Source organism: Anser brachyrhynchus (assembly GCF_964034855.1).
Source record: "Anser brachyrhynchus genome assembly, chromosome: 2".
NCBI lineage: Eukaryota > Metazoa > Chordata > Aves > Anseriformes > Anatidae > Anser > Anser brachyrhynchus.
Window position 1 is genome coordinate 135,288,423 of NC_137695.1, and position 72,089 is coordinate 135,360,511.

The 72,089-nt window shown below is 41.2% G+C and overlaps 1 protein-coding gene and 1 long non-coding RNA gene across 4 annotated transcripts; one reads left to right on the forward strand and one right to left on the reverse strand.

Moving 5' to 3' along the window:
- Positions 1-23,454: 23,454 nt before the first annotated feature.
- Positions 23,455-28,080, forward strand: LOC308190741. Of its 3 annotated transcripts, none has more exons than XR_013947466.1 (3): positions 23,455-24,685; positions 26,124-26,491; positions 27,112-28,080. It is a non-coding gene; the product is annotated as an uncharacterized lncRNA (long non-coding RNA). The 3 variants fall into 3 exon arrangements; XR_013947467.1 differs by having other exon boundaries at positions 26,124-26,309; XR_013947468.1 differs by having other exon boundaries at positions 23,458-24,685; positions 26,124-26,229.
- Positions 28,081-32,962: 4,882 nt separating this feature from the next.
- Positions 32,963-46,764, reverse strand: TMEM64 (transmembrane protein 64). The gene is given in 5 exon segments (XM_080580746.1): positions 32,963-35,520; positions 38,930-39,085; positions 44,565-45,227; positions 45,229-45,447; positions 45,449-46,764. Coding segments are annotated over 5 exon segments (1,614 nt in total). The 5' UTR covers positions 45,830-46,764; the 3' UTR covers positions 32,963-35,325.
- Positions 46,765-72,089: the final 25,325 nt, after the last annotated feature.

Below are 72,089 nucleotides of genomic sequence, written 5' to 3' on the forward strand. Positions count from 1 at the left end.
TTACAGAATGCTGTAATTCTAAGAAATTTATCTACGTATTTTCATCATTTTCTGTCCTTGGGTAATGACAACATTCGTGACTTACATCGGTACGGCACTCTGCTTCTGGAAGGCGACCACTTGCTGCACAAGCCGGTTTCACAGAGCATATACAAAATGCATCTCAGTCACAAGTGTTAAGGTGGTGAGGTAAGGGCTGAAGAGAGCGTAGCATTGGAGCACTATGTTTATATGGCTTGGGGAGAAGGATGCCTCCAGACGAAATAGCAGCATCACGTAGGCCAGAGCTGAGCATACTCCTTACATCAGTAATGACTTTCGGGACTGAGGGTGTTAAGTACAACATCACTACCTCAGCTTTGCGAGAAAGAATGAGAGATTTTGGAGTGCAATGTGTGCTTTATTAGGTAGAGGAAAAAATAAAGTGACATTTTGACTACTTGAAGTCAGAAAGGAAAATAATGACCCAGCACTAGGATTGTCTGTTTTAAAGTGCATTTGAAATATTGGATTTAAATTGTTTGAAGAGTATTTTCTAGGGGTGTGGAAATGCACAGCATAGTGAAGGATGTCACGCTTAGGCTGAGGCTTGATTCCTAAACGAGACAAAATATATGTCCTCACATATTTACATTACCTAAAAACCAGCCTGTGTGATACTTGCAGAAAGAAAAATCACAATTGCCCCAGCTTCTTCCCTCAATACAAAAGGCTTCAGTGTTGTGAACCAGCATGCTCCATATGCTCTTTAACTACCCACCTTTTCCAAGCCTTACTAACAGTAAGATGTGCGTGGCCGTGGAGTCAGGCCTAGATCTTAAAAACCTGTAAATTATATTCATGCACCAACATCTCCATCCAAAAGTCAGGTGTTCTTAACCATCAAAGGCTTTCAAAAGCACCTACCTTTAAGCTTGGGAAAAGTTAGGAAGAGAAAATGTGCTTACAGCTTAGCACTTATGTAAATGAGAGCAAAGCAGGGCAGAAACTATCATGTTGTATAATTCATGTTAATTGCAATTCACGCTGCTGGATAAGTGCTTAACATTAAACAACTGCACAAAGATAGGTGAGACCAGTAGAACAGATTTCCTGGAATAAATGAGCTCCCAGGAAGAGCGTGAAGGAGATGTGCCCTGTCCCAGCCTCTCTGTCTCAGCACTCCTGGAGTACAGAGCAACACAAAAGAGGTCATGAAACAGAATGAGGACAGCAGCACTGGAAAAAAAAAAAAGCATTAAGCATCCCTACAACATGCAAAAACAGTCATTGAGGAGCAAGGGGAGGGACAGATGATCTGAAATGAGATGGAGGTGAAGTACAGCTCAATCAAGCTTCAGCTGCTCGTCCAAAAAGGCACCTGCTGTGTGTGGACAAAACAGCATCTGGGCAGATTGCTGGTGTGGGGAAAGTGAGAAGCTAGAAACCAGGATAAACAGCTGTCACAATAATTAAACTGAAAGGTTGAAGGGCTGGACAAAGATTTTAAAAGTAAACTCAAAAAGGTTGCAACTACATTGGCACAGATTCCAGGTTTTCTTCAACATAAAGGGGCCTTCACATTTCATAAGACGGGCTTAAAAAGAAGAGGCTCTATATTTTCCTAGATGCACTGCTCTCCCCCAGTGGGAGCCTTGGACTTCTGAGTGCTGGAGCCACCAGACCCTGCACAAAGCTGGCTTCTGGTACAGGGCACCTCTCAACAGGGATACAACACTCAATCTCAAGTTATTGGCAGAACTGATGGGGAACAGTTTCCATGGGAGCTGGGCTTTTTAAGGGGCCATGCACTACACCAATGTCTCAAGCACCATTTACATAGAAGGCGCTTCTTATTTCAGACATTTAAAGCAAGATCTGGCATTGTGATGTTGTAGCAAAGTGGAGAGAGAGAAACTGAAGGTCATATGCCAAAGGCAAGGCAAGCAAAAGAGGAAAGAAAAGCCTCAGGATTGCATCAGACTCTATGTGGGCTAAATTCTTCTGTGACTCCAAGGAGCCCACTGGATAGATGCTGAACTACACTGGCACTTGTATTTCTACCAAATACTTGAATAAAAGGAGTTCATCTATCCTTCTTCCTACTCCTCCTGGTGGAAAGGCATTTTGTTATAACAGGAGCAACATGCAAAGTGATCTGCTCCGTATCTCTCACCAACAAAAGCTGAAGGTGATTGCAACTCTTTGAGAGTTCAGTCCTTGCAATCAACCAAATGCAAAAAGGGCTGGAAACTCTCAGCCATAAAAGAGAAGAAGAGAAACTTTCCAACTGTCTCAAACTTCTGTTGCACATACCTTTTCATTTTAGGCCTCGTTTAATAGAATAGAGTAGCCTATAAAAATATATCCCCATTCTACTTTCTCTTTAAGGAAATTTTCTTGATTATTTTTTTCTTTCTTTTTTTTTCTTCTCTATTTGTGCTCAATCTTATCATAGCATAATTTTTTCTCTTATCTACACCCTTCAATCCTTTTTCTTCTACTTACCTAATGTCTCAAATTCTCCCTTTGAAACAAAGACAGAACTCAAGTCTTTTCAAGTCCTTAGATCTATAAAAATTGGTACAAATCCATTCCCTGATCTTTTCTGTTATCCACTCACTTTGTGAAAGACATAAAGATATATATATAAATTAGGTAATATGTTAAAAAATATATTCATGTGGAATGCCTGAAGCAAAAGAAAATCTGATTGCCAAAAACCTGAGAAAGAATATAGAATTATCTTTAATTATTGAATTGCTTTATGTCAGTAAATATCACCATACATTCCTTCCACTCAGTGTAAAAGTTGGCCTTCTTCAAAATCCCAGATCAACAACTGAACAATCTTCATGATGAGAAATAAGTTTCATTCATGGTTGTTTGGCTTTAGTGTCTTTTAAAGATGTAACTTTCCATACCAAACAAAGATATCTCGTGATGGTGCAGTGAGCACTATTAAATACCTTAAAGAAAGTGGTTTCCACTACCCCTTTTCTTAAACTGGAACCCCTCTTATCTTCAAAAGTGTAGCTTAGTTCCTTTTGGGGACATTCACAAAAGAGTTTATGGAAGATGCATGTGAGAAAATATAGACCATTAGTACATATATTAGTAACAATATAGAATAAAAGCAGATTCACTGTTATTAAGCAAATTTTCAGTGAAAGCTGGGGTGCCCCTGTTTGTCAGCTGTGATTTATACAGAACTGGCAGGCATTTGGGGATGCCTGGTTGGTATCAATTTCTAATGCCTGAGATAACTGTTAACTGATTTTCACTTAATTGGCCATATGAACTCCACACTGGTTCAAATAAAGTCAGAATGTGGCCCCTAGAGTTTCTCCTTCAATTACCAGAATCAAATCTAATTTGATTAACTGTTCAAATAAAGGGATAAAAATAAAATAAAAACTTTTTTTTTTTATTGACTCTGTCATAAGTCCAATCAGTTTTCTGAAATGATAATTTTAGGTGAAGGCCCATTTAATTGTAGTTCAATTGCAGTTCACTCCTTTTTTCCCCTATGTTAATTAAACGACATGCAGAGCATAATATTTCAGACAAACTTCCATTGCATTAGAAGTTCAGAAATGTGTTCATTTTACACAATAAATGTATCTGAAGAGCCATTTTTGTGTTCATCACAGATGCGTGTCCCACTGAGAGACTTTGGGCAGGCCATCCTTCCTGCGTTTCAGTGTGTATTGTGGCTCCAGCTCAGGAGGTGCATCAGTTGTGTCTGTCCCCATAGACTGATGAAAAATGTAATTTTTCCTTATCTGGTGTATAACAGGCATTAGCAGTCGAGCAGATTGTTTGAATTTAATTAACTGAAAGCCCTGTAGTAAAGGAGAATAACTTCCAGCTGACCCAACACAAGAAGAGCCTTCTTCATGAGTGTTTGATATAAAGCCCTGGTGCTCATGCAAATTACTATCTGAATAATAAAAATGTTTTATGCATATGTAGGATTGAATAAATGAAAACTGGGAGTAGTAAACTTCAAAACAAAACCTCAAAGCAACTTTACTGTAAAGCTGTTGCAGCTTGTACCAACGTCTTGGACTGTTTAAGCACTAATTTCTGGAAGTAACTGGCCATTACCTGAATATTCAGAAACAGTGCAGACTTTGCCTATTAAATTCATCATGCTTATTTCAAAATTCTCAAACCTATTTTAGGTTTTGTTAAATTCTTTTTATGATCACTATAAGAAAGGTACACCTCTTTCAGCAAGGATGTAACTGGCATAAAACTGTTGCATTTTAATTGACATCTAGCTCAAAGACATTTTGGATGCATAAGACAGTTTCAGTAGGAGCAAACGAAGAGTTCCCCCCAACCCCCCTGCTGCCCATGAACTCCTCTTCACACATGAGGAACTGAGGCCCTCTGGTTTCCTGGGAAGAAGCAAAGGTCCTCGGTAATTTAATAAGGACAGGGCTTCCTCAACAGAAGGGGAAGGGAAGGGAAGGGAAGGGAAGGGAAGGGAAGGGAAGGGAAGGGAAGGGAAGGGAAGGGAAGGGAAGGGAAGGGAAGGGAAGGGAAGGGAAGGGAAGGGAAGGGAAGGGAAGGGAAGGGAAGGGAAGGGAAGGGAAGGGAAGGGAAGGGAAGGGAAGGGAAGGGAAGGGAAGGGAAGGGAAGGGAAGGGAAGGGAAGGGAAGGGAAGGGAAGGGAAGGGAAGGGAAGGGAAGGGAAGGGAAGGGAAGGGAAGGGAAGGGAAGGGAAGGGAAGGGAAGGGAAGGGAAGGGAAGGGAAGGGAAGGGAAGGGAAGGGAAGGGAAGGGAAGGGAAGGGAAGGGAAGGGAAGGGAAGGGAAGGGAAGGGCACACACACACCAACAAACATTCAGTTGTTTGCACTGGATTTTTTTAATGGCTTGCAGCAAGAACTCCAGGCACTGTATTAATTGTTCTTTCCTATCAAACTTCAGAAAGTCAGACGTGATGATGTAGCTCACCTAAATGCTAACTAGGAAAAAAAAAAAAAAGGCAATATAATTTTCACCTCCAAATGCAAAATGAAAAACAATAAATTTCTTCTGCAAAATGTAGACTACATTTCAAACTAGTTGCTATGACTACCACAACGCTCTTAAAGAAATCTTCTTAAAAATGTCATCATCCTGCCATCGTGTGTCAATTCGAGGTACTGCTCACGAAGTCTGGTTCAGTTTTAAAACTTGGCCATTTTTATCACTAAAAACCCCAACCCATTGCAATATAAACATCAGTTTCTAATCAATTGTAATTATTCATATGCTATTATGCTGAACAAGAATAGTTAATGCATATATATAAATGCGATGCAGTGACTGCTTTTCTGTTTTGACTTCTGAGACAGTGCTCTATAATAAATAGTTGGGAAACCAACAGCTAACTTGATGACGTTTGTATCATTAACTTTTTTTTCTTGAAGACAAGTGAGTAAGTTCAGTCTTTCTGGGCTTTCCTCCCCTGTCCCAGTCTCATTCAATTCCACACTGCGTAGAAAATCACTCCTACCCAATACTACACTAAATCAGCTGTAATAACTAGTTATACCACATTAAATTACCCAGCCTTAGCAAACCGTATGCAGTACAGTGTGGGAAAAGGAGAGAGAGTGATGCTTTTTGGTCTGTTTAGGCTACAGAGACCAAAGTCTCTATCAATGTCCTGTGCTTAACCCAGCCAACTCCCAGCTCTGCAGCAGAGCAATATGTGGCCACCACCAACCCTCACTGCCCTTCCACGGAGAGATCCCAAGCACATGCCCGTGAATCCCCATAAGTAAGCACATCTTCTCTCCATTTGGTGCGACTGAACAGCCATAGGACCTCACCTGTCCAAAGTAACCACCCCTCAGCTTCTATTCCAGCCTCTGGGTTGAAACTCTGATCAAAACTCTTTGAAGCCACATGAATGGGAAGGTACCAGCCTCTCCCTTTGCCCACTTCTTTAGCATGAGACTGTGCTGAGTTTGCAACCTGCACCTAATCCCCTTGCTGATGGGTGCTGGTCTGCTCTATAAATGTGAGGCTGGAAGAGAGAAACAATACATTGCCAACTGGCCAAAGTGAAAGTGAATTCACGCAGCACTGGTCTGTAGTCCTGAACCAGTGAGTATATCAGTTTAACTATGTAAATTTTTATAAAATCAAACTCACTGAAATAGCTCAGAAGGCTCATGAAGAAAGCATTCACAGCTATCATAAAACCTCAAATGCTGAAGGAATTATTAAAAAAAAAAAAAAAAAAATCAATGAAACTTTCTAACCAGCTGCTACAGATGAGGGAAAACGTTCACTAAAAATGTTATTTCAAATCTCCACAAGGAACCTGAAATGTCCCTTTTCCAGCTGAGATAGTTCATGTTAACTGTCCATGTTATCCATTAAGATGATTCACAAATGGGAAGCAACACTGTCTCCAGAGCAGAGCAATTCACTATTGTCTGAGCTGATAAAATGTTTTAAATCTGTTGCCATCCTAGCATTGCATGTGTTTATGTCCTCCCGATGGCAGCCAGCCACTGGCAAGCTCCCTGTACAGAGTTTTCTCATAAAGTTGCATGTAACTCTGTTTCTACTAGATTATATTCTCTTCCAAAGCAGTTCCCTTTCTTCACTTAATCTTCTACCCTATTTCCTTTTATGATCAGGAATGAGATTAAAGGCTGCCACAAACCATAGAGCTGATGGAGGCAATCAGCGCATCCAGCCCTCTCCATCTCTTTGACAAACTGATGGATTTTGGTGTCTCTCCTCTGACACCAAAGACCTAACTCTACAAACCATTTCTCACATAAGTAGTCCTATTGATTGCGGTAGAAGTAACTTTCACAGGTTCACAGGATGCCCTCCTTCTGCCACGCACATGCTGTAGCCATTACTCAGCTTCTTGAGCATCTGATGAGAAATGAATGTAATTAGACTTTCGGGGCAAAAGTCTAATGTATTTATTGGATACTAGCTGCATGTCTCCTCTGCAAGGGTAGGAATTCACTCTTCAGAAACAGTGAATTTTACCTCAAGCACATTATCTGCTTGTATTTTACTTCAAGCAAGTCTAAATTCTTGAACAGGTTAAAAACAGTGCCTGTGCTACGGCATATTCTTCTAGATCTAAGCTGGCATGACCTGGAAGGCTCATTTTACCCTCTCGATACCCTCTTTCCGCCATCATTGGCATCAGAGGCACCTAAGTCTCCTAATCCTGAAATACTACCAGGCATATGTAATTAATTTGGCATTGCTTCGTGCTGCAGGTTATTGCATTTGCACATTGCATATTTCACCCTCCTACCCCGCTGCCCATTTTGCAACAGGAGCTGTCATGTGTGATGAGCATTTCCAGTGCCTTGCAGCCCAGGAGGGCTCTCTCCTACCTCGGGCCATTAGATTTAAGCAAAATCCTAATAAATAACAAAAAGGTTTCCTGTAATTAGCATGTTATAGTATAGGCTAACTGGATACAAAATGCCAAGGGCATAATAGGACTTTATGGGACAGATGAGAGGGAGAAAGGCAGCCCAGCACTCATATTCTGAGCTGTCCCAGAGGCTTGTGCTGCTCATGGGGCAAGCACAGACCAGGTGAGTGACCACCTCCGATCTCCTGCAGCCGATTTGGGTCCCTTTTGGTAAAGAAACTGAACTAAAACAAAGGTGACTCAGCGGGCTGTTACACAACCAGCCAGCGCTGCTCACACACATAAGCTACATCTATAAATCTGAGTCATGACTTGATTATAGTGCTGATAATAAGGTGGGTGGAAAAAAGAAAACTCAGTTTGAAAAATAGGGCTGGTAAAGATCTCAAGAGGTCATCTAGACTGCTTTCTTCCCAAGAAGAAAGAAGGATCGGTTACATGGATACAGGTGTTAGACGACATCCGCCTTACTAGATGTTTGTCAAGCTTTTTCTCAATAAACCTCTCTAGCGATGGGGACTATGCATAAACCCAGAAAACCTACTCACTGCTTCACTGCTCTTACTTTTTTAGTTACAGGAATTATTTTATACTATTGGAAAAATCTCTGTAACTTTATGGGTTGTTTATCTCTTCTGTGTAGTCTAGTTTGGTCTACCATTGAATTCATAAAATGGGCAGTGTTGCCCTTTATTTGAAGCATTCCAGTGTTTCATTTCTATTCTTACAAATTCTGGATCGAATATCACTGAATTCAGCAGAATGGCTCTCACAGTGCCTGTGAGTGGAGACCTTTACATTGTGCAGCGCCTCAGCAGGTATCATTTCCTTCTTTGATCTGTAGAACTAATATTGTCCAAAAGCATCCCCAGAGCATTCACATACACATTTTCTGATGTGCACGCCTGTGGAAAAAAAAATGCCACGGTACTGAAGAATGTGCATCTGCAAATATCTGTTTCCTTGTGCAGAGCAAGAAGTGTGGAATTTCCTCCACAGGTTTAAAAATAAACCACTCAAGGTGCATGCAGGGTGGCCCTCTGCAGTTTTTAACACGTGCTGTATCATTCAAACATTGATGTGTGGTGGTTTTACCCAGCTGGGCATCTGAGTTCCACCACAACCACTCTCTCACTTCTCTTCCGCAAAGAAAAAGGGGGGGAAAATACGATGGAAAGGGCTCAAGGGTTGAGATAAGGACAGGGAGATCACTCAACAATTATCATCATGGTCAAAACAGACTAAGTGTAGGGAGATTAATTTCATTTTTTTCCCTGTTGCTAACAAGCTAGAGCAGTGAGAAACAAACAAAAATAACAAAAAAACACCTTTCCCTCACTTTCCTGTCACAAAAATAACTAAAAACACCTTCCCTCTTCTACTGAGCAGCACAGGGAAACAGGGAATGGGGTCTGTGGTCAGTCCCTGACACTTCGTCTCTGCCGCTCCTTCACGGTCCCATGTGGGACCCATGGGCTGCAGGGGGACAGCCTGCTCCACCAGGGGCCTCTCCACAGGCCGCAGGGGAACTGCTGCTCCGTGCCTGGAGCACCTCCTGCCCTCCTGCTGCACTGACCTGGGGTCTGCAGGGCTGCTTCTCACTCCTCTCTCCCAGATGCTGTTGCACAAGTTTTGTTTTGTTTCGTTTTCCCCTTTCTTACTGCTCTCACAGAGGCACAAACAACGTTGCTTATTGACTTGGCTCTGGCCAGCAGCGGGTCCCTTTGAAGCCAGCTCAATTTGGCTCTGATCTGACATGGGGCGGCTGCTCGGCTCTGCTCACAGAGGACACCCCTGCAGCCCACTGCTACCAAAACCTTGCCATGTAAACCCAATACATGATGGGAAAATATGAGACAAATGAGACATATGAGATATATGAGACAAAAATCAGCCCAGTTCATCCCAGATTTTTGATTCTATACTTCATAAAGTGTCTGAGACTTTAACAGTGTGCTTGTGCACACTGTGCAGAGGGATCGTAGGAAGAAGCTGAAGCACTGGACCATGCAGCTTCTCTCAGCCCTGTCCCCAGCTCTTTATTGAGATGATTCAACAAGTTTCCTTCAAGATACATGTTACAGAAGGGCTAGCCCTAAGCAAGCTGAACACACCTCACTTTGCATTAGCTGAGGCAATGGCCCTAACATTCAGCAGTATACACCTAGCAGATTTCCCCCATCCTCTCTGAAATTTTCCATCACACGACCAAAAGAAGACAAAAAACCACCCATGAACACATTGCACTAACCCTGTTCTCAGACAGATTCCAAACAGATCCAGACAACCAAAGCCACTCACAAAAATATCTAGCTGGAGCCGATGCTCTGGAGTAAGCACTGCCTGACTTCAGGCCAATGCATGGTAGAATATCCTTCGTCAAACCTGGCTTTCCCTGAGAGCATGTAGTAGTGCTGACTGTCCTGTAGGACTGCTCAAGATAAGGGGCAAATGCTCAGGAAGTACTCTAAAATGCATTCAGTCTAGGAATGGAAGAAGTTGAAATCCCTCTCCAAGGGATCCTGAAGAGCTGTGGTAGGAAGTCACAGCTTCATCAAGAGACCCAGGCCATCCTCATGCAGAATCTACATAAAGGTATCAGAAGAAATAGAGGTGACATGGATCCAAACACCAGCATTTGCAAAATCTCCTCATCCTTCACCAATTACAACAATGCTTTTCACTGAATTGTTGGGAAAAGATCAATTCATAGATGATTATTTGTTAGTTAAATCTGAGCTGGACTAGTAGAGGGAAACCTAGTGGAAAGTTTGCAGCCACTGAGAAAACCCTTTCTTAGCTGAATGCAACTAACTTACAGTGGAAGGGCGTTTTCTAAGAAAATACACACATGAAAAAAACCATGTAAAGTTCCCACCCTACCATCCAGGAGTAAGTTTTTTCACCAAAACCCCAAAGCAAGAACAGCTAATGCTTTGCATCAGTAGATGCTGGCTCAGCCTTATTACATATACCTCCAGTGCTCACAGTCTAAACTGCAGCAGGATTCTGTTATTGAGCAAGAGCATTCCTAATTTCACATCTCCAAAGACTCTCAAAGGCATTCAGAATGCTGTAATTTACATCTTCATGACATTCAGTAGTACAGGGACTGGGATACTAAAATATCCCTCATGGTTCCCAGCATGCAAACATGCTGTACAATCATACTATAAACGTCTGGGGGTAATGGGGTGAACTGCATTCACATGGGAAACAGAACTTTCTTACAAAAAAGAAAAAAAAAACAACACACACACACACACAAAAAGAAAAAAAGGGAAAACAAAACAAACAAAAAAAAATAGTCTGGTAGATTTGGAGAGCATTATTCCCTCCAATTAAAATTGTCTACAGCCTTGAACTTTCTCTTGACTTTTGATGAAGAACTGGAAAATAATTTCCCATTGTCATGATTGATCTAAGATTGAGCAAATATTATGAAGGGAAATTTTATTTGCTTTTTTCAAATGTCTTTCAGGAAACCAGCCTCAGTTCCATGGCTTCTCCCAGCCCACAGACAACTGCTTCAATCCCAAATGTCCAAGCCCTACCAGAGAACCTAGCAGCAACTTGAGCACCTTTTGTTGTACCTCTACCAATAAATCTTTACTGCAGGAACTCCAAAATACTGCTCAATTTCATCTGAATGAAAAACATCCAGGTATTTTGATTTTCTCTTGAATAATAGCAGGGCAAAAAGTCACCTGAAAATTCAGAATTTGAACTGAAATGTTAAACTATTATTTCATATGCAATCAGTGCTTCTTTAGAATACATATTAACATTTCTTTGTTTTGGAAGGTGGCTGATTAAATTAGTTGTGATTTATCCTTTACTCCAGAGACATGTCATTCTGCGAGATGTTGTACTTCTGTGAGGTACATAAACTTTATTTAAATCAATGTCACAATTTATCCCTGTAGCTAAAATTCAACTAAGAAAAAAACAGCCTTAGTTTTACGGCAAATCATTAAAACTTTCCAGTAAGTTGGCCAAAGAACAGAAAACATTATTTTGACCCCTGTGTATGAAATTACCAATTTTTTAACACCACATCATTCACTATTTCTCTGCAACTTACTGAACAATTGTACCCCCCACTTTTTGACCTGCTGTCTAATTCTTATTTGAACTTCTGATTCTCTATTTTTCCCCTCTCTACCATAATAGAAAGCTTGAGACCCTTTGTTTCTGGTATCAGATTTAAATATCCTTCTGTTGTCTCTCTTGCCAGGCTGATGCGTGTTGACTGCTACTCTCTGTTATTTTGGTCTTCGCAGTAGTTCACATTGCTTTAGTTTGCTAGACTAGAAAGCATTAATTCGGGCAGCCTGATCAGGGGCTCTCTTTTGCTGTCTGTTAACTATTGTCTGTTAACTAAGTCTGTTTATGGCTTTACAACAGGTTTTTTTCTCAGATTAGCAAATAAGAAACTTTTGTTCCTTTGGAGGGACAGAGAAGCTGCCTTACTTTCATTGAAGTAAGAGTTGGAAAAGACCTGTCAGACCACCAAATAAATCACTTGATAAGTACGGGACTATTGCCTCTGTCTCTGTCCCAGCTGTCAGCAACATGAACACTAGGAAGCAATTTTGTTTGATTGCAGATTTGGCTTTTATCTGCTGCTGTGACCCTGGGCAGTTTGAACAACATGCCTGAGTGCGGTGGGTTTTTAGCCAGAAGCCAAAGCTAAAGCTACCTATCTTTCTTACTGCAGCATGCTGAGACAACGTCCTTGGGTGAACTTCACCAAGAGTCAAAGCTCTCCACAAATGTATCTTTTTGGGTTAGAAGAGCAATATCATGAAAGTGCAACAAGTGCAAGTGTATAATGAAGTAACACAACTAATCCTGCAGCACTTTACACTTTCTGCATTAATGATCTTTGATTCTTCATGTTAAGTACAACCCACATGTGAGACTCAGCAGGTTGGGTGTGAGCTCTTGAGAAGCAGAGCTCTGTCAGATGCCTGCAAACTGCGGAGCCAGAAGTCTCCTCGGTGTCAAGGTGGTTACTCCCCACAGTTATGGACTATGTACACAAGAAGTTAAAAGTAAAGCAATTGAAAAGGAAACCGAGATCCCTTTGCAGCCGACAAATGGTGGATGAACAGCAGAAAACTGCAAAGTCCTTTGGTTTATGTTACAGTCAGGCACTCTACAAAGTAAACTTGACCTGTTGTTACACACAAAGTTTAGTTACAAGCCTCAGTGGCAACACCTAGAACGTCTCAGGAGTAAGGCAAGCAGGAAACTGTAGTGACTGTTTGCCTTAAACAGTTCATTTAACTGCCACCCCATCACTCTTCCCTGTTATGATCCTCCTTTTAGTTTCATCCACCTTCCCTTAAACCCAGACCACACAGAGCTTGTGGCAAGACATCATATCACTATCTGGCACACCAGAGCCTTGACTGAAACCTGCCGTGAAACAAGCAGGAAACCATTTATATGCAGACACCTAAGTTCTATGTCAGCTATTAAAATACAAAGCACACCCATATCAGAGACAGAAAGCAAATAAAAACAAGACTTTATGGCTGAGCAAGGACCTGCTGGTCAAACTGAGGCACAAGAAGGAAATGTACAGGCAGGGGAAGCAGGGACATGTGGCCTGGGAAGACTACAGGGATGTTGTCCAGATGTGCAGGGATGGGATTGGGAAAGCCAAGGTACAGATGGAACTGAGTTTGGCAAGGGATGCAAAGAATAACAAGAAAGAATTCCATAGGTCAGAAAAGAAAGGCCAAGGAGAGTGTACCCCCTCTGATGGTTGAGAAGGGTGAATTGATAACGACAGACATGGAGAAGGCTGAGGTACTCAACAACTTCTTTGCCTCTGTCTTCATTGCCAGTCAGGCTGCCCACGTCTCTCGTTTCCCTGAACCTGTAGGTGAGGGCTGGGGGAGCAAAGCCCCTCCCAGCGTAAACGGAGAGCAGGCTTGAGACCACCTGATGAAACAAGCCATGCATCCCAGGGTTCTAAGGGAATTGGCTGGTGTAGTCTACAAGTCTCTCTCCATCATATTTGAAAAATTCTGGCAGTCAGGGGAAGTCCCTGGTGACTGGAAAAAGGGAAACATCACTCCCATTTTTAAAAAGGGTAGAAAGGAGAACCCAGGGAACTACAGACCACTGAGCCTCACCTATGTGGCTGGGAAGATCATGGAACAGGTCCTCCTGGAAGCAATGTCAAGGCACATGCAAGAAAAGGTGATCCGAGACAGCCAGCATGGCTTCACCAAGGGTAAATCATGCCTGACCAATCTGGTGGCCTTATGTGATGGAGTGACTGCATCAGTTGACAAGGGAAGACTGACCAATGTCATCTACCTGGACTTTTGTAAGGTCTTTGACATGGTCCCACATGACATCCTGATCTCCAAAAGCAAAAGCACTGTATGGACCCACTGCATCCTGCACGCAAATACACTGTGCAGAACATACTCAGCAGGGTTCAGAGAGCAACACCACAGAGTTACACTAAAGAGGAATGTGGTCTGCTGCAGCACCATGATCTTACTAACCTTTACTACCTTAACATTTCTGATGCTTAGAGTGTAACACAGATGCAGATAAAGTGTGAAAACTCTCATGAGCATTAAGAAAATATGGGAAAAATATAGATTTTGTGAAAATACCATTTCCCGGCCACCTTTTAAGTCCATTCTTAAGCCACTGCAAGTGTATCTTCTCCTGTTGCTGGGATTATTTCTGTTGTAGTATTTGATATAAAGAATAATATATCAGAATTATAATATGCATACATGAACTCAGTTGTGTAACTCAGCATTTATTGCACATTATCCTTTGTTGTGCTAATGGGGTTTTAGCTTTCTTCTATTTTCATTGTCAAGTCACTCAACGAAGAGACAGACACAGCAGTCATTTACACAGCATGACTAAGTTACGCAGCAGTACATATCAGGATGCATAGAATCATGTCTAGTGACAGCTGCAAGGGGAATTTCTGTACGCTGAATGCAATTAGTGAATAGAAACATAGCCAACATTCAAGCAATAACGTTACAGTAATGTGGCCTGTAATGACCCATTTTACTTTTGATCGTAGTCATTAGAGGCAGCAACTCCAGTGGTAAAAACAGCACCGATGCTGTCACCTGGCGCTTCCCAGCCTCAGGAAGCTCCTGGAGTGCTTTTCACACAAGCACGTCCCCAGGCCTGTGTGTGAGGTTTGGAGACATATCTTGTTCTGTCCTGTGTGGAGCAGAACCAGCTTCAACACTAATGCCTCTGTGACAAGCTACGCAAAGCTTTGGTGAGCATCATAAGTCTCTGTGCCTTTCTGAGTGCTGGTGAGCAGGACCTGCTGTCCAGGTGATGCTCGGTGCCTTCTGGCTTCCCTCTACGGAGCTGTTTTGTCCAAGCCCCTAAACCTCTTCTGTCAGTATGGCAAGATGTTGAGTTTTGTTCTGACAGCAGGATAATTACCACACGTTAGTCAGACTGCTGCAAAGTCCTGGTGGCACCAAAGGCACTACAGCCTGACAGAGAACAAGTCTACAGTATTTCACCTTCTCTAGTATCTTCATGTCTGAGGTGACACCGAGTCATTGAGGGGATGCTGGCCATTTGTGGGAAGGAAACACGGCCCTTGTTACAGCAAACCGTTTGCTATAACAGCATCCCTCTCCCTTGCTCTGTGCACCACAGTGCCCTAAGGTCTGTTCGCTCACTCCAAAACCATCCCCATCTGTATTGTTCCCAAATACACAAGTATCCAGCTGTGGTACTTCCACTCATATCCTCCAGTATTCATAACTATATATACGGGATGAATATTCAAAACTAATCTTGGCATGCCCCTGAGTAGTTCAGAGATGACAAATATAACTTCTGATCACACTCCGTTCATGTGGAAATGCCAGAACAGCTGCTGCTCTTTCAGTTGTCACAGGCAGAGAGTTAAATTACCTACTAACAGATACAGCTCGTGTAGCCCTGTACACAGCCAGCACCGAGTGCAGTGCTGGTGGGCCCTGCCTCCCAAAAAAATGGGAGATTGAAGGGTGCTACCTGGAAGACAAGTGATAGAGCTGGCCTCTGCACTGCTTGCATGAGGGGGAATTCCTCCCTCTCAACCCCTGCACTTCAGGGCTAGAACCAAGGTTTTTGGAGCACCTTCATGCTTTTTTGTCTGTTTGTTTTATCCATCCTAAAAGCCTGAAGAAGCAGGGATGAACATTTTATCCAAGGAGTTTACTGACCATAAAAAGCACCCAAGGACAGAACACAGTGAAATAGATAAACCTTGCAGCTGTGAAATATGACTCATGTGGGTGGTTAAAGAGAGGGAAAACAAAACACATTCATCTTAACATAGAGTTTGATTCTGTTCTCTCAATTTCCATGACAAATCTCCAGGTTGTACCTCATCAACTGTAAGCCTGCACCTGTATGACAACAGCAGCTACACACCAGGAGCTGGGCAAAGAAGTTAATGGTGTTCCTCAAAAAGTCTGCTGGTTCATTCTTAGTGGCGTATGTGGGGTAGCTTGTTTTTTCCCAAAAAAGTTTTTCTTTTCTACATTTTCCTAATGACTACAGTCCAGGCAGTCAGCAAAAATGTCATAGGAATTACATAGTAAGCGACTCTACAAGCAATGCAAAATGAATTGCAATGTAGGATTAGGAAAAAAAATAACAGAAGAAGCAGGTAGGACTCGAGAAAAAAAAAAATCAGACAACAGTCCTTAGAAAAGAGCAAATTTTGAAAGCAAAATAGTAGTATTATGTGTGCGGGGAAAAAAAAGGACAAGACTTATTGGAGAAATGAGAGAAACAGTATTTTCTCAAAATTTAAGTCTCAGAGAAATTATTAATCATTAATAGAGAGCTGGAAAAAAAATACGGGGGAAAAAAAAAGAAAAAAAAAGAAAAAAAACCTAAAAGGTCATCTAGCCTATTTTCCTAATACTCCAATATTTCAAACCGTCTCCCTTCTTTCAGCGGAAGAACTGCCTTTGATGTGTACTTGTAAGACTTTCTCTGCTATGGATGTTCAGGAAACACATGAACAGAATCAAAGAGATGTCCTAAACTCACTCAAAGATTTAATTTCAAGTAAGACTTAATTTACTGTGGAATATGTACCCTATGGCAGGTCAGAATGAATACAGTACTTGAGCAAAATAATATTTAGTCCAATTTTAAACTTCCACCGTAATATTTTTCAGTGGTGCCCAGTGCCAGCTGAAGAGGCAGTGGGAACAAATTAAACCACAGGAGTTTCCCTCTCAACATAAAGAAGCACTTCTTACTTGTGAGGGTGACCAAGCACTGGCACAGGGTGCCCGGAGATGTTGCAGAGACTCTGTACTTGGAGATGTTTAAAAGCCACCTGGAAATGGTCCTGGGCATCTTGCTCTAGGTGTCCCTTGCTTGTCAGGGCCAAATGGTGACCTTCAGAGATCCATTCCAACCTCAACCATTCTGTAATTCTGTCACTTTATTGTACTTACTACTGCCAGTTTCTGTGATCCAACAGGGACTGATAGACAGCGACCTTCAGGTTCTCATTTTTGTTGATCACCAAGAGAACTCAATTCCAAAGGAAAGGAAACATGTTTATCAATATACATTTTCCATTTTTCTTTATTTCTTTGAGCTGACAGAATATAACTCTACCCGTAAATCTGAATAGGAATACAATTCATAGAAATGGCAACCAGGTTTTACTTCAGCACATTTGTCTAGAATCAGTGTTAAGAGCCACATGTTGTAAATGCTCTTCTTCAACTCACTGGACTGTGAAAATAGTTTGACAGTAAATCTTAAGATATTGCTTACATAACCTTCCTGCTTATAAGTTTAATTACTATCTCTTTTTATTCTGAAACTGTGGCAACTACTTAGGAAAACAAATCAATGACAAAATAATTCTTATTGACAGCTTCCTATCTGTTCTAATTCTCTTCTTACTTTAGGCCTATTTTACGATTTTGTAGGGATTAATATTCAGAAATAATTACAAGCTTTTTTCTACAGAATATATAGCCAGCACACACAATCCTCAAATATGCACCTATTCGGTCAGGAAAGATATCAATGGGTGGTTTAAAGTGTAACATTGCCCATATTTATTCATGCATCAGAAAAGCGAATGTAGCTACACAAATACCTGCATAAATATAACTCAGCAGAGTGTGAAATATATTAAAAAAAGAAAAGAAAAAGAAAAAGAACAGTCTTAAGAGGAGGATATTCTTTAGTTTTGCCTGTTGTTTCTACTCTTTAATGAAATATTGCATTCTAGAAATCTGTACTAAGCTCTGAACTTGCAAATACTTGCACTATATTGTAATGATCCTTGTGGGTCCCTTGCATCTTGGGAACTGCATTCTATGATTCTACATTCTAAGTTTAATTTTGTTAAATTATAAAATCGACTTTTGTTAAATTATGTAATCTAACTAATTAGTTAATTTAGTTCTGCGTATGAAATTGCACGATAGAAAATTCGTCTTTCCTAGCATTCACCTTACTGTTCTCTCAGGCCTTGGTACTGAGAAGGGATAAAACCAAGTGCAAAGTCAGCACAGTCCCACTGGAGTTACAGATAGAAAAAAACTTTTGCTCTCTAGAGTAAAAGTTAGAGTATAACTCATATTCCTATTTTAGATCCCCCAAAGACTTATTCCAGAATATGAAAAAAGAAGCTAGCAATTCCCCTATTTCTCTGTGTCCTAAATTGACCAATATACCGCAAACCCTGAGGAAAATGCGTAACACTTGCACCTGAGAAGTTCTCTTGCAGAGTGGAACTGCTTTTACAAGTTGTACGGTCTTAGTTTAAAGAGATTGGAGCAGAACAATCAGATAAAAATACATCTGTATGAACACCCTGATTCCAGAAGTGCCGGGAGGCAATGAGCTGGAACAATGTTTTTCACTCTGCAACATCCAAGAACTATTAGAAAAGGTCCATGATCTTTAATTAAGAGAAAGCATTTTTGGTTTGAATTCACTGCATGGAGGTTTGAATATTTTCAGCCTGTAAATCAAAAGACACTCAAAATCAAATCACTACTCTGAAAATCTCCAGGAGAAAAATGATCAATTATAGGTTCAGAGTTTGAGAGAAACAGTGGATCTCTGAATCGCTACATGAAAAAAAAATCATGTTTTGACTTAGATCTGACTCTCAAAGTTAAACCAGTGTTTATATATGAGTATTTTTTCTCTTAACTTGCCTGACTTACACTTATGCAAATTCATATTGCTTTGTCATTGAGCTGCCTAATCCCCCCTAGTCTGCATAAATATATCATGGTTTTCTCTTGAGCCTTCTTGATTTAGACTCCCAAAGGATTATTCTCAGAGACAATAAAAGAAGCTGTCATATTCCCTATCTTTATTTGTCCCCTGAATGACAACCATTACGCTGGGACATTGAGAAAACTGTGTAACACCAGATTTCTTTGTTTAGCAGAGCTGAAAAATAAATAAATTGAACAAGCTTTGTGTTTTCTTTTGTCCCTTCATTGTCAGGAATTTATAGAATCCATTATAAGCATTCAAACTTTTACATATGCAGAATACTAAGAAATATTAAGAAATATTCATATTGCAGTAATGCTCAGAGCTTCTTCCTCAGCCTGCCTAAGAAATCCATATACTCACAGGTATTCTGGCTCCTGACTCACAATACTGTTGAGTCAGGTGTAGGAAACTAGATACTTTTGAAGATTTGAGACTTGTGCTCTTACTACTTTATATGCAAAACAAGAAAATCTAGCAAGGACAATAGATATTTTCATAACTGGCATTTTGACTTCAAAACTGTTTAAATTAATACCAACAAGATGATCAACGCTTGATCTCCAGGTGTGATCTTGTAAAAAACTGTCCCTTCTCCCAACCATTTTGTATATCTGTGCTGAAAAATACTCACAGAAATTTTGACTTTAAAGCCACCCACAGTTATTGAACGCAAGACAGAAATAAATAGTACTTTGTTTCACTTCTCCATGACAAGCTTCTCTATCTTGGACTTTTCTCTTAAGAGCACAGCAATAGCCTTGCTGAAATCCTTGCTGGCTGGAGAATGCAAACAGAGAAGCTGTAATTGCTGGAGTCTCACAACAGCTGAACAGAAGAGACATAGCACAGAAATATATATATATATATACATATATATATATATATGAAGTTGTACCCTGAAGCAAAAGAGCAGGGACCAAAGTTACCTGCTCTCATATACTTTGCTTTATTTTGCGTGCTTTACACTTGTTGAAGTTGAGTGAACTTCAACAAAAGTTAAATCACTGACATGGAGACAATGTCCAAAAGGACTGTCCAAAGCAGGGCGCTGGATTTCTGCAGGGTGTAGAAATATTCGCAGGTAAGATTTCTGAGGGAGCAAGTCTCATGAATTTGAAGGTAAGATCTCATACACAATCAAAGCTGGCTCATGCCTTCAAGTAATAAACACAGTCATATGTAAAAGCAAGATAATGAAAAGGCTTGATGTTGACTTAACCTACACCAGTGTAAATCAGAAGTGCTGGAAGTGACCTTAAAAGAAAAGTCAAACAGAGCAGTTAATATTGTTGACTTCACTAAGAAAAGCTCTCACGATACTATCCAAAACTTTTAGGAAAGAAATCTACAGTTAAGGTACAAAATAAAGAAATAAATAAATTATAGACTAAACCTAGGTCTGTAAGTGAAGACAAATTGTGAGTTCACATTCAATACCACTTTGCCAGCAGACAGAAAATCTGATGTAGTTTGAAAAAAGCCAATAAATCTGACAGTAACAAAGGCTGTATCTGTACTGGTAAATCAAATAGAGCTAAGAAACATTCCCATGCAGCAGAACCCAATTTTCAAAATGTTTAGCTGTTAGAAAAGTCTCTAACATTATTTTGACCTGGATCAACTAACACCTTCACAAAGAACCTATGGCTACATGTCAGGAGTTAGCTCACATCATGAGTATCCCTGCAGGCAGCTTGGATGCAGACATCCCTTTTTTTGGAGGTTAAACTAGTTTAACAGTTGGACACAGGCTATTCTGTGCCAGTTGGTCTTAGTGCTGGAGAACATTCCCAGACATGTTTACTTGATGAATATTGACATAGCCAAATATTTCAGGTTGTAGGCACCTGAAGCTAAAATTAGTACAAGAATGTGACCTGCAGGGCTTTAAAGAGTGGTTGACAAACAACAGCAGCACATGAACTGATAAGCTGTCCAAGTAGATGGAGGAGCCCTGAGAGGTTCCAGAAAGTGTTTTCTCCTGCAGGAACAACTTCCTTGGCAAACCACACATTTAGCTACAACTTCTTATTTTGTCACCCCAGTGACTTAACAACAGACTAAGACTGTATCGTTGGAAATAAAAACAGAAAATTATCAGAAAAGACATTTTGTTCTTATCACATGGAGGAAAAGCATTACAATCTTCTTGCAAGTGCGTAGAAAAATACATTTTTTGTTAAATAATTATTTAATTATCCTTACTGTCCCCGTTACATCTGAGAGATTTTGTCCCATGTGTGTTTAATTCGTGGACAATTTCTATTTGAGTGAATACAGTCTGAGTACACAGAACAGCTGCTTCCCAAACCAGCATATATCTGCCACAGCAAAGTTTCAGGACAGCTTGCTATGTTAGGGACACTTAGAGTTGAACTTCCTATTTGGAGTTGAGACTAGTTAAACACAAATAGCATAGTGCATTTAGTTAGAACATTAAAGAGTTCCTGTTTATGATGATGGGAAAGCCTAGTATTTTGGCTCACTGAAGGCCTTCAAAAGTCCCTCATTAACAGAAAAGACAGGGTTCAGGAATGTAGGTAGAAATTAGGTTGAATCAATCTAGATCAAAAAAGAAAAAGGAGCAATTCTACTTCCAAATGCATATTTACCCCATGCAGTCACCAGATGAGCCCAGAAACACAACCTCATTTCTTTGATAATGATTAGTGAGCTTATTCTCCAGATCTTGAAGCTCCAGTCAGCAAGGGATGGGACTCTGAATCAGAAGTATGTTATGTCTAGCGTACATGAGCCAAGTCACCTTAAGGCAGTCACTATCAGCAAGGAGAGCTCAGGGACTTCCTCATTTCATCCTGAAGTAGACAACATTTATGAATTGTACCCACCAACTCGTCTGGGAACCAAAACAACCAGAAACTGCTTGAGGGTCACTGCAGTGAACGCAGTACATATATACATGAGCACAACCGAGTTTGGTGCTGCCAGTCAGGTACTAGAGCACGCTTTATACTAACCAGAAGGAATGTAAGGATTAGGCAGATCACGTCTTAGCACAGACCTGGTTTAACTGGTACTGTCAGAAAAGATATTTGGCTGGCAGCTCTATACTTCTGAGGGCTTCAGGTTACTCTATCCATCAGTGGGCACAGGGTGATGCAGGAACCTTGTGCACTTTCAAACATTTGGAAAACAAAAATATTAATGGCTTTATAAAGAGTGTATGTTTTATATAAGGGATTTCACACATACGAGCACAAAGATGTTTCCTTTCAGGCAATAGTTTGCAGTGTAACCACACACGTCCTCAGACGATACTGTAGCTGCGGATGGGAGCTCCCAAAGCGGTCACCTTATTTTCCATTGATTCTGGTCAGACCTGAAACCACTTCACGATTTGAGGGATCACTGATTGAGGCTGGTCAGTCAGATCCTACCAAGGAATGTATATAAAGGTTAGAAGTGGGCTGGAGAGAGAAGATAACATAGGACTAGGGCTGCAGATAGCAGCAGATACACCTTGTCAACATGAGCATACATCATACGCTTTGACTGCAGCAAATCAGGGGGGCTGGGGCAGCTGTTTTTTCACTTCATATTCCTGTGGCTATTTAAGACAATAGTACAAAGTGAGAGGTGATAGTGCTATCAGTAAACGTGTATTCTGCTTTACACATGGCTGACAGTACTCATTATGAGCTTCTTGTTTCACAGCCATAACTCCGGATACTTTAGTTTTCAAAAAGTCAACAAAATGTGGAAGCACGAAGCTTCAAGTCGTCTGAAACATCCAGAGCTTATTAAATCTGCTCGTGGGTTGTCACCTAGGAAGACTGTGTAATACTGCAAGGGAAAACAAGCTAAAGAAGGCAGATGCCTTAACAGCTACTAATTGGAATCTAATTACTCTTTCAATTACCTTTCCTCACCACTCAGTCCCCGAGCCAGCTACTGACAGACATCAGCTGTCCACGCGGCATCTCAGCCAGCACAAACTGTATTGAGTGTGAAATCAGACGAGACACTGTTACACCAACATTAGCAGCACGTCTTTCAAACTCTCTGCAGTAGGAAGGCATCGCTGAATATTTCATAGCACACAGTTATAGCTAGCATCTCATTTTGGAGGATACAGAGACAGCCTTTCTGCAGGATTCCAGTGCTGCATAGCTGTAGACAAGTGATTAGATGCTATGTACAAACAAGCACACAGCCAAATCACAGTCACGCTGCCCTAATACGGCCTCCCCCATCCTTTTACTTGCATTTGGTCCCCTGCTGTTACAAGTAATTATGTCATATAATAACTTCTACCATCAATCCCTCCCTGAGTTAAAACCCTGAGAAGGTTCCTTGCACATTGGAAGAATGAAAACTAAATACAGTCTTTACTCCCCCAGGGAGATTTTTCTATATATTCTAAGGAATTGCAAATCCCCATCATCTGGAGAGCTACATATGACCTGGTTCTCAGTTGTCAACATTACAGCAGAGCCTGGAGGTGTCAGGCAGCTGCAGGATCCCTCTGCAGTAAGTCTGTAGCTGCTTGCACCATGAGCAAGCCCGTGCTGCCACAGCCTAAGCACACACGAAAACTGAAACCATCTCTGTTTACAGATGAGGAACAGAAGCACAAAGATGCTTCCCCCAGATCACAGCAGACCAGCAGACAGCCTCAGACTTCCTGCTTCCAGTGTAGGGCTATTGCCGCAGGGCAGCCCTTCCTTCCCCCGCACCTCTATTTTTTTTTTTTTTTTTTTTTTGCTTTTAAACACATCTTAGCTTTGTGGGGACCTGAATTTTGGAAGGCCACCAAGCAATGAGACTGTTTGAGGTGTGTAGATTTGGTCAGCAGGAGCAAGGTTATCCGTGTGTGGCTTTAATGTGAGCGTTACCACTGAGGACAGCTGTACATCATTACAATGGCATCGTGGCAGCCCACACTGCTTTCCTACAGCTGCTGCCTGATAAATTTGTATTTTTCTGTCTTCACATACTCTACCACACAGCATACACACACACCACTCTCTTCCATAGGTGGTTTGGCCAGGCTGCGCTTTGGATCTGCCTTTTTGCGAGCAGTTTCTCAAAGCACACTGTCTGTCCCTAGGGGACAGGACCTATACTCCGGCAGGACAACTGGCAGCATGCAAGGTGGCCAAAAGCTGGTGTGACAGTGATCAGAGGTGAGACAGGGAATACCTGGTGAGGGAAACCTGGTAACTCCCCAGAAAGCAGGAAAAATTTTCTGCAATGACTCCGCGGCTGGATAAAAGCTATATCAATAAGTTAAGAAGTGCCAGGAAACATCCTCAAGCATTCACTCACTGGGGTACACGACTAAACAGTCCCCAGGAGGGTCTCCCAGCTAACCAGCATCCTCCTAAAGGCGTCCAGGCTGAGCTGGGGGTGAGCATGGCTGGGGCATTCATCCAGCACGGATGCCTCCACCCTGTTTAACAGGAAAAGTACAGACATAGGCTGTTCCATGACACTATGTCTCAGTGCCAGCCAACAGCCCCAGACGCATGCAATTTATTAGAATGTTCACAGCTTAGCTCCCTGTTAATTACGGCCTGTCAACCTGCTTGCCAAACTGTACCGCTCCTCTTTAGATAGCGCTGGTGGAAGTAAATCATTAGCAGAAGAGAGCAAAGAGAAGAAAAGAAACTTTTGCTGTTATTCTCCCCGCTTCTTCCATCCAGCACAGACCACAAGGATCCTATAATCAATAATCATTTGGTTTTCTGCACAAATCCCTGCTTGGGAAGATGCAGACAGGGAGATTACAGGCTGCAGACCAGAACTCTCCTCCCTCCTGGCCACACAGGGCACTCCCCCATTAATTAGCTGAACTCGTTAATCAGCACCAGGAAGCTCCTAATAAGACCCAGAGACTCAGTGGCGTTTGGCTGGTTGGTTTCTGTTCGTTTGTTTTAAATCTATAGAGAGATGATTACTGCTGTGCACACAAATGGGTCAAGCTAACAGAATACAAAGCAGTTTTCTACCCCAAAGCATCCCTCTGGAAGAAAACTCAAGGTCGGGCTTGCATCAGTTTGTTTTCTTATTATGGGGCAAATCTGGGGGGGCACGTGGCAGCTGATCTTTGCCTCTTGTGCTGCAAGTGAAAAGCCAGGCAGACAGCACTGCGAGGGCAGAACGAGCTGTCAAGGGAGAAGCAGCTCCGCTAAAGAGACAGGAGCAAGTCCTGCTGCCACAGGAGTCCCAAAGACTCCCAATCCTCTGAAATCCCAGCCACTTTCCAAAATAAAATTAAAAAAAAAATAAAAAAATTCTGTAACAGATACTGACCTTGTCAATACAAGGAATCCATTCTGAGAGTAGGAAATGGGGGAAGGGAGAAAGACAGTCAAAATGAGCACTGTATAAAAGGCTGCCTGTCTGCCTAAATGTAGCCTGCCTACCCACCTACCTAAAAATGTCCTTATATTTTTAGTGAACATTTTTTTTTCTTTCCTTCACTCTGACCTAGACTGCAATATACTGTTCCACAAGAGGTGGAGCCATCTGTAGCTCACGTTGAATAAACACATCTTTTTATTATCTCTTATGCAGTTTTTCCTCCACTAAATATTACTCTGATTATTAAAGGAATGGTATTTCAATAATGGAAGGATTAAAATATTTCACTTAATGAAACAGTTAACACAAGATTTTTCTTTGGGGGACACTGCTTTACAAGCCATTGTTCTGCAAAAAAATGCATGAGCTTACCTCTGTGCTCAATTCAGGCTTTAATTATGTTAAGTCAAAACTTAGACATTTTCCAGAAGTGCTGCTGGAAACTTCATCCCTATGTTCAAGGGGAAGGAGGGGCAAAGGGAAAGACAGCTATTCCTTTTCTATTATTCTTTTTTTTTGATAATTAATATCAAGTAAATATTTGTTGAATTTATTTACTGTCTCTGCAGATGAAGGTAAAAGGAATGTTTTAATCAATATTCCTGCATTTTATTAGATCTATAAGATTTAAACGCCTTGAACACGTGGAGAACACTTGGAAAATGAACGTTTTTTTTCCTTATGAAGAACGAGGGGAGAATGTCAGATACAGTGGGGGAGTTCTCTCTCACCCCCTAATTTTGCATATTCAATGTACCATTTTTTCACCCCAGCACATTTCTTAAGCCTTTAAGTAGAAGCTAGAGATTTAATGCATTTATATATGAATATATTGATAAAATAATCTTAAATGTATATGATTACATTTTACTGAAATTTTAAAATACAACTGGTTTTGCTTTTATCTTCTCTATTTCCATTTTAATGAGATGATCAAACTAGCTGGGCACCATCTGTATTTTAATTATTAAATCCCCAAACTGTTAAGTGTACATCAGAAGGCACAAATCTAGACATAATTCTGAGTTCTTGAGATCTATGTGAAGTTAATATTGTAAGAATATTGACACAAGATAATAAAGCATACTAATTCCATCTTAATGCAAAATTTCAGCCTTGCCAAATAGCAGTTGATCTGATCTTGCATGCTGCATCTACTGGAAGGAATTATAGCCACATGGAACAAAACTTTATCCCAAGCCAACTTGTGCTAACAAATGGTATTTGCCTTCAACAATGATTGCTTCCCTTCACTTGCTGGGAATCAGAAACATCCTTGGAAAGACCGATGTGTTTGGGGGTAAAACCAGGATGCTACTGCATACAATTGCAAGCCTGATTTGGCAGTATTTGCTTCCTGACGCTCCTCCCTGCAAAGCCACGAGCGCAGCATCTCAGAGCTAGTTTCACAGAAGCTGTCCCAGGGCCAGACTTCCAGGTTGTTTTTGTGAGGATGGGAATCTGAGAGGAGATTTTTGACTTGTAAGTTGTGCACGCAGGCATGGAGTCCCACAAAAACCCTTTGTGCAAAATTGCTGTACAGATTAAAATTGTACTGCTGCTAAGTTTCTTTGGTCAGATCAAGAAGAAATGCGCTTTAAAGTCCAAAATGCCTGTGTGCCTGAGATCACAAGACTGTTAGCCTACTTAATCTGCAGCCGCGTCCACGAACAACTCATTTCCTAACCTCTTTGTTCCGCGCCTCCTCTCTCTTCCTGTGCGCAGTACAAAGAGTACAAGCAAAATGTGTCAGCCCTACCTTCAAGATCATCTCAGACATATGCTGAGAGATCTCTACAGCAAAGCGAGACCATATATAGCAAGCGGCATTTTTGCTTTGCATTACTTTACAGCTCCAGCACACCAGCCCACATGATTTAGCTTGGGAAATTTAAGATGTTATTAGGGAGCAGGTCTGGTTCACAGCCCTGTGATTCAATACAAGGAAAGGATGTTTCACATCCTTCGCTTGTGATTTATATTAAACTAAGTGTGCTTCTGAGCTTGTTCTGCAGTTTGCATTTAAATGACATCTATGTACAGCAGGGTTTGGCAAAATTTCAAGAAAGGTTTATCACTTCAATTTCTCTTTCCCAAACTAGTGGAAAGCATGCCTGAGGCAACCCAGCAAGACACAGTCCCTCTCAAAGAGCCAAGGACACTGCTATCACAGCATCTCAATTCAGCATGAGTGAAGATTCCCAAGTCCTGCCGAGTCCAGAAATCAGTGGGAATCGGGATCAGGAAACTGCTGCTTTCCAGAAGATGGTGTCACACTCCCACTCTGACCCTCCTGTGTCTCACCGACAGCTAAGACAGAGCAGTGCAGATGCTAGCAGGTCAGAGGACAGTCGTAGATCACTTCTCAGACATACTGGTAAATGTCACCCAGAAAAGTTCAGCGCTGCTAGGCACCAACCAAAGTGCTTTGGAAACCCGTGGTTACCCAGCTTTACACATCCTTTCAGCACCAAAGTACTTTCAGAAAGCTGGTCTCCGGGTATCTAACACTTATTACACACCAGGACTTTCAGTGTCTTGTGAGAAGTTCAAACTTTTTTCTTTTTTTAAGATATTTTTCTCCTCTGTTTGTAGAATTACCATTGTACTGATACAGTTAAACATCTGCTACCTTTACACAATTTTCTAGATAAAATAGTTGCTGGAACTGCACAGGCCTACAAATGCTTCACAGCAACCTTGCACTACTTAAAATATATATTTGGAAGTGTGTAGGCATTTATATTAATTGTCGTTATTGTAGACACTTATCTCTATGAAGAAAAGCATGCTGTCCTTCCTTAATGGCTGACATTATAATATTACTTTTATTTGATATTACTTTAAACTGATGCTACTTTTAAAAAGAAAAGTTCAATAAATTCAATGGAATTTTTGAAAATTTACAAATTAAATAGCATAGTGTAGTTACTTCATTTAAGCAGTTAAATACAACAACTCAAAAATTCAATGTTTGGGGACATGTCTAAGGACTTACTCCACAAAATGGCAAAAATACATATTCAGCAGCACAAAATCAAAATTAGTCAGAGATGTCACTTGGGATTTCACATTTGTCTTTGTTCTCCAGCTGTAACGTAGCCAGGTCAGCGTTTGGAGATGCTTTTCTCCTCATCCAAGACCTTCCACAAATAACTGCTTTGCAATGGAAATTAGTGAAGTGCGTGCATTTCGTTACGACCACAGAACGACCAAACAAAATCGAGGCACCGTGCGTTGCTCTGGCCTCAGGGCTGCACGTGTAAACGCGACCTTCTGAACTGCAGTGCCAGAAATGCTGACCCAGTGTAAGGTAAAATTCTTCCACCGTGAGGGTGGGCTAAGACTAGACCAGATCACCCAGGCTTGGGGATCCTCCACCCCTGAAGATATTCAAGCCTCAGCTGGATGTGGCCTTGGACAGCCCGATCTAGCTGGATGTCACCTGAGCAGGGGCTGGACAGCATGACCTACAAGGGTCCCTTCCAATCTTCAATACTCTATAGTGCTATGACCTGGGGACAAACTGCTTTTCAAAGGATCCTCAACAGACCAACATGACCTCACTTGAGGCAGAGGTTTCCAACTAGGATAGCATGATGAATAATTAGGTGAATTAGGTTTTTAGGAGAAAATTCAGCTCTTAGGCAAGTGCAAGCACACATTCCACCTGTACAGGGCTTCCATCAAAGATACCTGAAATAATGTAAACATCATTAAGGATGGTGATATTCATTATCAGGCAGAACCAGCCTTCCTTAAGGTCCACAAAGATAAGAGGACAGAATTATTGTTCAGGTTCATGGCATGCTACTGCAGCTATCCATCTGGTTGATCCCAAGCCATAGACCTGGCAAACCTTCTGCACTACATGCAACCCCCAAAATGGATCCCCAGACTTTTCCCCAAGAGAAATATAATATAAGCCATGTGATACAAATCTACCCAGGCATCAACTACATGGCTATCTTTCCTTTACTGTTTATTAGAGGGGATATAGTGAAGAAAAGTAGATTTGTACCAACATATCCACCACTAATAAAAGCAAATTCCTGCCTTGCTTCCAGGTTAATATTCAGTAATCTTTATGAGTCTGCATTTTCTGCAATTCCAGACTTTCTTAAGATTAGCTTGTTAATACATTCCTCTGTAACTCCCTCTCCTTTCTCTACTTGGGTTTTAACAAGTGAAAAGGATTTAAAAAAAAAAATACATTTAATCTATTCTCTGAGGAATGACTCATTGAAAAGAGGAGAATAACCTTATCTAATTATAGCTGCCAGAATTTTACCTCCTGGTAAGTATACTAATACTCTTCCACTAATTGCAACTTTTCCCTTCCTTCCTTTAAGTTTTCAATTCCAGTCTCAAGCTGCTTCTTTATGGAAACACTTTTAAAAGTCATTACCACAACACTGGTTTCCCCAGTGCAAATACCAAGGGTTTGGGGGAGTTCAGAGCTCTTCCTCCAGACCGTGCCATTCTCCCACCTCAAAGCTTGTTTGAAGGACACAGCAGCATTGCTGTAACCATTTTATCTGAGGAAGCACCGTTTGCGAGGAGAGATATCTTTCATTAGACTGACTGGTGTAGCCGGAAAAAACAGAGATTCCTCAGCTGAAAGAAGCCAGCCACAGGAAAAGACCTGTTTAATGCTGGGCCAGCACGTACACGTAGCTGAGTCTTCTGTTTGACTGCAAACTAAATGGTAACCACATATCTGGTAAACCACTGCAGCGAGGCACGGGGGTGCTTCCTTCAGTCGTGGTGAAAAGAAACCCCGTGAAACTCAGAGTTCAAGTCACTGTGCTGAAACACCAAATAACTGTGCTCTTACCCAAACCAGAGTGAGATCCACATCGTGTCGGAACTGCTGCAGCCTTCCCACAAAAGGCAGCAGCTCCGCTTGTGAAGCACTGCTCTCTGTGTTGCTGGGGCTGCACGCGTGGCTGTGGTATCGTCCCCAGGGTCCTCAAACCCTAGAACTCAGTGCAGTGCTAAGTTGTGTTGAATCACTGATTTCCAATCCGTTCACAGCACCAGCTGCAAGGACAGGTCCCTTTAGGCCTACCACAACACCGCACCCCAGCAGCTCCACAGCGGGAGCACCCTGCTCTCAGGATATCCATTTACTGACAGAGCGGGGTGAGTTTTATGATTCCTGAGGGGGGTAGGAGGTAGGGTGGAGATGGGTTGTGGGCTTTTTGGCTTTGTGTGTGTTTGTTTTTGAGAAAGCAACCTGCCTTCTCCTCAGCAGTCCCTGCCCCTCTGGCTTCCTCCACCAGCTCCACCTGAGCTCTATGCGAAGCTGAGCAATGCCAAAAGGAAGCCTTAGGAATTCGGGCAGGCGAACCAACCGCCATGTACTTCCCCCTCATAAGGTACCAGAGGGGCAGCAACAAATGTTTCTCTGCCTTTCTGATGAGAGCTATCCACGGAGCCAGCTAGGCTGCTGGCTTGGACTTTGCTGGCTGAGGTGACAAAACCAGATCCTAGCATCAGAGGTATGCGGTCAGCAGCTCTTCTGGAGCGGAGAGGCTCATACTTAAGAGGCCACCTAGCTGCCTCTGACAAACTGTTTCCAGTAGCTGTGAAAGACATCTGAAAGTCATAATATGCCGAGGATCAAAGCGATCGTTGCTAACTTCCTGTCACTGCCATTTCAGCATCGTTTGCTTCCACTAGTAACGCAAAGAAAAACAAAAAAAAAAACAAAAAAATCAACAAACCACCACCACAACAAAATCCCACCCCTCTACCACCTGGGTGTTTCATCTAGTACTGAAACAAATTGTTACCGAAGCAAATTGTTACTCCCTCACAAAAATCAGAGTCAAAGAGAAATCATTAGTCTACTCCCTCACCGCCTACTACTTCTCGCATTTAACAGAGAATACTTGCAATCAAATTTCTAAGGCAGCAAGCAAAAATTTGCTATTAGAATAGTCCATCACCGCAGGCCTTCCCTGCCTTCCTCCCACCCACAACCTTTAAGAGAAAGAGCTACAGCTCACTGGGAGCAGAGAGAAACCTTCCTTCTGCAGGCAGAGCTGAGGCTTCTGCCTTACGAAGCTCCCCCTTGGGCCAGATGCCTGGACATCACTTAGTACGTACATGTTTGCACCTCAGCTCATAGTCCTCTGTTACTGAGACGAACTAAACTGCTCCAATAGGAGAAATGTAATTGAAATGTCAAAGGAAAAAGAAACAAGACTTGCCATTCTGGCCTGAAGATACAGGCTTTGCATCATCCTCTTCGCCAAGTCAGGCACCTGCTTACCCTGAGCTGCCCAAGCTTCCTTGTGCTACATCTCAAAAATTTCCTTGTATCCACCAAACTGACACCCAATATTCACGTCCCAAGGTTAGAACAGATCAAACCCTTTTCCTGCTATTTTTCCCCCTAAAGCAAAACAAACAAAACACTGCCATAAACCTATTCTGCTATTTTTTTTCTCACAATGTTATCTAAATAATTAGAAGAAAGACCTTGCATGCTCACAGCAGCTAATCTCACCCTGATCATTTTCCAAATTAATCAAGAGTCCAGACACAACCAATTACACATTAGTCACATGGCCAGCCAGAAGGACTTATCTTGCATTAATGAATATAATACTTGATTAAAATACAGTTTTAAATTTAGCAATACAGAATAACTTACAGAAGGAGGAAAGGGACAGAAGGACAGGAACTGTAGACTCAGTTATTCCTACTTATCACAAACAAATTAACATAAATTAAAAATCAATCAGTCCAGCAGAATAGCACACCACTAGTGTCAATATCCATGAAAAGAGGCTGTAGACCTATCCCATGCTGTCAGGCACATCACTAATTCTGTGGGACACGAGAGGCCAGGGACAGGTTGCTTTCTGCAGCAACCATGCATTCTCCATCAGGTGTAAAATTTGTATCAGCTTCCACTCTGCACTCCATTTCTTATTTCTCCAGTTCAAACCGTTTTCTTATTGTGTGGATGGGACTGGTACCAATTTTGAATTTATCATAATGAGGAAGTCTGTCACAGAGCTACTTCAGCTATTTGCTTCTGTCATTAAGAATGACCTCAGAGCAAATGGAGCGCATTTATAGTATTTCTTCTTATGCATCATATCCTAGGTTATTTGCAAGGCCACTGATTACTCCAATTACCTTGGTCAGTCAAAATCCAAATCCTACCAGCCTCGGACAGAATGATGAAAATGGACACAAAGCAACTGATATGTTCCACACAGCATGGAACAGCAGTTTCTCTGTTCCTCAAATTTTACCTCTCAATGCCAGCTGAAGTTTTGCTAAAAAAAAGAAACAGCATAAAAATAGGATATAAAGCTGTTGGACCAAAAAAAAAAAAAAAATTTCCTCTCAGACACTTAGTATAAAGTTAGATTTTGGTAGATTTATTACACAGTTGCTCTTCCCACAAGAAGGAGGAAGTAAAACTGGTGCCATGCAGCAGAAATTCTGTCTTCTACGTGACTTGTAATTTGGGTATGTTTTGCGTATAAAAAGCAGAAATTTCGCCACCACTGCAGCTACAAAAGCATTTGTGAATGTGACTTGTCACATATTATTTAAATTGTTCATACCATCTTTAATTGTAGGACTCATCACATCACTCTTACATTTAAAAATATCAGTCTTTCAGTTCATTGGCACACTTCTCATGAGCACATGGGTACTCTTATTCTTGAATCGAAAAAGGCAGCTACAGATATCAAAATCTTTGAAGTATTTAACAGAATTAAGCAATTATTTCTTTAATAATAATTTTAAAAATGCCCTTCCCTCATCAGTAACTCACCACCCATGGAGTTCATTCTAAAATCCTAACTTGTTACTTCTTCAAGGTAGACAAGTATCTTTGTGTGCACATATAGAGACGACACTTCATTGCACCTTATTTCCAACTACAGCTTTGTAGCAACCTAGACATTTAATACATATCTCTTTAAAGAAATTGGAGTGAATTTATTGTATAAAATTATGATTGGCATGGTACAGAAAAGTTCCTTTTAATGCACATTTCCCATTAACTTGTACACAAATATTACAAGTATCAAGCAAAATGCAAAAGTCTTAAGAACTAGTTCCATACTACAAAAGTGTTCACATAGTGAAGTTACTCTGGTTACAAAGTGTCATGGAAATAAAAGCACTTCAAAATACATATTTGGGAAATGTTCTTGAATAGTCAACACAACCTTAAGTTAGTTAAAAAAACGGAAAGAGAAAACCTCTTCATAACACTACCGCTGATTTAGCAAGATGGAGCAAAATTCAGATCAGTTCATTTATTCAAGGATTGTTCAACTCCAAGGAATAAAACACTTTTAAAAAGTTTAGTTAAGAAAGGGCTCAATCATACTGTGATGACAAATAACGCCATCAAAAGTTATCTGGCTCTCTTGTTTTCACACAGGAGCTGTCAGAGGCAGAGATGTGTAAATGAACACTTCCAGGTATATACAGATTGTCTTTTTAAAAAACAAACAAAAAGGGAGACAATCTGAACTTTGTTATTTAACCAGTTTAGTTCCTAAGGTCACAAGACCCAAGAACAGTCGTCTGCAAAGGATACACATTTAAATAACAAAATTGAATTTTACTACCAAGGAATGCTTAGCTGTCAAGTTATCCACGTACTGTACGTCCTCACAATAAGACTGCCACAGGTTATAAAATCTCTGCTTCCCATCTACCTTGAAGACATGCTGTTCTCTTGCTATTCTCAACAAGACGAAAATGCTTGGACCCTACAAACAGCCTTACAAAAAGGAGGCACAGTCATGTTTTGTTAGAAAATAACACAAAGACTGAAAGCATCCTCAAAAACTTACACAAAAATAACTACAAAATAAGTAATACATTATTGTTGTGTCAGATGACTTGTGTGTGTTTGAGCAATTGAACATTGGTGTGTATATCTACAGGAAACTCACACACACAACATGTCACCTTCAGGCATTATTGTTTTGCTTTTGCCCATACAGACATACATGCATACACACACACAGAAATTATTATCAGGTTATCCAGTCTGTTCAAATGCAGTGAAAAACAGTCCATAGCACGCATAAAAGGAGCATTATCCAATACAGTGTTGTCTTGCAAAAATGGAGTCAGAATTCCTGAGTCTCAGAGACATTACTGTCCTCCTCCATTACTGGATTATTTATTTTTCCAAAGAAAACCTCTAGTTTTCGTTTCTTCACTGTGATGAAATATATAATAGATTGCATCTTTAAAAAAAAAAAAGTAAAACTTTTAGAAAAAAACATACCAACTGAATTTTTAAAGCTTTTTAAAGGGAGGGAGGGATTTACTTATAAAATAAAGGCCACCTTCATGTAAGATTAGTAGTGTTATATCTCATAATTTTTGTTTGAAGGATAGATTTAGCTCCCTATTCTGGAAGCCTTATTACATGCAGGTATGTGAGCTGAAAAACATCAAAAATATTTATAAATAGGATTAACATGGAACAGCCCTTTGTTACAATCACCAAGGTGGTAAAACCAATTCAACAGTTAGCTAATTCATGAAGTTTCCTTCAAATAGTGCTAGTCACTGCAATCTATTATAACTTCTGCGTTTTCCCTTTTCCTTTGCATATTACACAGTGTAACTTAAAATGTTATTTAAGAGCACTTCAGTCCCACAATGTAGGATTTAAGCTTGTGTGAATACATATGCATGGCTCTGCAACATTTTCAATGACTTACAAAAATACATTCAACCAAAATTTTATATAGGGTTCTCTCTTTCCCCTGCCCCCCCAGTCAGAAATGAAGGAAAAGCCAACTGGTCCCATCATTAGCAAAATAATACACTCCAAGGTCTGGAAGCAAAAGCACATTCAAGGATAACGTACATTGAATTGCGTACTTTCTCATTCATCTTTATCAGTAATAAAGTTCTACTGCATATAATTATTCAGCCTTATAAATAATGCTAAGCAGAAAAATATTTACCTCTGTGCTACTTTTCTCAGTTTATAGAAGCATTTCTCAGTTTATAGAAGCAAAGAAAATAAACAAAAAAAACTAAAGTGCAGACTACAGGCCATGATAGGCATAATAAATGACCAAAGGTGCAGCCAGACTTGCATTTACATCTTAAGTTACTTCACCATCTTCTGTTTTTTGCTAGAAGTCACTCCACGTGCAATTCAAGATCTGGTCAGTTGGTTTGTGCCATAGTACAACCTGTAACCATTTGAATATTTTTTTTTCAAAGCTAGTTGAATTGTCCATAGGTATTTCTAGGCAACAGCTTAGGTTCACAAAACCTTACTTTATTAATACTTAAAATCACACAATATTGACACCTCCCCCAGAGAACGCCACTGTCCTTTTGTTGCAGTATGTAGTTGAACCACCGATGCTCGGTTGACAGTCTTTAACAAGAGATGTCTTCATTTCCATCTCACACGCTACAATAGCCGCGTTCAGTTCCACTTGAGCTCGGTGAACAACGTAAAACATAAGTCCTATGCTGATAACAATCTGCAAATAAAACAAAGGAGTGATATAGGCTATATAAACTGTAAGCATGAATATAGAACAACTGTTTAGAACAAAACAAAGTCATCAATGTAAAGATTCATGGAGGCATCTACTGACTTAATACTTCATACACTGAAAGGCAGATGAACTTAACCAACAAGGGGTTCTAACTCAACGTATGCTGCTACTAGCATACCAAAACACAGACAATACATAGAACTTGTGTTAATTTGATTTTAAGATAGAGGTTGTTTGTTTCCATTGTCCCCCACATACCTGTTAGAAAGCAAACCCCTCACCGTATCTCTTGGCAAAACTAACTCCACAAAAAAAATGGCACAGTGTACCACTAGAAAGCAAAACTGCTTTCCGCATACCATGTGAAAGATAGGTTAAAATTTTAATGGTTATCTGGAACTTGCCAAACAGCAGAGGCAGGATGATGCAGAGAAAAGGAAGTAAAACTTCTTGCCCTTGCCCCGCCAGCACAGAAGATTGCAAAAAGCAGCAGTGCTGCTTCTCAGATATCAGGACAAAGTAGGACAGAACCACAGTTTCTGAACAACTTACCTGTACGGGTTGTACTTGCTTTCTAGAGGATGGGCTCTGGGGTGGGAGGGATGTTCATTTTTTTGTTTTAGGAGGAAATATTATCCAAAAGTAAGAATTTTAGTTTACATTTTTTTTGCTCAGTATCGTATTAGAATTTTTTAAACTTTCACCATAGAAATCATCAGGAATAAACTGAGACAACTTTTGCTTAGAAATCACTTGTTTAATGACATTACCACGGACTACACTTCTGAGAGTCAGCCTTTGGTTTCGATAAAACACTGGTTACAGTCTTCTGAAAAATCTGAAAATCCTCCTTATAAAAATATAAATTTTCAAATAAAATCAAGCTGTCTCATAATGACAGTCCCTTTAAAAGAAGTAAAATCTTATGACTTTTTAAAAAATGTTTTATAAAACTAGCTGAAATCCGTAACTTTCTTTAAAAAAGAAAACAAAACATAACTTTATGTTCTGTTGTAAATAAACATAAGCAAAGGTCTGGAGTCCAAAATCTGAACTTCATTAATTGGTAGGGCTATGTTTTCCATGACATTAAAGACCACTTAAAACACCTATCAGCTTGGCATCAAAGTTGCTAGAATATTATAGAGTAAAAGGACTGACAAGTATGGCCATAGTATAATTGCACCAGGAAGGTGTATAGGAATCTCCAGCCCAACCTGCTGCTCAGAGCTGTGAGATCAGACCAGGTTGGTCAGGACTTTTGTCCAGTCGGGTATTGAAAACTTCCAAGGATGAAGACTTGATCACCTCTCCGGGCAGCCTGCTCCTTGCTTGTGGTAAAAAAAAAAAAAAAAATCCCTTCACTAATTCAAGTTACAGGATTCAAAAGATTGCCAACTAAAAAGTCAAAAAGAGACTATGGATACCATATTCTGAATTAATAGGAAAAACCCTATTCTAAGGGCTTACCCAAATATTTAACCTTGACTGGTTTGAGATATTACTATCAATAGCCTCAGTTCCCTAGACGAATAATTTAAAAATACACACACAGACAACCACGAAATGTGAAGGATTTTACAGCTGTTTACTAAACCGAAGTCCCATCAAAGCCACACAGCGAGGCAAAGCACTAGGCAGATGCCTGAGAAAAAAATGGGAGAACATCAGTAATTCCTCCACTAATGGGCTCCCCTTGCCTTACCCAGTCAGCTCTTAAGAACTGCTCTCAAGGTGGTGAGCACTTCTGTTCAAACATTCAACTCGCACTTACCTGAGCAAGTTACACTACACTGGCAACCCATATAACCATGAAGAAGAGTCAATGTCATTATAAAAAAAACTTTAAGGGGGGGACGACACAGGAACAACCACTAAAAACTACTAACTCCTGAAATAACATTTCATGACTAAAATGAAAATGGATCAAGTAACCACTTATTTTCAATTTGATATATTGAAGTTATTTACCTCACAATTGCAAATGCATTTTTAATACTCAAACCTTTCTATTAAGCCTATAAGTGTGTTCCGTTTAAGATAACGACATATAAATAACACAAAACAACACATAAATGTGTTCCATTCCTAAGTTCCATTTAAGAACATACAAGTTTCAGGAGGGTGATGGGTTAAAATGGTTGTAGAGTTAGCTTTTTATCTTAGCATTGTTAAACATCAGCCTTGCGATCATAAAAGAAGGAAGATAAATGACTGCAGCATGAACTGCAAGTCAGCAAACCATGGTAACTGCTGGTCTAACACAACCTGGAAGTGCCAACAATGTCAGATGAGGTTTTAATATATAATCTCATTCTGATATGTTCATTACCTTTATGTTTACAATTGTCTCCAACTTAAGGCTTATCCCCAAGATTTACTGACTAATTATTTCATCAGCTAAGCTCATCAAAAGGTACTGTGCACTGCTGATGAATTTACCTCCTTGCAAAATTAGGATATTTCAATGTAAGCATTAGTAATATGGTATTTCCACAGTACCTTTCATCCTAAAGACCTACGCAAAACTGAAAGCGTGTGGTGTTAATGGTGAACATGGCACAGGTTCTGGGTCAAAGCACCCTAAGCACATAGACTTTTGTGTAGGGGTGGTTTGACAAGTCTAAAATTCGGCAGGAGATTACCACAGAGGGCACCAGAAGAAAAATTAACAGTGCAAAATTGTGGGAGAAATAGAAAAAGAGAACACTGAGCAAGTTCTGCTTTGTATCACACGAGGTATGACAGAATTAAAGTTTAACAGAAGAAAACAAAACCAAAAGAAAGCAGAACATTGGAAACCTGTCCGTCTGGGTTATCAAGCAGTCATTAGGCCCGTGAAAAATGAGTGTCATCTCAGTTTTACGCAATCTACTGAAAATACCAAAGTTATAAATTAAACACTTCTCAAACACCTCCTACTTTTCAATACCATACACCACAGCTCGGCTCTCAGACTGCAGGAGGTCAGCTGCCGCAGACTAGGGAGTTGTTATGCCAACAGAGAGCAGCTCCTAATACTTGAGACAAGCAGCTGCCCCACACATCCTATAGCCCAGCTCTTTTATGCTAGAGGCTCTACAATCTCAAAGAGAAACCAGCAGTGCAGAATCTCTACATCTCATAGACGTTCCTAAGAGCACGGTCTTCAAAGTGAAGATTCAGTGACTTGAAGAGACAATGCTATAGGTACGAAGCTTGCCTACTATCTCCAAAAGCAAAATCCTATCTCAAATCCCACCGGTACGGCTGATGAGCAAGAAATAAAAGGGATAAAGAAATGTTCCCAAACACAAGTAGATGACTGTTTCCAAGAGTAATCGCTTACGAAAGTGGACACAGAGTGACATTACTGCTACCAAACTCTATGAAACCCCTCGTATTAACTTACCTGTAAACTGAATATAAAATAGCCACTAACACTTTGTTCTGCAATCACGTCCTCCATGGTACGCAAGGTAGTGCCCAAGTACGAGTTCAGGAGCTGAGTAGGAAGCAGCCCAACTGAAGAAGCCATCAAGTAGCTGGGTAGTGACAAATCTGTAACCTATTAAAAAAAAAAAATGTAAGAAGCCACAGCACAACCTACATGTGTAACCCATTAGACTGCCTCTCCCAGAAACATCTGTGCCAAAAAATAAAAACAAACTTTTTACTGTCAGAGAATACAATAAAACAATATGTGGCTAGTTTCCATCTGGCTTTTTTAAAGTTACTACATTTTATTTAATTTCATCGTACATTAAACAACATCTCTGTGCAAAAGTCGTAAGTAAGGATGCAATTACACCGTTCACTTAAGACGTTTATTTCTTCATGGTGAACAGAGCCCTATAATTTATGAGACTGTGAAGAAAGTACTTTACCAAAAGTGAAAGTCCAAAGCAAAAATTGATGTATATTATCTATTTTCTATGGGTTTTACAGGTATGGCAACTAATAAAAGAGGTAATTGTTCAAAATGTCACTGTACTAAAGAAGATCGAGGTAAACAGAATGGCAGATACAATTTGCCTCTGCAATGGAAGTTATATAGCTCATTAAAATATATATGTATATATATAAGTGTCTATAGACATATAAATAGACATCATGAAGATTCTCTACCAAAGGTTATTGTATATCAAACTTCAATTAGTGAACAAAACAGTAAATATGACTATAGCTTTTGTTAGTTTTTCCTGGGAAAAAAAAAACACAGGAGTAACACTTCAAGATATCGTCGTCGTCTCTTTGCTGAGAAATTTCTGTTTGTAGTCCATACGTGGACAGTTTACATGGGACAACTTACACAGCACCAGCAGCCATTGAGAAATATTAAAATCAAGATCCAAGAGTCAAATATATATTTATGCAAGAAAATGAAAACGGAATGAAACAATGGGTTAAAAATAAAATGACTATAGAAAAGGCGATTTTGAAACAAGCAGTCTAATGAGTTTTCTAGACTATTCAGTTGATCAAATAATAATAAAACAAGTTCTAATTAAGAACAGCTCCTAACACTGGGAGTCTACATGGAAATTATTGACCTTGACAGTTCTGTACAATGATGAAGACAAGAGAATAGCAGCGGAGTTATTTATTTCATCATACTATTCTTAAAATAACCTTTGATTACTATAAAAGTCACAATGCTGGATTCTCACAGCTCTAAGCACTATGAGTGGAAAGTTTTAGGGAGAAGGAAGAGCAATGGAGGAGGAAAATGCAATGGAGCATGAAGATCAAGAATAATTCATGGGAATAAGATCCAGTAAGCCAATTCCAATCTTCACGCTGTAAATTACAGCTCCCATGGACTTTAATATATATCAGCAAGACAAATAATAAATCTCCTTCTCTACACAAGTTTAATTTAGATTTCTAATGAAAAAGCGCTACATAATCATGTCAGAACTTCATATTTGACTGATGCTTTCAAAACAGTTAAAAAAAAAATAATCATAGTAATCTGGGCCATGTAATAGGGATGCATAACCAAAACTTCCCTTATTGCCAAGAGAATGAAAGAATTGCTATTAAAAGTCTCTGATATACTAATGCTGAGGCAAGATTTGCTAAGTAGGACACTGTCATTAGATCTAATGGAGCTGGGAAACTTCCCAAAGATTGTTTTAACACTCCTGGGCACCTCTTTCTTTTCTGAATATGTATTAAGGACACTCTAGCTGCAGAGGAGCGTGTTTGCACATCTGTCCTAAAGCATCCAGACACCCTGGGCCACGACAGAGACTGCTTCCAAATGAAGGAGAGGCTGCCAACAGACACGCTGGACTGTGATTTGTGCACCCCACTAAAAGGAGAGATAATGAGAGGAAAGAAAGAGTCTGTAGGTGTCCTTTTAACTCCTGGTTTGTGGGGTTTAGATCTACATCAGTATCCCTTCCCCCTGAAAGGGTAGGAAACAGATGGTGTCCCCACCTGAAAAAAATGAGACATTTTCAGTAAAACTTACACATTTTCTTACACTTTCCTTCTGCAGACCTGTACCTGTTCTAGAGGTCTGCCAAACTGCAGTCTGTGTGGCCACACCGCCAAACAGAGGCTCCTAGGACTCTGTTTCTAGGGAGAGCTCACTTCAGCAAAAAAATAACAGCAAAATCACAAAGCAAGCATGGCTACATCTGTGTTACAGGCTGTAGCAACATGTTAAAATAAATTTAAGAACAAACTAACTGCTCTGTTAACAATCGTGTTAAACAGAAACTCTCCCACTGAGCCCTGGACAGGCTGCGTCTGATAAAAACTTTCTTGCTTTCTTTGCAGCTGACCCCTTTGGTTCATTTCTGTCAAAAAACAAATGCTTGTGTCAGGATGCTGTTAGGGGGTCACATGCCTCTGGGGACTGCAGCAGACTTCTCTCCCCTCAATTCATGAGTCCACATGTTTCAGATCAGGTAGGCTTAGCAGCTGAGAGCAATGGACAATTCTGATGCTTTTCACTTACTCCAAAAAAATAAAAAAAAGGTACAGAATAAAAACAACCAGAAAAATAGCTACCAGCTCTCCAACAAGCAAAGTAAGCAGGCTGCATGTGCCTGCAAAGCACTTAACATTTTTTGAACTCTCACTTCACTGCGAAATATTAGTGAAATATTTCTGGAACCAGAGGCATTCGCTTGGACACTAAAATGTTTAGGCAGCTTACTTCTTTTATACAATATCCCTATCAGAAAAGAAAAAAAAAATGAATTTTGATCTAGGCTACACCAGGTACTACAGATAATCAGTTTGCACATACCTATCACCAGGGAGCCACTAGCTGGAAGGAGGTGATAACCTGCATACCGTGCCCCCGTGCAGACCTACCTTCAAAACATTCGGAGATGCAGAGGGGAGAGGGCTGTGCGTGGGCAAACACTTCAGTAGGAGCTATCAGCACAGCACTGGCCACCCTGGCGGCATGTTACAGGATCAACAAATAAGCAAAACCCACTCAAAGAAATATACGAACATGCTTTCATTTTACAAGTCCCTAGGTTTTCCAGAAAGGCACGTAAATACATTACTCTGCTGCTCCCAATACTCAGTGCTTTCCCAGAGAAGAGCAGAATGGCCTCAAGGAGTTTGTGTCCGCCTGGTAAAAAAACTAAGAAGAAGTTCCTTTTTCTTAAAAAGAAATTTTCTACTCAACACCGTTTCAAAAAATACGATCCTATCACTAGTCAAATGCCAGGAAGCTCTCTTCCTTCTTCCCATAAATTTCGCCGCAATTGCAGCTGCCCACAGCGCTCAGCACACGGCGTGTGCCAGCCCTGCAGATGACCCCTCTCACCTCGAGGTTATCACTTGGTCCCCAGACCTCATGTGTCACTTCCTCCCTTCCCTTTCATTCAAGTATGCTCAGTCTCACCAGTTTACTTATAAACACGAATACAGAAAACAAGCATAAACTAGACTGCTGGAAAATTAAAAGATATTTAGGTTTTCTAAAGACTTCAGTTCACTCTTTTTTTAATAATAAGAATAAACCTTGTCAAATTCATTGCTTAAGTTGTGAGCACAGGGAACAGACGGATGGCTAGGATACCCCAAATCCCCTTACATTTTAAATTTAAGTAGTGCATTAAGTTTGCAAATAAGTCAGATTTCAAAGAAATCACAGCTAAGTCTTTGCTGGTAGACTTCTGTATTTCACACAAACCTTAAACTTGACTCAAAGTGAGAAACAGCTTTGGAATCCCAGATTTGGTGCAACATTCTTATTTTTCAGTAATGTAGCAGTTCATGCTAAACATTCTTAATTAAAAATTGAACACTGCATTATTTGACTACCCTGTAAAGTAATAAATCAGGAGTAATAAAAGCAACTCCCCAAACTAATTTTAGCAGGCAACATCCAAGTTATTTGACTTGCTCAATAATCTAGTTTCATCTCATTTCCTATCTGTTATTTTTACACCGAAACCTCAGTAAGAAAATTACTTAGCTCACAGTGCTCCGAGAACACAAAATACTGATTTACAGCATCATTATAATATTACACTGGCCTGACTACTCCACTGAATTGTTTCCAGACATAGCAGAATGGTTAGGCCCGGAAGGAAATCATTTTAATTTGGTAATTCTCTGGTCTTTTCAGATGCAGCGCTGCTGACTACTTCAGGTGAGACCCAGGAGCTATGGACAACTGAGGCACAACAACTCCCAACTATTAAAAGGGTCCCAGTGTAAAAGCTTCATCAGGACCCTGTGCCTTGGGAGGGTCCCAGGCAGCGCTGCCTGCCCTGCTCCCCACTGCTCTCATCCCACTGGCCATGCCTGTCAAAGCATCCTCAGTCCCTTAACAACATAGATGAGTACATAAAACATAAATGAAATGAGATTCTTCTCATTCCTAACCAGGAAATGGTTAAAGGATCTACTTAAAATGAAGTAAGTGGCTACAGCTCTTGAGACTAATGCCCCAGCACCCGCATCTGCTGTTAATTTTATACGCAGCAATGGTTTCTTTGGTGTGCGGGGTAAACCCTGAAAATTCTGTGGATGAACTAGCTTAAGTTCTGCTTAAATAAGAAACTTGGCATTCAGTAACCTCAATTCAACCAGCTGATTCTTCAAAATTAAGCAAGCGCTTCAAAATCAGGACTGCAAATGAGGAAAGTGTGCCGTAAGAAAGTGGCAGACCAAATTGTTTGTTTATAGGGTCTTTTCCTTAAAGCACATAGGAGTTACTGTTAAACATTAAAAATATTTCCCAATCTGGTGTGCTTTGTTTTGATTTCTCCGATTTAGCAGACACAACCGAGGCGTACTACAGCCTGAAACAGATTCTTTAGACAAAGCATTTGGGAAGAGCTGAGGTCTGAAATTGGCACTTCATCAACAGCATGAACTCAAAAAGGTATACACCGTGTCCTTCCTTACTGTCTCCTTTAAGATGATCAAAAAGGACAGAAAGATTGCAAGTTTTAAATAATAAATTACTCATACAGTATGCATCTATCTTCATCTAGAAGCAGGAAAGAAAAGCAATCCAGCCCCTTGGCAGGCTCATTTGAACTCACTTTCACTGATGTACCAAACCCCTTTTCAGCTCTGTGTCCGTATCATACTGCTCTGCCCAAAATACGCTGCCTCTTTCACATGCAAGGACTTAACACCATGTATGGATTTGCTAGATGCACACTACATGCATCAAGTAAAGAAAGAACTTTAATCTGTCCACTACTTTCTTTGCAATGCAAACATTTACGTTAAGTAGGTTAGGGAGTAGCTTAGGCAAGGCTGCTTGAAAATACAACTTTTCCTCCCACTCGGATCACTTTACAAGACACAAGCTGCCAAGTCTTTCTACAGATTTCGCTACAAAGCATCTCGGTGCATCCTCCCAACGCTTAAGCCTCAAAAGGTGGCGAGCAGACCGTAACTCTCAGGCAGTGCCACCGAACGAAGTGCCTCGACAGCGTGCCTCCTCAGGGACATGCGGCGACGCTAGCAGGAGGCACCGGGGTCAGTTTTACCACCGCTAAAGGACACCGAGGCTCCTCGGCTTCCTCCAGCCGGCCCCGTGCGGGACTCACCGCGAAGACGGCGTTCTGCAGCCCGAAGGGGATGGGCGTGAGCCGCGCCAGGGCCACCACCTTGAGGCCGCTGCCGCCCTCCACGACGCGGACGACGGCGCTGAGCGTCGTGCTGCCCTGGATCCTGGCCAGCGCCCAGCGGGCCAGCAGCCGCCTGCAGGCCACGTGGGCCACCAAGGTGCCGACGAGGACGCCGAGCACCATCAGCCCCATGCCCAGCACGAAGCCGTAGAGGTAGCCGGCGGCCACGTTGAGCAGGATGTAGCCCCAGCCGCAGGGGAAGGACACGACGATGAAGCCGGCGGTGAAGAGCAGCACTCCGGCCAGGCTGTCCAGGCTCTCGGCCCAGAGCAGCAGGTCCCGCAGGTACTGGCGCACCAGGGCCAGCGAGGCGAAGCAGAGCGCGGCCAGCACGCACACGCCGAGGCAGCTCTTGCACCAGCAGGTGCCCAGCAGGCAGCAGGAGCAGCGCCAGCCCCGGGCCTCGGCCAGCCCGGCCCCTCCGCCGCCCGCCTCGGGCAGCTGGCACAGCAGCAGCTCGGCCGGCGCCAGCCCGCCCTGCTCGCCGTAGGGCCCCAGCAGCAGCCCGCCGGCCCCCGCCGCCTCCGCCGGGACGAAGCCGTCGCCGCCTCCTCCTCCTCCTCCTCCTCCTCCTCCTCCTGCCGCCGCTCCCCGCCTCCCCGCGCAGCCCACGGCCAGGGGCGGCCGCTCCCTCATCGCCCCGCCATGGCCCGCTGCGGGCGGCGGAGCCCGGCCGAGGGCCGGCCGGGGGCGGGGAAGCGGCAGCGGGGAGGGCGGGAGGGAAGGGGCCGCGCTTCGGCTGCTGCTTCTCGGCCGCCGCCGCCGCCGCCGCCGCCGCCGCTGCCTTCGCGCTGCCTCCCCTCGGCCGCGCCGCCCATCTCCCGCTCGGCTCCGGGAAGCGCCCGGCGGAGCGGCCGTGCCGATGTGGCAGCCCCGGCGCCGCTCAGGCAGCGGATGGGGAGGAGGCTGCGCTCCGGGGGCGGCGGCAGGCAGCGCCCCGCTCCGCTCCGCTCCGCCGCGGGGCTCGGCGGCAGGCAGCGCCCCGCTCCGCCCCCGGCCCGCCCCGCTCCCATCGCATCCGATCCGGCCGGGCGTGCCCCAGCCGGGCGCGGGGAGCCTCCGGAGCCGCCCCCTCGGCCTCGCCTCACGGCCCGGGGCGCCGCCTCCCCCCGGCCCGTGGCCCTCCGTCGGCCCCTGCACGCCCTGGGGGCTCCTCGGCCCGCTTCTCGCAGCCCCTTGGTCATGGAGGAAGTTTAACTGGGGGGCTGAAGCCGGCTGTTTTCTGGCAGAAGTGTGTGCTCGAGGAGACTCTGACTAGCCGGTTACTCCCAGACCCCTGGGATGTGTTGGCTGTTCATCTCCTCCACGTGAATGGGCTTCCGCAAACGCTTCATTTTCTGCCTCTCCACAAAGTAGAGACACCTCTGCCAGGCAGCGTTTGGGGCTTTGGGGTGACAGCAGAGCCCCAAATGGGGAGCCAGCGGCCTCCAGCAGGCCTGAGGCATGCACTGACCCTGCAGGCGGCATCTCCAAGCCTGGGCACCCACGGGGACTTCTGGCACAGTCGCATCCTGCTGCTTGCAGAAATGAGGGCAGCCAACTCACCCGGCCGCTCTTCGTGTGCCTGTAGGCTCCGACACACTTTTGGATGATTTGTGCTCGACTTTTGAGCTGTTGCTAGAAAGAATGGAGCGGCCTGAATAAGCAGGGAGGGCATATTTTGGATGGGTGTTTTCTCAGAAGCCTCGCCTCTGCACGCAGGCTTCGCGCTTCGCTATTGCTCTGGCGTTACTAATGATAGCAACAGCACAGAGCAGAAAGGGTTCTGTTTTCTTTACAGCATTTAAAAGTACAATATGCTCCGGTGGAGTTATATTCTTCTGCTGGGAAATTTACCAGCGTATACAAAACGAGAATGTGTGTGGGAGTTGTAAAGGTTAAAAGATGATTAAATAAAAAAAATACCCAAATCTCAAAATGAAGAACGTGTCTTGAGGAACATACCACAAATATGTTCACTTGCAAAATATGCCACCACAAATGATATAACCTGGGTAATCCAACAAATCAGCCTAAGAAAATGACAGATGTCTTTGAGCACCACAGCAGAATGAAACAATCCTGGCAGACTGTACAGCAGGGAAGCTGCAGATAAATACCCATGGCATAATCTGTTGTGTTTTTTTTTTTTCTTTTTCCTTTTTTTTTTTTTCCCTGTTATCAGTATCTGAATATGATTTGATTTTGTGTGTGCTCTTTTCTCATGATGTAAACACAGGCAGGGTGTATATCCATAATAACGGCAAGAAAACCCAGCATCCCTGCTCATGAAGGATGATGGGCATACTTACCTTCAGTAAGGCAAACTGGGGAGAAGTGGTAAGGTAGGTTCAGTAGAATACCAAGAAGACAAAATATTAATTTCTGATTTTATACTAAGATCAAATATTCCTTACAAGCAGATTCAGCTCGTGTATATTTCTGTTCAGTACGCTTGCTTCCACAGACAATGAAAAAGCCTGAATGGAGATGTCTTTCAGAGTTGCATACTTTATGCTGCCCCTATATTTCTCCATTTAAAGCACATAACCTTGTGCTCAGAGCTGTCATGAATCATCTGCTGCCACTCCTGAAGGTTGCAGGGTTCTGTATTTATAATCGCAGGAAGCAGATCTGAAAAGGACCACAAAATTGTACGAGTAACACAATGGCCCACCTCAGTTACAGTGTTGACATTAGACTCCAACCTATAAAATTATTTTATCTAGGTCATTAGTGGAGATTCTTCTACTGTCCCTACGAGGATGAAGGATGGAATTCCTTGATCTCACCCTCTGCCTGCCTCCCCTAAAATGGCTAATCCTGTCATCGTACAGATCCTTGGAGCAACAGCTCAGGAAGCAAAGACAACACACAGCCAGATTTTGGATGAGCATGGAGCTGAAACATCTTTGGACAAACATCTAAGCGAGGCCACGGGGTGATCAGCAGGAGCCCGGCAGAACTGGGAGTCTTTCCTGCGTGCAGAGCCAGTGCAGCCACAGAGCTGAGAGGCAGCATCGGCTGGCTCCTGCAAGTCTTGCCAGCATGCCTACTTTCTTATCATCTGAAGGGACCAAAAAGCAACCTCACCCTTGAAAAACTGCCAGCTGCTGGGCTAAATGGTCTGCCTTTCAGACTTACTAGTCAGTGAATCACAAAGTATTCCTATAGCAGAGATGAAGTAGTTGCAGTGGACTGATGATATAAGAAAGGCAAGATCTGTAAGGGAAGGCAGTTGTCTTTTGATAGACCAATCACTGTACTTTTTTTTTTTTTTAAAAAAAAAAAAAAAAAAAGAAAGAAAGAAAGAAAGAAAACAAGCTATTGAGCACACTGCTCCTGGACACTTTGTGCTCCAAAAGGTAGCTTTTTTTTTTTTTTTTTTTCCCCAAGTTAATTGATTTAGTAAATAATTTCCAACAAATGTTGTCTAACCCGTTCTTTAAAAAAACACTTCTGGCCTTGTATGCCTCAGAAATTATATGAAGTAGTCAAAATAAAAGTTACAGATTTAGTACATGTGAGTTTAAATATTTACATTACATCAATTGGGACTGCTCCTTTACTTCCTCATGCTGAGGTACTTCATCAATCATTTAAGGTAATTTTTTTCCTCTCTTTATATTTTATTTTACTATTTGCCAGCAAATCAATTTGAAACCTGCTTCAAGAAAACATGTTTCTATAGGAAGGTGCTCTCATGATGTGGTATGTTGTACTGGATATTGAAGAAGTTTCATCATGTGAGTATTCTTCCAGGCCCATGTTGTAAGTCCAGGATATTTTTGTCAGGAGTAACTGCTTTTTGACCCCAGCAAACTGATTTTGTCACCAGAAGTGCCTCCATCTTATCTGCAGTGTTCCTTGTCATTTGTCCTCCACGTCCACGTGGAGGAAGGAGCACACACTTTGCTCATGCAGGCAAGGCAGATTTTGCTGTTTAACAGAGGACGAGTTGCAAAGAGTTGGGGGAAAATATTAACAAGGAGCAAGCTATGACCAGAGGAGGTATTCTGGTAGACCAAAGTAGGTCCACAGGCTCCAGGCTGGGCACCACTGATTTAGCCTGTTCTGGCAGGAATGTTACATTTGCATTCACAGCTTTGTCAGTGAATGAGAACTATGCTAAAGGATAATGCTAAAGGATAAAAAGCCATCATGTATCTTTATATGAGATTTTTTAGTTATCCAGTGAAAGGTGATAGTTTGGAAGTTGTGTCAGGAACAGGAGGTGGAAGAACAAAAACAACACTATTAGCACATTAGGATCATCCATTTGTTTTTTGGACAGATATTGATCAAGATGTAACAAAGTTTGCATGGCTTTCACCTGGAGTTATTTAAATTTTTAAATAAAAGACATAAACATAAAAAATAGAATACCCATAAAACTCAATGAATGTGCCCATAGAGAGTACTATTTATTAAGCCGTAGAGTGGGAATCCAGACTGTTATTTTGCAGCTTGATTGATTAAGTGTCTACATATAGGACTTGAAACTATTACTTTATTTATAGTCCCAGCCTCCCAGCTGAGTGCCATACAATCATGTTAAAAACATTCAATAATTTGATATACTGTCATAAACTCCTATAATTCAGAAACTTGATGCATTTTCATATGTTTGTACAGAAAACGTGGTTAATATAGCAATTTTACAAAAACAAAACAAAAAAAAATCACCCACATTACAAACAGATTTTTTTAGAACTCTATGTATAGGCATGAAAGAAAATTAAATTCATTATGCAATGTGCTGACATATTTACACTGAAGGGAAGATTCTGAGACATCACTCTGGTGTTCGATATTATATAAATAGTGCCAGAGCTTAAACAAGTCCATTTCACTTGTAGTATGGAAATTTGTGGTGGTTTACAGAGTATTCCTTAGAGTATCCTAGCTGAGAAAGAGTAAATGAGAAATCTAAAACTTTGCTATACATAAAGCAAAAATACAGCAATATGCTTGGTACATTTATATCTGCTTTCAGCTGTTTCAGTAACAGAAAACTTACAATAATTCTTCTTAAAGACTCACATGGGATTTTTTCTCACAAAAGGATATCCTTAGGTTTATAGAAGAAACTTCCGCCTATTTTTCATCCCATGAGATGACTGCTTTGTTGCCAAAAGACCCCATTAGTCAGGGGCAGTTGGTGTAATGTAGTGCAGCTAGCCAAAAGTTTGGAAGTCGTGAAACTGGTCTTGAGGACTAGGCTAGCATTGGCAGCCCTAGGAAGTGGTAAGCTGTGGAAGAAAGACCCTTATTATATTCATACTGTCTTCCTGAATTGTACTGCGCAGAAGTGGGATGTACCTCACAGTGTTAACCATGGAATTATTTACTTTAACTGGGGCCACAAACAGGGAATCTATGTTCTCATGCAGCAGAATACCTGATGCAGTTCTTGAGAGTGCTAATGTTTAGAAATGTTGTTTTGCTTGGAAGGTGTTCTTTCAAAATGCATTTTAGAGGACATGAAATAACGCCCGGTGAGCAAAGCATACTTAAATAGGTAACTGTTTTAGCAAAGTAATTTGGCGAGGTTCCTTACATACAATCTCTTCTCCACTTAAAAGTAACTAAAAGAAGAAACATATCTAAATGCATACCATAGTCAGGACTTTTAATCTTTTTTTTTTCTTTTAAACTTTTAATGGGAGGAGTTTAGGAAAATGGAAATGTTAACGTATCCTTTGTACCACATTCCCATGCTTCCATGGCTTTCTAGCAGCATTCCTTGCAACAAGCTATCACATTCATTTTGATACATCTGCAACACTATTAACTCAATCCCATAAGTAAAAGATATATCTATCTCATTTCAAAACATACTAGACTGAGTTGCAAAGCAAAGAAAAATAGACTGCATTTTCACTGTTTCCATGGCAAGGGTATAGTTCTAGCAGGTTATCAATTGAAGGTCAATTTCTCGTTATATTTTTGGACTACTGATTTTTGTAAAAGTATTTACCATTAAAGGTTAACCCAAGATCCAAAGATTCTGGCTTAACAGCACAGTAATATTTGACTGAGTTTTCCCGTTAAGCTTTTTCCTGTTAAGCTTTGTCAAGCAGCTTTAACATTAGTTTCAAGGCAGCACTGAAGCAGAACATCGTATTTGAGTTTGTGGGTTGGATAAACAAACACATATTTAAGAGTTTGCTGGTACAAAGCAGGCCATTGATCTCAGTTGCAGCAGTCAAAGATCAGAAAGAAGCTCAATGGATTTATTTTTTATATGTTGTCTTGATTTATAATTAGCTTTTAAGTAGCAAAATTTAAGGAGCTCTTTCCCATCTTTGTTGTTATTCCTTTATCTGAGAAACCACAATGTGGTAAATGCCGGCAGGCATTGAGCTGTTTTTTATGCCTCTGAAGAAGGACGAGGATTGAAAAATTTCCAGTTTCTAAAATCAATGGCTTCTTGTCTAAGCATTACACTGTATCAGGCAGTGTTACTGCAACAAAACACAGTTACATCAATTTACATGTTTACAATCCTGGTTGTAGTATATCTATTAAATTATTTGTTTTCCTTAGTTTCCAGCGAGACAAAATAATGAGTACAAACTTCCTCTGAGGGTACATTCATATTTTACATTAGATACCAGTGGAAAAAAAAAAAAAAACTGTTTGAAGCCTCATTTGCTTCCCATTCTAATTATTATGGTCCTAGCCCCATGCAAAAGAGCGTTTTAACTTGAAGCCCTGTAAGTCAGAGTTCAGCAGGCAGCCTGACCCTCCTCTGCTGTGTTCAGAGGAGTGGCAGATTATGGCTGAGTTCAGAAAATGGTTCCCAGTCTCTTGTAAGTGTTCTCACCTCTTAAGTGCTGAGACTGAGACATGGAAAGTGTGGAAGACCACTTCTTGCCAGCTGTTTCTATGATCTGGTGTCCACTCAGCTACTCTAACAGCTGGGATCACGAACACCACATAGTTGAAAGAGCAGCAATCCATTAGGCTCAAAATAAAGATTTTGTTAAAGGCTTGGAATGCCCTCTCTTTCTTTTGAAGCATTCAGTAGTCCACAGCAGGCTTAGCAAGCACTCAGGAACTCCTAAGAGGTGCTCCACATCAAGCAGCTTAGGAGACAGACATAGAATACAAACAATATGGTTGATAGATGAGTGAGAGAGAGCTAACAGGACTTAAAGAAAATGTGTTGATAGTAAACCATGTGAAAAACGGCTGTGGTTTGTTTTTTCCTTTCTTTCTTTTTTTTTTTTTTTTCCATCTCCCTTAAGTCAAAAAAGGTGCTGAAAACACAGAAATGCTCTTTGGTAACTCTATATGGAGTCACACATGAGAGGCTACAAGAGACAGCACTGAGGGACAGGGGCTGTGTCCCTCTCTCCAGCCCCAAAGTACTTTGTCCAGAGCACCCTCCATGTGCCCTTTTCTGTACTTGAGGGCAGATTTTCCATAATGAGGAGGAACCTGCAAGGCTGAAAGAGACAACCCTATACACAGTAATTAAGATTAATGTGTTTGAAAAATATGAAACCTGTGTACAGAGCAGATCTCTATAGGGCACACAGCTTATGCAAGTAGGAGTCCAGGTGCATGGCAATTTGGACTTTTGAAAACAAACACTCCCAAATTGCACCTCTTACTCAGCTCAACAGGGCTGGAATAGCTGTGTTAAAAAAACCTTATGACATGTTGAAACTACTTATTGATTCTAAGATTGACTTAAACTGCTTTAACACTGATACCTGAAAGCATGTGTTTAAACTAAGGTTATTTAGTAAACCTCGTTTAAATGATGTTGCTAGATAAAATAAAGTAAAAAATAAAAAAGGACACCAAACCTGATCTTGCAAAGACTTAACATGACATGAATTTTAGTCGTATAAGGAGGCACTTTGGTCTGCCCTCTTTCCGCAGTCAGTAAAATTCAAATAAAAATTGTAGACAGTTGGATACAGCATTACTAAACAAACAGAAAAGCTACATGTCACTGATAGGCATGCTCGGGCACAGACTTCCGCAAAACTTGAAAACATCCAGAGGTTTCCATTGCTGTGCTTTACAGCTCTTCTCTTCTTCAGCTCAGACCTTGTTAGTGTAGGTGGTTGGTAGGATTTTTAAGCCGTCTGCACCATTGCTGCTCAACCTTTATTTAACAAACTTCAATAGTTTCCACTGGACTACAACAAATCTTTCAACTGCCTGACTTTCCTGTATGTTGCTTTCCCAAAACACTATATAAGCATTTACTGTTGGATTTATTGCCTCCATCTGTCCCTTGGAGCACTTAAAATTACCTTTATAAAATATGCATGCATTAAATTAAGCACATTATACATTTGAATGAATCTGCTTTAAAGTGCCTTCCAAGTCATCAAACGAAATAGGCAGCCTGCATACCCAGCTACCCCTTTAGAAAATAAACGCATCAGCAGCATACCAAAGATAGCCCAGGAAGATGTTCTCAGCCACTAAATGCAGTTTTTCCACGTTATTCCTCCCAAAGAAACACAAATTATTATACGACCCATTGTAGCAAGTCCTAATTTAGGGAGATAATTTCTTCTTCATTGAAAGTGCACCTTAAAAGCTTTCTCCAACACTGGCCCGGCTGTCTTTAAAAAACCTCTGTGTAGGAGGTAATGCGTTTGCTTGATTGTTTACTTCTTGTAAACAGAAATAGAAATAAGGCAGAGGGGTTAATTTAGACACAAAGTTAGTTTGTACAAAAACTGGGATTTGAAATCCCAGTAGTTCTTTTCTCCTATTACACAAATTTAATTTTTGTGAGTTCTTTTCCTTAACAAGTTCAAAGATGAATATATTTTTTCTTTCAAAAGAAAGTTTAGGATTCTGCACCTGGGCAACCCTGGCTATGTGTACGGACTGGGGGATGAGATGCTGGAGATCAGCCCCACGGAAAGGGATCTGGGGATTTTGGTCGACAGCAAGCTGAACATGAGCCAGCAGCATGCCTTGGTGTCCAGGAGGGCCAGCTGTATCCTGGGGTGCATCAAGAATGGCATTGCTAGCTGGTCAAGGGATTGTCCTGCTCTGATCTGCGCTGTGCGGCCTCACCTTGAGTACTGTGTGCAGTTTGGGGTGCCACAACATCAGAAGGACATAAAACTATTAGAGAGTGTCCATATGAGTGTTGTAAAGTTGGTGAAAGCTCTAGAGGGCAAGATGTATGAGGAGCGGCTGAGGTCCCTTGGTTTGTTCAGCCCAGCGCAGAGCAGGCCGAGGGGAGGCCTCATGGCGGCCTGCAGCTCCCTCACGAGGGGAGCGGAGGGGCAGGCGCTGAGCTCTGCTCTCTGGGGACAGCGACAGGACCCGAGGGAACGGCATGGAGCTGGGACAGGGGAGGGTCAGGCTGGGGGTTAGGGAAAGGTTCTGCACCCAGAGGGTGGTCGGGCACTGGGACAGGCTCCTCAGGGCAGTGGTCACGGCACCAAGCCTGCTGGAGTTCAAGAAGTGTTTGGACAACGTTCTCGGATGCATGGTCTGATTTTTTCAGGAGGTCCTATGGGGACCCAGGAGTTGGACTTGATGATCCTTGTGGGTCCCTTCCAACTCGGGATATTCTATGATTCTATGATTCCATGATAAGTTTGTGCAAGAAGAAAGCTCACTCCAAATTTCTTCATATTTCTGTCAGTTTGTTTAAAAAATTCTGAAAACACTGTTTCAAAGTAGCTTGTATTCCTTTGTGAAATAACATTCTTTAGTAATATACAGATATATCATACTGCTCCATCTTTAGGAAAATATTAGCTTTCACCATTATGTGTGGTCCCAGTAGTAACGCTCAACAACATCCTTTATTTCCTCTTTCCAGTCAGTAACAGTGGGAGGTTCTATGTTTTCCTTCCTCTGCTGTCTCCTTCCTGGCATTCTGCCTATGGCCATGGGGTAGCAGGCATATATTACTTCTTCAGGCAGTTATACCAGCTACTTCAGGCACGCATAGCTCTTCCAATTAAGTTCTCCATGCCCCTTAGCAGCTGTTGCTTCTTTATCACTTTTCTGCCAGATGGACAGCAGGCACCAGTCCTGAGCCAGGACCAGCTGAGATGCCATTCCATCCTTACAGCAGAGGCACTGTTAAATTCCACACTGGAAACTGGATAACCTAACCAGATATATTTATTTTAATTACAATCTAGTTTCACTCTTCCTTATTTGTGGTAATAATAATTGTCTGTGAGACGGGACTAATTTTGTACTAACAGAAATACTGAAGAGCCATTACATAGACATGTACATATAATTCTTTAATGGGTCCTGAATGCAAATCCACACCACTTCAGTACAAATTTTACCTTAATCTGAAGCATTCCTAATTTTGTTATTTGTGCAGTAGGCCCTCTCAGATTAGTTTTACATCTAGAAAGACATAAAAGAATGTTGTTTAAAAAATATTTGCTATGAGAGTTACATTTTAAAGCACAAAGCCAATCTCACCTCCTCTAAAATGCACAAAATATCCATAAAACAATCATTTGATAGGAAAAAAAAAAAAGAAAGAAAAAAAAAAAGAAAAATCACTAAAATGTATTTGGATTCGCTTTTAATAATTTGAGCAAATAGTTACAATGTGAGATGCCAGCATTATCCCTCAATACAAAGCAGACCAAGTTACACTGCTAAACCGAATATATATACTGCCATGATAATCTGAAATACATTGTATTATTGAAGGAACTAGTAAGCTACTTGCTAATTATGACTGGAATAAGACTATGGCATGCTCTCCTATGAGCATTTCCATTCCACAATAACATATTGCAGTTAAAAGAAAGAGGCTGTGGTGCCTTTTTTCTTGACCTATGAAGTTATGAATGTTTTATGTATCACTGGTCCAAGGTGCCAAAAGAACTGCTGGATTGCTGCAAAAGCGTTTACTTCCTCACAAAGCAGATGTTGTAAGCCATTTTCTCCTAAATCATTTTCTTGATTGTATCTAGACACACACTCCAGCAATGACAGAGACGTAAATTACCTCTGCTCTGAATTCATGGGCAAACTAACTTGCTGTCCCTCAGGACCTCTGCTACCCTCAGGGGTAGTGACATCACATGTGCAGATGTCCCAAGCTGTCAACACCCAATCCAATTTATTTTGCTAATTCCAATGCATTTTGTGTTACAAATGCAAACTACGTGTCTGGCTTACACTTGGTTAATGTGCTAATAGAGGTTGGCAAGTGTGGAGGAGGATTATGCCTTTCTTATTTGCATGCATGTCATTAAATAGATTTAGGATTTGGTTTGTTTGTTTGTTTTTCTTTTGCAGTAGCTATTATTATTTTCCCTGGATTTTTTTTTTCTTTCTTTCTTTCTTACACGGAGGTAGAAACTAAAGTATTATGAATCAGTTCCATGAAGAAATGAGAAAACTGGATGTGAGGTATTGAGCTCCTGCAGAGATCAAGTATCTTGGGTCTGTGTAAGACCTTCAGTTTTTGTGATTTCTCCCTCACGTTTGCCTAGTTGCACCTTCCTTTAAAATTTGTCATGTACTTTAAAATTTCAACCCTTCAGGTGCTTCCTGTTATTTCTATACCCACTTGTCCATTTGGCCAAAGGTAAAAGCTGACTAAATAGCTGACTACAAAGCCGACTTAGGTAATACCTTTGGAGATGGTTTCAGAATTAAGACAACTGATCATAAACTCAGTGGGTAGTGATGAAGTCAATCCCAGTAGCTTCCTGAGAGATGCGAGAAGCTGTTTGCAGTTATCCTTTACAGACACACCAAATACAGGAACAATTCATTGCATTGCCCTTTGGAATCCATGAGGCATTCATTTACTTTTTCTTGTCTTGACTTTATTTAGCATGTTACTTAGCTTAGTTCAAGCAACCCTTTCCTATCTTTGTCGGTATTCCTTTCTCTCAGAAACCACAGATGGTGTCCATTGAAGATAATCAAGTTGGTCAGGTGTGATTTACCCTTGGTAAATCAATGCTGACTGCTCCGAGTCTTCTTCTTCTCCTTCATGTTCCCAGAAGGCTTTATTTGCACTGTGTGCCTCTTAGAAAATATGCAGAAAATATTTCATCAGAGTCTATTTTTTTCATTGCTGCTACACCTTTCTCATCACATATTTTATGATAAAATACATAAACTATGAATAAATCATTTCAACAATATAAAACAAACATAAGGAGGGCTGGATCCAACCCTGATCCAGATCTGGGCACTGGGCTGTGTGTGAACCCTCACATTGTGCATCTGAATTTGTGTGCCATGCAGGATGAAGCTAAGGAGGGATGGGAAGGGAGATGGCGAAGGACAAGAGCCACACAAGCTGTTCCCCCTCCCTCTCTTGCCACCCTGCCTCTCCCAGTAAGCCCTACCTGCAGGCTGTTGTCCTCACACTGACAACTCTTTCCCTAAACAGATAACAAAATGAAGGATGGAGGTTAATAAAAAGACTATGCAACGAGTAGTTACATAGCTGAAGAGTTGATCTCATTCAATAGAGCATTACGACAGCTCTAGGACAAGTTATCCTCTTTGACATTGGTGGTTTCGCATGAGCAGAAAAGCCAGGAAATACAGCACCAGTCAGGTGGCTTACTAGTCTTTAATGTAACAAAAGCCTGCTTCAACAACTGGGGTAATAAAGTAGTTTTAATTCCACTGCAGCAAGTAACAAAGTTTCTAATTATGAAGGATTATTTAGAATTTTCCCAAAGGAATTATTTTCAAAGACTGCTGGACATTCTGTCTAAGAGCCCCTTCTAACCTGTTACACTTAAAAGCATTCCAGTTTCTCGGGTGTGCTCCTCAGGGGACCTCTTTTTATTTTATTGGTATCCACTAGGGAAAATAAGCAACAACCAATCATAAAAGGGTTGTTTTTTTATTATTTATCATTACAGCAACTTGCTGTTGCTAACCTCACTGGGAAATTACATGGCAATGGTGATGACTGGATGAGTTGAGTATGGTTGACTGAAGCTGGGAAAATAATCAGAAGTCCCATGGAAGCAAACAAGAGAGAAACTTCAACAAAATGAGAGTTTAATGGGAGTTTTAGAAAGCATTCTATTTTCCTCTCTTTTTTATTTTTTTTTTATGGGGGGGGAGCACAAACACCTAACGCCTTCATGATATACGTTGATCTGCACAGTTTTGACAGGGCTATTTTCAGAGCCTAGAAGGCCCTTCTTTCTGTGTGAGAGGGAACAGTCTGCACTTGCCACCCCTGGAAACAAGTGTGGGATTCACAGTTCACCCAGAGCTCCCAAGAAAGTAGGTTCACATGTGTAACCTGCATTTCTTTCTGATAACTTAAAAGCAGCTGTTTTCAAGCAGTTTGTTAAGAAAAGTATAGAGCAGGTCACCTAAGTTTGGAAAAAGTGAATGTATACCCTGTATAACTGGACAATAAACTACTCGTCCACATGTCAGCATTTTGATCAGTGCAAAGCAAGTGTAAGAAGCCACAAAATATTTCTCCACTTATTTCCTGCCCTTTCACAGAATGCAGCTGTCCCTGTGGTTTGGAAACCTAAGCAGAGAAGGAAGCTGTGATTTCAAAGCAGCACGAGGGAGACATTTGATGTGGCAACAGGGGACTGATGTGCCTGCAGGTCTGCAAAAGAGTGAGAAAGTTGCCCTGCTGTTATGAGACCCTTGCAGATTCAGCACGTTTGTGGCAAAGATCACCACTACGTGGTCTGGAACAGAATCTGCGTTACCAGGAGAAGAGAAGAAGGAAAATCTGGTCAACTGAGGGGACAAACAATAGAATCAAGATTTCTCTTATCTCAGAGCTTGAGTAAGAGAAAAATGTGCCAAAGAATGGTGAAGACACTGAAAACCAAGATCTCTCAGAGCAGAAGACAACCATGCATGAGCATTAGAAGAAAACCATGCTGGAGGGAGGCCAGTCAGCCAGTCCCCAGCAGACCTTTGCGTTTGGGGGATCTCAGGAAATGTCTGAACTTCACTGTTCTTCCTCTCTGCAGGGGCTGTACCACATTAAGCCTCACTGAAGTCCTTTCAGGTATAAATTACCACCCAATATGATTCTCCATTTCCATTTTTTTAATTAAATTTCTGCGTACTCTGAACTAGCACAACTAGTGCTCCTATTGCAGCAGTTACACTTTATTTCCTATATTTCTGCAACAGGGCAATTAAAACTTACAGAGAAGTGCTCAAACCTATTTTGAGTTTTCTAAGTCATAGAGATTAAATTTGGAAATGTTATTACACCTTGCAGCTTTGCTTCACCTTTTTTTTTTTTTTTCCTGAACAAGGCTTTAAGACAGCAGAGCCTCCTGCGAAGGAAATAATCTCATCCGCCTTCTGAATTGAACTACATAGTCCTGTTTTGGTGTGGAACAGACTAAAATTAGTACTGAACTACTAATGTAACACTGAAATAAACTCCCCAGAATACGGAGATGACTTGTAAAAATTGGCTGGAGGCTGCAAGGCTACTATAGCAGTCATACAAAAGAGCCTGTACATCTTGTACAGCTCTAGCAAAGGGCAGCAGTGGAAAAGAGAATTTTCCGAGAGCTTGTTTTGGACATCACTTTTCAGTACAGCTAAAAACATATCCAAAAATAAAGGAAAAAAAATAAGATTAAGTTATGACGTTATCATCATTAAGACGTTAATTCAGTAATGGAATAGGTTAAAAATAAAACAGGAAATTATTCTTTTGTTTCCTGAGCTTTTATTAGCTAGCCAGTGCAGAGCAGGTCCTGGAAAAAGACACTTGTTTAACAGTTGGACAAGAATCAAGAGATAAATTTGAAGGCCATCTCCTTTGCAACTTTCGTGACAGACGCAGCACACAGTATGACTCCTTTAAAAGTATTAAAAGTCAATCAATTGAAAGATGCAGGCATACCTTTTAGAAGAGGTTCAGAGTGAAATTAATCTGCCAGAGCTGTTGTGTCCCACCATAATTTATTCTGGCTGTCCGCATGTGGTGTTCACTATATCAGCATGCCAGTCAGATTTTCTCAGAGAGCATATTATTAGTCTTTGCCCTTTATGAAGTCTTGGTTTTAGCTGTGTTGTATACAATACGAGCCCAAGACCTCATCAAGGACACATCCTCTATGGATCTCCCACAGGCCAGCAACTTTGGATCTTTGGAGACTGAAATGTCCATTGTGATTCCCTTGTTTGGGTCCATTATGATGCCCTTGACTGGGTGTGTACACTGCAGTGGGTGCAGATACTCACCTCTTCGTGGAGCTCAACTTCTAATTGAATTGGGCCAGGTGCACAGGTGGGAAAATACACTAGGATTTTGCAGCCTTAACTCCCTTATCATGAGAGATTTGGGCTGTTGGGAGCAGAGAGAAACATGAATGAGATTTTGGTACAAACCTTTAGTCTCTTGCCTATTTCTAGACACTTTTGAGAAAGTTTACCCCTGTGTAAGCTTTCTCGGTAGTTATAATTCAGCATTATAACTTTGTATAGAATAGAAAACTTTCAATAACCAGCTTTAGAGCTAGGGACTAAAGTAAAAGAAAATAGGAATAGTCAGAGCTGGAAAGTCTGAGAGAAAGAGCAGTACAAACACAGAACGTCCAATAAAAGATACACTGATGTTTGATTTAGATTTTGTTGCTATTTATATTTAAAATAATCTGATTAGTTCAGGTTGTTCAACACCTGGAATATTCTCTTTACTGTTTACCAAAAATAAATTATTAAGCTTGACTCTTTGTGAGAATGGACACTGGAAAGGGAAAGCATAAATCAAATGACAGGAGAGTAGGCTTTGAGAAATACTCAAAATACTCAGCAATGGGTTTGTAAGCACTTCCAAGCGCATCTGAAGCCTACGAGAGACCAGGATTTCTGGCCCATGAACATGTGGGGCTTTGGGAACTGCTCAGCTGAGAAGGACTGGCAGAGCAAATCTCACAGGACAGCCAAATGAGAGGAAGCTCAAGCCTTTATGGTTTCTTTAGCAAGGCAGAAAATGAATAAATCTGTAATTTTGTCACTGATTAAGTATGAAATTCTCAGTGAAGTGGACAGTATTGAAGCTGTTTCCCTGCTCACAGAAGATATTTCCAGGTATAGTGTTGTTCATTTTACTGTTGTGCCAACAAATGTGCATCAAATGGCTTTTCACCACTGCTTTTTTTTTTTTTTTTTCTCAGAACCTCTGCTGAGCCATACAAGGGAGCATTTTTTAGCATTTATGGACAGTTTGAGAATTTATAAACTCTAATTCCTGCAATATAAACACAGAGGAAAAGAGAGAAATAGAAATATCTCTCCTGCTTTGATGGCAAAAATTGTCTGTACAACAAGGAAGTCTGAATTCTCGTTTTCTATTCTTTTAATTGTCAACAGCTACCAAGTTCATACTCTGCTAAACTACAGTGTTTCAAAAATATGATGACTTATCTGCAAGAGATCTTGCCAATGAATCAGAATATCGTCTCATCAGCTCTGACCTGGCTTTCCCAAACAACCTCATACAGTCCGCCACAGGGATGGGTGTTTTTCCATCCCCAATCTCAGACCCCATCTTCTAGATGAAATGATCCTTACCCATATTCTCTTCCTCCTGTCATCAAGAACCATTTTCATCCTTCAAACCAAAGACGGAGATATTAATTAGTACTAATTACATTGCATACTTATTCAAAGGACTTGCCAGTGGGACCTGGGAAAGGAAGAGGGCCGGAGGAGAAGGAGGAAAGGGAAGAGTTTGTTTGTGGAAAGCACTTCATAAGCACCAAGGACACCTCTGACTGCTATTTCTGAAGTACAAAATCAAAACAAAGACTTGTACTTGGATCCAGAATTCTGGCTAAAACTAGAACTGCTGCCCCAAAAATAGGCCATTTGGAGAAAACCTTTTAGTAAGCAGTACTCTCCTTATGCTGTTCTAAGTGGCTATGAAAAAGAATAACAGTAGCAAAGTTTTTGGAAGGAATGAAGTGACACAGGGCCATGCACAGATGCAAAAACAGCTTGAAACTTATGCAGAGAGGAAGGAGAGCCTGTGTTGGCATGACGTCTCAAAGAATGGTGAGGTGAGGTGATCAGAGCAATAGAAAAACATTATCCAGCCATGCAATTCCCAGTAACAAAAGTAAATGCTATATAATACATCTTATGTATAAAATGTATATGTACTTGTACACATATTACAGTATATATGTACGGTATATATGTAATGCACTGTATATATAGAGTGTAATATAGTACATATGTAATATGTACAATGTGTAATAATGAATAGTCAGTCACCATCTTGATAATGAAAAAGTAATTGTTTTTATCACATGGTTGTAATATAACTGGCAATGGGCTAACCCAAATGAAATTTGTGCAACTCTCATCAGAGACTAACCATACCCTTCCTCTGTATAGCTTTGCTTGAATTGGCTTGTTTTGGAAACAAAGCAAAGCTTTACCTTCATTTGGTAAAACTGTGTAAGCAGCAGAACTAGGCAGCGTTTTACTCTGCCTCATGAACTATCAGTAAAGTTCCTGGAATCAGCGGATTTCCAAGTGCAGAGGTTTTAACCAACGATGCAGGGGACAGAAGTGACCTGTGGGCTGTAAGACATACAATGAAATGCCTATCTCTGATGTGTGTCCCTGTGATGTACTCCACTGGTGAAACCATTAACAAATATTGCTGGGACCACTACTATTTACTAACTTCATTGATGACATAGACAGAGGGATCGAGTGCACCCTCCGCAAGTTTTCAGATGACACCAAGCTGAGTGGTGCAGTTGATACACCAGAAGGAAGGGATGGCATCCAAAGGGACCTGGAAAAGCTTGAGAACTGGGCCCACATGAACGTAATGAGGCTCAACAAGTCCAAGTGCAGGGTGCTGCACCTTGGCCAGGGCAATCCCAAACATGAGTACAGACTGGGAGAAGAACTCAATGAGAGCAGCCCTGCAGTCGAAGAAAAGCTCAACATGAGCCAGCAGTGAGCACTTGCAGCCCAGAAGGGCAACTGCATCCTGGGGTGCATCAACAGAGGAGTGGCCATCAGGTGGAGGGAGGTGTTTGCGCCCCTCTGCTCTGCCCTTGTGAGGCCCCACCTGGAGTGCTGCATCCAGGTCTGGGGCCCCCAGCACAAGAAGGATGTGGGGCTGTTAGAGTGGGTCCAGAGGAGGGTTACAAAGATGATCAAGGGGCTGGAGCACGTCTCCTACAAAGAAAGGCTGAGAGAGCGGGGGCTGTTCAGGCTACAGATGAGAAGGCTCCAGGGGGAACTCACTGTGGCTTTTCAGTACTTAAAGGGGGCTTATAAAAAAGATGGAGAGCGACTCTTTGCTCAATCAGATAATGACAGGACAGGGAGGAATGGTTTTAAACTAAAAGAGGGGAGATTTAGGTTAGAATTTAGGAGGAAATTCTTCACTCAGAGGGTGGTGAGGCACTGGCACAGGCTGCCCAGAGAAGCTGTGGATGCCCCATCCATGGAGGTGTTCAAGACCAGGTTAGATGAGGCTCTGGGCAACCTGATCTAGTGGGAGGCATCCCTGCCCATGGCAGGGGGTTTGGAACTAGATGGGCTTTAAGGTCCCTTCCAACCCAGGCCAGTCTGTGATTCTGTGATTCTATGATATGCACTGTTTAACACCAGCACATTTCTGTGAGGCGTAGGTCCCCAGAGTTAAAATAAAGACCAAATAGTTGGGTTCAGTCATCACTTGCAACAGTACAGATCTAGATTAACATCAGTATTAAGTTTAGATCAGCAAGAAAATGACTTGTCATTTCTTAGGAAGTCAGTACTCTTATGAGAAATATTTTGCTTACAAAGTGAGCATTTGTTATAAGAAATTTTCCCACAATGCATTTTTTTTCCTACAAACTCCTTTAGGGTTTTCAGAATATAACTATATCTTTTCAGGTAGTTAATTCGTTATTGAATTTCATTATTTTATAACTTCGTATTTTGTGTCAGCATGCTTGTTGAGTAAAGAACAAATTAACTCTGAAATTACATTTCGAATGAATATCTCTTTGAAATGTGGGCATCTGTAAGAGTTCACATCAGGATTTTGTAATTTAGTAATCAGATCCAAAGGAAAAAAAAAATAATTATCCTTTCCATACGATGTTACACTAGCAGAATCGGTGGAAGAATGTGACTACCTATTCACCAGCCTTGGACTTGATTTCTAAACATTCTTATTGTCTCCACTGAAACTCTCAGATTACTTTTGTGATAGCATCATTCCAGTTATTTTCAGAGGCTCAACAATTGGAATTTGTAGGAAAATTCTGACTCTGAATGATGTTCTCATTCAGAACGGGAACTTTTTATGGTTTCTTAAAATGCAAGTTTCTGGAGGAGATGCCGTTTTAGGAAAATTCAAATGCATTTTCCTAAGATAACTAATTAGTAAATAGCTTTGAATTTCAAACACTGAAAATTTGTTCTAGAAAAGATCCAAATTAAGCACACAGACATTATTAAAACACTTGTCAATTATTTTCATTTTATCATTTCATGAAAACCAAAGCATTTTTCAGAAGGTTCAGTTTTTAACAAATTTCCATTTCCCAAGAGAGAAATTTTCCTGCAGCCAATTTTTTACTTTTTCAGTTTCATTCTTTCTTTTCTAAACTCTGTTCATATGACATTCGATTGTACAAGTGTTGAACACAGACATTTCTGCCACCACCACTACCACTTTTTCCGGGTATGAGTCTCTTACTCCATCTGCCAGTACAAAAGTGTATTACAACACAGGCACTACAGCTCTATGTTTATGGCATTTTATACTTTGAAGATTGTCTAAGGGTTAAATATTGATGCCAAGCTATAACAGTAAATTCTGTAAATCTACAGTTCACCTCAGTTTTAAATCTAACTCTGTATGTTGGAAGCAAGTTTTTACTAAATGAGGCCCTCTTGCTTTGTGAGAGACGATCACAGAAAACTGGTAGATTAGAAAAAGAAGCTTAACTGAAAAATTAGGAGGGAAGAATTAGGCTTGAAGTTGCAAAATACACAGACAGTCTCTCAATTAACAGGGAAAGCTTTCTAGAGAGTGGGTGTGCTTAGAACAGGGTGAAAAAATTATTTGGTTCTCTTTTGGGCAATACGGAATTAGAGAGAGGATGAAGTAGCACTAGGGACTGGTTGTGTAATTTCACTGTCTGCTCTTGCAAATGAAGTCGATGAGATTTCCTTTAGTCCTGAAGATAGAGAAAAAATGTAAGAAATAATGTTCAGCCATAGATGCAGGCCGGGTGCAATAGGGCCAAAGGGATTCAAAGCAAAAGATTTGCGAGCAGGAAAGAGTCAAAGGTAAAAACTGACAAATGTTTGCTGGGCTGTTTGGGGTAGATTCAGACCCAACATCTGTTCTGAAGGACAGGAATGAGACAAGTGGAAAACAAATACCAACACAAGAATCAAGGCTGAATTGCTAGAAATCACAGGCATTTATTACTGAACACACACATGGACATCTGACCTTTGCTGTGAAGATATGATCAGACAGAGCACGCACTCTGCAAACATCGTGGCTTACCCACTGGAGGAGGACGCTAGTACAAGCAGTGGCTGAATCAATGTTTGTAATATGGGAACTGACACCCTCTGTCCATGCATGTGGCACTTACTTAGTAAATAGTACATGTTGTCCTAGGGTGGAGGAGAGGATGTACACTCCCTTTGCAGCACTGGCATGTCACCAATTCAGTGAGGTGAGTAAGATCTGGCTGCAGTCCAGGATCTTCATCTTCTGCAGGCACACCACTGACCTTTCTTGAAATAGTCCAGAGTTGGCAGAAGAGTTATTCCCAGGATCTCACAAAAAGCAAAATGGGACAGTAACTCTATGCTGTCTCTTAAGTCTATGCTGGGAGTTAAGGGCTCTGCCCCAAAAAGCCATTTTATTGTACAAGATGTGAAAGGACATTTACATAACTCATACACCAGCTATCACTAAATTCAGTGTAGATGTTCCTCCGGTTTGCGCCATCTCCCAGGCAGACTCCTGTTTTCGATATACATTTACTGAGCAAGTAGGCAGGATGGTCAGGACCAGGATGGTCAGTACTATTGTTTCCTGGGCTGCATCAAAGGCAACAGGGCGAGGGAGGTGATTGTCCCCCTCTGCTCTGCTCTTGTGAGACCCCACCTGGAGCCCTGTGTTCAGCTCTGGGGCCCCCAGCACAAGAAGGGTGTGGGGCTGTTATAATGAGCCCAGAGGAGGCCACGAAGATGACCAAGGGGCTGTAACATCTCTCCTAGGAAGACAGGCTGAGGGAGTTGGGGTTTTTCAGCCAGCGGCCTTCCAGTGCCTAAAGGAGGTCTACAGGAAAGCTGGGGAGGGACTCTTGGTCAGGCATTGTAGGGATAAGACAAGGGGGAATGTCTTTAAACTAAAAGAGAGTAGATTTAGATTAGATATTTGGAAGGAATTCTTCACGCATAGGGCGGTGAGGCCCTGGCACAGGCTGCCCAGAGAAGCTGTGGATGCCCCATCCCTGGAGGTGCTCAAGGCCAGGCTGGATGGGGCTTTGGGCAACCTGGGCTGGTGGGAGGTGTCCCTGCCCATGGCAGGGGGCTGGAACTGGGTGGGCTTTAAGGGCACCATAAAAGGGACCTTCTAATCCAAACCATTCTACAATTCTATGATACTGTAATACTTTGCAAAGCATGGAGAACAAAGATCTGTAGGAAGCAAGCTGGCATGGGTATAACAGGCGTGCACACCATGATGAATGAGGAGACTTCTCTGGACCAACGTCTTGATCCTGTGAGGATCTTGTCTGTTATAGATTAAAGTGGCACCAGCTGGGATCCTGAAAATAGTAAAAAAAGGAAAAAAAAAAAGAACAAAAATACATGCCATACACCTCCACAAACTTTCTCATCTATACGGGGGTGGCAGACACTAAATCCCCTCTCAGCCAAGAAACTGGAATAGTCTAAGAATATTCACATTGGAAAATCAAGTGCTGAGTAAAGACAGATCTTGCACTTCCTTAGCTTTTTTTTTGTGCATTGCATCCTTCACAGACTTCCCTCTTACATTCACCGGAATAGAAGCTCCCTCCTTGTAATCTTTCCTGATAATTTACTCACTTTCTACCTTGAGAAAAAGAATCAGGAGCCAACAGCTTTGAGTTATTAAAGATAACCCAACTGAACACACTGTGTCGCTAAGAAGAGAGAAGCATCCAGCAGACTGTGCCAGCTTCTACAAACAGTCCACATCCTTGTCTTCATATGGACAACAGAGAGAGTGCAGTGCTTTCCCTGCTTTAATTTGTTGTTTGCAGACATTGTTTGATCATTCATTAGCAGGTATATTAAGTCATAAACCTGTTCATTGCTTTCATAGTTTAGTCAAATATACCTCAAATACTTTGAATCCCAAATCCTTATCTGTGAGAAAGGCACAGTGTGGACAATGCTCATTGTGCAAATGGAGCTTGTACATGTATGCATTTTATTTCCACTGCTCTGATCTAACCTTTTCATGTCCTTCCAGTGGTAGAAATATAAATGCAAAATGGAGAGAAAGAAAAGAATATCAGATGGGAACCAGATGTGACTGGTAAATCTCTTTCTGTGCACCATGGCTTTCTAAAGAGTAAAAAAACCTGCTGAATGTCATGCAGATGGGAACATGAGGCTAGCTTTGCACTGCTTTAAATCTTATTTTAATGACTTGATAGGTAAGATTCAGAATTTCTTCTGAAGTGTTCAGTTTCAGACACTCACTGGGAATGACAAAGCCAATAAATAAGTTATATTATTCAAACCACTTTTGTGCTGCTAAACGATCACAATTCTGATTTTTATTTAAAAATAATAAGCTCAAAGATAATTAAAATTAATATAGGCACCATATTTATACTTTTAAATATAAATTAGAGATTTGTAAACTCTGTTTTCAAAAAAAGGTGAAATAAGTACCTTGTTCCTTCTAAATTTTAAGGGAGAATGATCTGAGTATTTGTCAATGTAATTTTAATGTATTACAAATCTCGTCAAATGCATTATTCACAAGCATGTTTGATTATTTACTTGTCTAGTTCTGAGCAAACACTCTAATGTGGAAAGTTGGAAAGATTACTCAAATATTCCATTCAACATCTCTGGTTGAGAGCCAGAATAAGGCACATTTGCTGAAAATATGCTGTTCTAGCACTTTAATTAGGACAGACTGGAGAAAATTCCCTAAAGCTTTCACTTAGACAGTATTAAGCTGCAGTGTAACAAATAAAATCTAAATTAAAAGAAGAGCAATCCTCCCACGGCAGATTAGAGTTTAGATGGAAGACCAGAGCATTCCTGCAGCCTGGGTCATTCTGCTCTTAAGCTGAAAACAGCTTGATTTCATATGCTTTTTACAGCAAAACTACAACAGAGACGAGCAAAAATAACTGATATCCAAGATTTGAGTAGACTACAAGAAAAATCTGAGAACCACATGCTCTTCAGAGACTTGATAGTGTGGCCCATAAGCGGCAGAGAGCTTGTTTCTGTGGCTGGGGGACAGCTGGATACTTCCCAAGGGACAAAGTTCAGTACAAGCCCATACGCTGCAGTGGCACCCCACAGGCAGGACGGACCTAGCCCAAATTCCATTGATTATTTGTGACCAAGTTGGTGTACGGCTGTTGAGCTCAGCCTGCAAGCTATCCAGTCTCTTGCTGTTGCAGATGCTGTCATCCAGACCCTACATTTCTGTCCTTATTTCTAGACCCTCAATATTTCTGTCCAAACTTCTCTAGTGCAATCTGCAGCAGATGGGAGCACAATTCCTACGGCTGCAGCCTGTGCTGTACCTGATCTGTAGTTTAATGGTGTTCAGCAGCCCAGCTGTTAATCCCCTGCTTTTCAGGAACACGATATGTATATTTGTTTATCCTCACACTGATACTCATGAATATAAAAGCAAGAGTGAAGGGAACAAAAGGAAACCATTAAAGTAGAAATAAAAATGAGACTCATGGGAACTCTGATTTCTAGTTAGAAACACTGCACATCATTTTATTATCATTTTAGCTCATGGAGGTTAATAGAAAATGAGATCAAAGGCAGCATGTGTTTACCAATGGTAGATCATGCCAGACTAAGCTTCTTTGATGTGCAAACAGATCTGCATAGGGAATGCAGATCTCATCTATCTGAACTTTAGGAAAACATTTAATACAATGCCGCATGGGACCATGTCTGCTAGAAGAATGGGAAAGGAACTCATAAAAGAACTATAAAAGCGAATGTGGTTTGGAAGAGGAAAAATGACAATCTGATTCTGCTGAAAGGAAAATAACTATACTGGAAGGAGGTTAGTGGTAGAGATCCCTAAGGATTTGTAGTGGGTTCACTCATCTATAACAGTACTTCTCCTGTGTAGAGGTGCCTGGGTTATTATTTAGCAGATACTCTAGGGCTGCTCAGCAAACAAATGCAATGCTGGCTTGGACCCTGGGCTGTGTCACCCAGCCATGGGAGCTGGAATAGCAAGCCCCTTCCCTTCCTCCCTGGGGAATCCTCACCTGGGCTGCAAGTGCTCTGTGGAGTGCTTCTGTACCCAGCAAGTGCAGGAGTGGCAATGCTTCCCGCTGTCCTCAAACATGGACATTTTCAGAAGAGCTCCACAGGACTGCACAAACACAGCAAAACCTATTGTCCTAAATCCAGCTGATAGCACTGCTAGGTCAACTTTGAATTGATAAAGAAAATTGGTTCCTGTGTTGGATGGAGGCTAATAATGAACACAGAGATACGGCTTTCATTCTTACCCTCAAAACTTTATTTCTAATTAAGATTACAGATGTGACAAAACAGCAGACTGCAGTATCATTCAGGAGTAATGGAGGACCTTAGGGCATGGAGTCACAGCAGTGCAATGAATTTCCATCAAATATATTGTAAAATCATGTCCTTTGGACCTACACCAGGATTTTTGTTACAGACCAGGAATTCATCTTTTGGGATGCATATTTAAAGAGGCAAAGATACCTAGAAAGTATTGTCTGAGCTACTTCTAGCAAAGAGGAAGAAACATGGAAAGGCATTTTCCGTGTAAGCTCTTTCTGGAAGATAGCATAAAATCCTTGTCCCTTGCTTTAAAAAAGAGGAGCAAACCTGAACCAGTGCAGAGAATACAGACAGGACAAGAGAGCTGACAGCTTCTCTTAATGAGAGGAACACTCAAGCATCTAGCTTGGTTAGTCCAGCAAAATCAAGGTTGGAAGAAGAAGCAATTATTCTCTGTAAAACTATCAAGACCAAACTTCAGCAAGGAAAAAGACTTTTTAGCTGACATGGTAATATATGGGTATAAACTGGCCATGAATATGTTTAGGCTAGAAAACAGGGAAAGATTTCCAACCATCAACAAGCCAGGTTGTCTCCAAGTAGAGGCAAATAAAAGCTTATGCAATTTCAGGACAGCATGTAATCAGCATATAAAAGTCCCACCTTGAACACTGCCATGCTAGAGGAGGAAAAAGAAGCCATAAGGTATTTCTAATTTGCAGCTGGCCACATAGAAACCCAAGGAAGACCAAAATTTCTGACGGTAAGTTAAACCACCTCTTCTCTTCTTAAGGAGAGAAGATCCTCTCTAAGCACAGGTTACTACATTGAAATTAAAAAGCCATTCCTACACCCAAATAGGCAATTTCTTTGCTCTGCAGTTATAAGCGAAATTGGAATCAAAAACTCAGTTTAGCCCCTGTAGACTCAGCTGCTGCTAGTCCTAAAAAAAAAAAAAAGAACAGCCTGAAGAGCTGAAGAGCAAGGAGACGATGCTAAGTAACTTCAGCCAACATTCAGATCCAACCTAAGCTGAACCACAGTAGCACAGGATATGTTAATAAAATAAATAGTGGTTCAGGAGAAAAAAAAAAAAAAAAGCAGGTTGTCACAATGACAACACTTGATCTCCCTGCACACCAAGCAAGGATCCTGCTGACCTGAAACTTTGGTCATATATCTGTCTGTGAAGGATTCTCTTAACAAAGCACTTGAAGTATTGCTCAGGAGTGTACCATTTAATTTGTGCTTTCTTGCCTGTGGTTGATTACAGAATCATTAAGGCTGTAAAAGCCCCTTAAGATCATCAAGTCCAAGCATCAGCACTTCCAAGTCAACCACTAAACCATGTCCCTAAGCACCACATCCACACATCTCTTAAATAACCCCAGAGAAGGGGACTCCACTACTTCCCTGGGCAGCTCATTCCAATGCATAATCATCCTTTCTGTGAAGAAATTCTTCCTAATGTCCAATCCAAACCTCCCCTGGTGCAACTTGAGGCTGTTTCCTCATGTCCTATCAGTTGTCACCTGAGAAAGGAAACCAACTCCCTCCTCACTGCAACCTCCTCTCACGCAGTTATAATAGAGAGCGATGAGGTCTCCCCTCCTCTTCTCCATATTAAACAATCCCAATTCCCTCAGTCAATCCTTGTAACTCTTGTTTTCCAGTCTCTTCACCAGCTTCGTTGCACTTCTCTGAACGCGTCCCACTAACTCAGTATCTTTCTTGTAGTGAAGGGCCCCAAAATGATGACAAGTTGTTTCACTTTTGATAAATTCCCAATCCACAAAACCTTCCAAGTTTTGTGCAGACCACAAGATGGCACAGCTGTAGTAGCTATATGTAACTGAATGAATCAGGCCGGCATTAACAGATTACAATTAAATATTGACACAGTATTTGATACCAATTAGAGATAGATGAGGGGAGGGGAGCAAAATATATCTTGTTTTGATGAAAAAGCTCTTATTTCTAATTGAAGAGCAATGTTCTTTGAGCCCTTAAACTACAGAGAAATCTGAAATCTTTTATTTTCAATAACCATCTACTTATATATTTACAAAACATTTCAAAGCAGAAAGGATTTTTGAACAAGAAAACCAGTCTCATTTAAAATGTGATAGAATCCTGCGACTTTAGATTATTTTTGGTGGAATGTTACAATGACTATGACATGGCTTTTTAGTGATATATTTTTTAAAAACTACAAAATTCTTTAATACCAACAACTCTTGCTCTCCCATAGACAACTCCATTTGCAACTACTTTCCATTTCTGAATAGCAAAAGAATTTGAGAGGAATCCCTAATTCAGTGTCAGAAACCAATGAAATTTTGAAAACAGTTTTTCTATAAAACAATCCACAAGGCAATGAATACACTCTATGAGACAACAGTATTACTAACATGGGTTTATGGGATATAAATGCACTGCTCTGAATGACCCAGAAAATATTATGGAAATTTAACCCAGTCATTACTCCAGCAATGTATCTCAGGGAACTGGATGGTGTAGGTTTATTATCTCTAGCATATGTCTTTTATTATCTCCCTAACAAATGAAGAGATGATTGGAGGTAAAGAGAATCAGAAATATGTTGAGGACTATGCAAGGAGGTGGAATTTCATTATACTTATATTGTTCTTTTTAATATTATTGGGGTGGTTTGTACCATTCACCAGCTATTTTTGCCATCTGTCCTGTACT